The sequence below is a fragment of the Seriola dumerili genome, unplaced genomic scaffold, assembly GCF_002260705.1.
Source record: "Seriola dumerili isolate Sdu_G_001 unplaced genomic scaffold, Sdu_1.0 BDQW01000331.1, whole genome shotgun sequence".
NCBI classification, from domain to species: domain Eukaryota; kingdom Metazoa; phylum Chordata; class Actinopteri; order Carangiformes; family Carangidae; genus Seriola; species Seriola dumerili.
The window spans coordinates 10,836,769-10,908,857 of NW_019174586.1; positions in this window are offsets into that span (position 1 = coordinate 10,836,769).

Sequence of the window (72,089 nt, forward strand, 5' to 3'; positions counted from 1 at the left end):
AAAGTGTCTCTTTCTGTGCAACTGATATAAAGACTGGTGTCAAAGTCGCTCATGTCACTCGCTTTGGTCAAGGATTAAGCCGGAAATATGTGGTTGAAATGAATGGAGTTTGTGTCTGTCATGGCCAGGGAGTGAACATACTTAATCATAACTGGCATAATCAGAAGCGGGATGTATTTAACGCATAGTGAACTTATACACTCCACAGCTCTGGCTACACTTGGGCTGATATACTACTGAGCACCAGTCCAACCATTACCACTGCATACATCTATATTTATAAATGTTCTGTTCCTCCTCTTTCACAGAAATATACCAGCAGAGACTGCACAGTCAAGGCTTTGTCTTCCGCCTGGATGTGCATTAGGGTAATTAAAAAACCTCAAGGACTGAGCTCACCAGACGGATTATTTCCTGAGTCAGGGAGCGGCCTTCAATCTTAACAATGGGATTCTCCGGGATATTGAAAGACACCTATTTCTTTTCTAAGTAATAATCTTAAATAACAGTGTTTCACAGGCAATATCTGTAACTCAGCTGTTAGAGGGAGAACATAAAGATCCTCGGTTTGAGGAACAGGCAAATTAGTTTCAGTTGCTTAGTGATTATCTCGATTAGGTAATTATAAGCAAAATCTTGTCATTATAGAGAATAAGTAAAAGTAAATAGTGCTAACACATGTTCAGCTGAGGTAACTGAAGTCTAGTATTGTGATGAAACCAGTGCACCAGTGCAACAGACCACATATTTAACAGTGTGAAGATGAAAAGAAACTGCTTATCAGAAGAAGAAGTACGTTAAAGGCAGTGGTGTTCTGTCAGGGCAAGCAAGGTAAGCAGTGCTTTACCAGTTAAAGTAGCTAAAATTAGACGATATAAGTATCGCTCAAACCGATGTCTATATCTCTGCTTACATCTGATCTCAGAACAGTGATCTGTCCCACAAAAGATCTGATGCCTGTCTGCACCCATCATGTCCTGCGCTGTCCTCTTGTGGCGGCAGCAGGGTATCATCTCTGGAAGCTAGCTTGGCTACCAGCCATTGTTCCTATAGCTTCTGTCACTTCTGTGTCAAGGGCAGTGGTCACATTTTGGTTCAGACAATCAACATTTTCTGTAGATATTCTACACATGAATTCAGGTATATTGGGACACATATATTGTACAGTTGGTTGATGAACTGATGAATTGATGAACAGGTTATTCATCTCTAAAATATATATATTTTTAAATTGAATATTTATGAAAACATGTTGGATTCTTTAATAAGTTTAACACCTTAATCAACAGCCTCTACTATAGGGCGTAGGCTTATAGGTTGACGTGTTACTCCATTAAGCTATCATAACACATCATAGTAGGCTAACACATAATATCCAGTAACCTTAGACATAATGTTTAAGGTTAAGAAGAAGAACTAGAACATGTTTGAAATATGTCATTAGGACTGACAGCAAGGGCCTTCATAAATTAAACTGTGTCCCAAATCACCCGAAGATGTCACAGAAAAATTGTTTTTCATCAACTACAACAAAATTGTGAGCAAATTGAGAGTTTTTTTTTTTTTTTTTTTAAATTGATGACAGAGAAAACGATCACAAGATACAATTACAAAAACTGTCCCAATATAGTTGAATTCACCCGACTGTAGTACTGCAATTTAAACCTCAAACTACTCAGCCACTAACTACTTTTAATGACACTCTGGGAAGCCACTGCTCCCAGGAGTGGTTCACCAAGAAACGAAAAGAATTGGGTTTCATGTCATTATGTTATCAATATTCCCAAAGCACCATTTTTTTCTCTCACTTTGGTGGCTCTAAATATTTTAGTTTTACTAAGTTTTTCTTTTTCTTCTTTACATTTTCTTTTTCTTTTTTTGTGTGCTTATATTTCAACTAGTAGACTTCCATGTAGATCCAAGACTAGAAAATGCTCCACAATGTCAGTCACCTAACACTGTGTGTGGAGAAACGGTACAACTTTTACCTTTTATCTTACATCTCAATTATTCTCACAGGTGAGAAAATGAAATGTCCTTCTCTTACACGGCATGAAGAGAGCATATATTGTAGGATTTGTATTTTAAGACACTCTGCTCATTTCAGAACCTTTCATTAGACAGGGCAGGCTAGAAGTCTTCATATTGCTGAGTTGTAATCAGCTCACATCAAACACTCATACAGCAGTAGGCTTTATTCACTATTCCCCTGCCCTTGAAAATTCTATTATAGAAATCCATTTGGTGGACTGAAATGACTTATTCCCCGAAGCCTTTGAACCTCTGCAGAGCTGGTCAGACCAGCAGACGTGTGGCAGTTTCCCACTCAGACATAATGACAGGCGCATGGTGCAAAGTGACAGGTCGACACCTCGCCTCCCCGTAGAGAGGTCACGAGGAAGGCGCTGACACTCCTCGTCCCTTCAGGCGTCATCAGATGCTGGTTGCGGACAGACACACAATCAATAGGGCTTTGACAAACGATGGAGGTGTCGGGGGCCGGATGAAAGACGCCGATGATAACGCTAAGAAAGGGTGATGGCTTGTTTCATTAAGCTTCGACGCTATCCGTTAAGTATAAAGATATAGCTTCTAATCACACATATTGGATCTGTTATGACTGTTTCCTCCAGGGTTTGGCTTCGTCACAGGGACCGCAGATTTAAAAGTCCTGCAGCTCCGTGGATAAAATTGCTGCTCTTAAATTTACAGGGTCAGAGTCTGATCTGTGCTGTTTTTATTTGGCAAAACCACTTAAAGGTTATTACTAAGCATGTCGTGACCATCATTCAGAATACCCACAATGCATTTAGTGGCTTCATTTACTCAGGCTTTTTCTCAAAGAAATGGAAGAAACCTGGTGGAAACATTACACAGACTTATTTTGATTCATGTAAATTGTGACAAAGCTTATAACTACCTTCCTCTGTTTAGGTATATGATACTAGGTTGAAACGAAATGTTTTGATGTCACAGTGTACGACAGGGAGTATAGGGATCGACCAATATGTTATTTTTTCCGATTACTAGTAATCAAGGAACTGATATGCCAACAGGAAATTACTGCTTCATGAAGACTCTCACCGTGGAATCCAGGTGTTTCTATTATTATGCCCAGCCCATTTATATCAATGAAGGTAGGCAACATAACAGAAACACCTCTCTGTATAATACAGTACGGCTCAACAACTCCACACACATCCTCCACAATTATCATACAGTTGAGTCAACAACTGTCAGAAACTATTTTAATAAAAAGTGAATATTTTAACCTTCATGAAGGAAGATTTATTACCGGGCTGTTGTATTAGACTGCATCAGTTTTAGCTGGATGTTCCTAATAAACTGACAACTGAGCGTACAGTATATTAGTATTTATCAGTGGTTTGCACAGGCCGCAAAGTCCTTGCCAACTGTGAGTAAACATTCGGTAAACCTTCAGTAAATGTTAAATAAGTTAGACCTCGCTATCTCCATTAGGTTGGGCCATTGAAAAACAAGCTGTTTTCAACCCCACGGCCACCAAAAACAAGGATTAATCCTGGAAGGCTATTGATGTAGCGCTTTTCTCCCTTTACAAAACTAACACCAGCGATTGAGAGCACCAATCGACCAGTGGACTGGGAGACTACAGGCCCAGTCAATACATGTGACCTTATTACATAAATACATTTCTTTTTCATATCTTACAATACAGTTCAAATGAAACTCAACCCATAACCACTCAATCAGAGCTTTTTCATCTGCTGCTCTCAACACCCAGTGTAATGTAGGAAAGTAACACTTTTACTTTTAGCATCAACAGAGGTTTGATTGAGTTAAATAAATAAAAGGCACCATTACAAGAAAGATGATTATATTCCCTATGTTTAGACCTTATCATCTTCTTCATTCTCAGTATGTAATGCTGAACCCCCTAACACTGTATTTAAACGGTAATATGTGATATTGTTCAAATGATCACATACAATATGGTTCCTCAGTAAACGGGTCATATGGAGAAAAATATTTCACTGCATTCTGGTGGCACCAGTTTAACTCCACGAAGTAATCTTGCCACCAACTTCATAATGTCGCTTAAATATTAGTCAGAGGGAAAATGGCAGAGGAAGCAATGAGTCATGGGTGATATTTAACTTGGGGACTCTCAGACTCGGTGAACGTGGTTATCGAGGCTCGACACCCTCACACACGCAACCACATTAGCCTATGATGTTAAAGCGTACTGTTGACACCACGTCGCCTTATGTAAGTGTGAACTGAAAGGCCTGATTCAAGTGTTCCACTGCTGGACTGCTATTCTGAAAGCGCCGCACACACGGTCTGGTTAAACAGGATTAGCATTTCAGGGTATTTTTGCAGAGAGAGTGGGAGATGTCACTGCAGCAATCATGAACTCGACATGGGCTCCAATCCACATGCAGCTGTACTGCTGCTGGCCTGTGAGGAGCCACGAAGACTGAAGATTAATGTATGGTATGACACACTGAAATTAATCAAGGGCAGCACTAGTGTGATCTGGGTATCTGTTTCTAATCATACAGAGTATTCTTGCCATAACTGTTTGAAGGATGGAAAGTATTTGGTGAGCTCACTCTTTCAGGCAGGGAAAGAATGTAATATTGAGCTTTGTTTTTATTTTTTCTTGCCATTTATTGTTTTTCACCAGTTTGTTTCTTTGTTTAATGATCAAGTTTAGCTTTAATCTAGTTTTAGTTTATCTTCGAATGCACTTCAGGCTGCGTTCTGTCTAGAAAACAGTGAACAGGCAGCCAGACCATCATTGCAGCGTAATGTACTGTAGGCAGGTTGATTAATCATGTGATTGACTGATCCCCCAGCTGACCAGTTTCTGCCACTTGCACTCTGAGACTCGTCCTCTTCTCCAGTTGTCAAGTTGACTCTTAAGAGGCAGCTTCCTGCACCAGAGACCACGCGATGGCAGCTGACTTTTTAAAGCAGTATGCGGTCTGCTTAGTGAAATGCTGATCATGTGTGCTGGTAAATAATGATGCATTGCAATGGAATGATTCCAGTGGGTAATTTTATACTTGAATTGCAACTAAAGGAAGAAATGGTGATTATAGGAAAAAGATTTCTTGAAGACAAAGTGCAGCGGGACATGGATTTATACTGTCACTGTACTGTGAAACACAATGCAGGACTTATGTTCCAGCGTGTATTTTAATACCTGGCAAAATTGCAGGGAAGCTCACAATACAGGCAAAAAAATAAAGCACAAAAACATTATCAGATTGTTCCTGTAACAATGAACTTTTACCCTCAGGATTTTTACCAAATGTAATTAGAAAACTGAATACAGGGTCAAACTAGATGCAACCAGTCTCCTCCATATATATATATTTTTTTTTTTTTAATGCATCTATGTACTTTTCTTCCCATGAAAAGACCAAAACCAACAATGTGGTAGTCTGTTTATCAGTACTTTCAGACTTCCCCCGTCCCTGCAACTCTTCCCCAAGCCAAGTGGTGAAAAGACACATCTCTAAACCTGGTCAAAAATATATAATTTCATTTCATAAAGATGCCAAATAATTTCCTAAAACAGCTGTGCACTGCAGTTTTCAGCAAACATTATTCATAATGTAAACAGGAGTAAATAGTGTATTTGTCGGGGACTGTTTTCAGCTGTGGATTAATACACATTTCTTGTCCAAATTGAGTCCAATCACCTCTTGAGGCAAATTTGTGATTTGTGATCTGATTGGCTGTTTTCTGAGTGATCGAATAAAAATATAGCAGATTTCATGTAAACACTCAGACACACCTAATCCTGCAAGGCTGGATGGTGGGTCCAGGTGGGCGTGGCTCGAGGTGTAGCTGAGAGCAGTGATTGCATTGTTGTGACATCACAAAGTTACAGAAGTCCTGACAGCTGGTTTTAAGGCTCAGTTGCTGAATACAGGCTGTGTGCATTTCTCTGTGGACTGAGGCTTTGATGCTTTTACAGTATTATTATAGAACCTGGAACTGCTTTATAATCAAACAACACATGGACATCTACCTTTATATAATATGGGACCTTTAAATCTTAGTGTGAGAACAAAACATACAGGTGGAAGTTAGACTTTTTTTGTAGTAGCAAAACCTGAAGTGACAGTCACGTGAGGACTGATTCAGGGATTTATTGATCACATTGTACTCTGTACATTGTGCAGTGAAATGCTTAGTTTCCATCTACACAGACTGTGCATAATGCAAATCGAATAAAATAGAAAATAAATTATGACAGAAGATGACAGATCAGGGTGAAATCATTCAGAGCACCAGATGGACGGGGTTAATCATCACAATGATTCTGATGGTGCCGGATACAGTAATATACCGGTCATACAGTATGTCTTAGTAAGAGCTGGATATCAGCTGCTCGGTATCATCCATCTGGATTGATATCATAGGTCTCTCTGCTTCCATATCTAATTTAGCCATTTAACCTGGTTGCGGTTTTATAAACTGATTCTTCATTTAGAGTTATCGCTGAATAGACAGAGGCTTTTTTAACAATGTGAAGACTTCAATTCTGAGGAATATGAGTGTCTTTCGGCTGAAAATGAAAATGCTCTGATATTAGCAGATCATGTACAAAATATTTGCTGTCGATATCCCTGGTCCAACAATATTGAGACTGGTATTGATGTTTGTTCAGTGGTATTGACCTTCCTTGATCATTTTGTCCTTTGCAGTTCACCTCAACCCAGACAAGACACATATTATTTATCCCAACTGGGTGTTTGTTCTGGAGATTTCTCATTCTTTTCCCTGCGCATACACCCTGTTGTCATCCTCTAGGGTCGGAGCTGGACTTCATCTTAAACCCTTGAAACTCGCAGTGCTCGATTATCAGACTTGTCACATTTGCAGGAGATGATAAAAGCCAGGTTACTTAATTCACTGGAGACAATAAAAAACAAAGTGAACGCGGTTTGAACGGGCTGATTAACTAAACTCTGTGGCAGAAGCTTTTCAACAACCAATATGATTACTGCTAACAGGTTTCAGTACAAATCAACTATGACCTTGTTTTAATGAATCTCAGCCTGCCTGCTATTATCATCTTAAAGAGGCCATATTGAAAAGGCGCTGCTGATTGTAATGAGGCTCGAAGTAAAGACTGAGTGGAGCCCTATCTCATTCACTCTCAGAGAAAACTTAATTCTTTGACTGGGAGCGCAGCGGCACTGTGAGTCAGCCTTATTTTCCTCCTCTGCCTGTGTAATGGAATCAAACTGGGGTGAGATAATGCCTGAGTTGGCAGTCAGGCACAGCGCCCACATCCCCTCAGTGCAGGAAGTCGGCCGAGAGTCGGGGCAGTGCACTCCTGCCACCTGCTGGTCGACAGGAACGAGAATGAGGCCCGGTGAACAGGCACATGGCGGACTGACAGCTTCTGACCACTTGGCTGCTCGCAAATGTCAGAAAAGGTCAGGACATCCTCTTGGCTCGGCAGTCAGATTTGCTGTAGTTTCTCTCTGAGGCATTTTTCTCTCTCGTTCAGACACGCTCACAAATGCACCTGCTGTGTACAACCACAATCCTGCGCTGCCAAAGGTTAAATGCTTTACTCAAAGGGATATTGGCACTATTTCTTGTATACAACTGTGACTGATCCTGCTGTCCTTCAGGGGATTCAAACTGTGAGTTTTCTCCCTCTTATAGCCTCCTATTAAGTGAGGTGACGTTTGGTGTTATGGTATTTTAGTGCTGATTTACTGGATCCTGATTATATTTTTTACATTTTTTCTAGCATCCTAATTAATTCTTAGAGCAGCTCTAAGTAATTATTGGCCATTTAACAAAATTGTTTTGCTTGAACTCGGTGTGTTTGTAAACACTTTGAAATTAGAAAAACTAAATTGGAAATGGGATTGCTGGCAAGCCTTAAAGACCAGCTCTCTTAATGTGCATCTGTTGCCTTTCCAAACTATTTATTCAGTATTTTACATAAAAATAAATTAGGCTGGTGATGAAAACACAGCATTATATAACCGGTCAGGATGGACCAGATGTGACGTACAAAGGTAATGCAGGATTTGAATGTGTCGTGTTGCATTTTCTAATGGCTATATGTAATTTTAAGGACATCCCTCTGAGAAATGTTAATTATATTAAACACATGTATTGTTCACAAAGCATGGTTTTATCCCTTAGAAATTATTCTTATACAAAGATGAGTTGCAATATTACTTAGCTATTTTGTTAGTATTCACATTGAAGACTTCTGCCATTGTTTCCCTGTAGCAAACATGTGGTCAGAATGAAAACTGGGGATGCGAGGGTTCCTTTAGCATACTGTATTAAAAAAATAAGAGAGATAGTTGGAAGCTCTTTTTAGTCATGCTGAGTTCAAATGCCCTAAACTCTACAGATCCGAAGCTTGTTCATCCTGTGCAAGTGACTGAACCAGACATTTTCAGTCTTCACTCACTGAGTGTAACGTGCTGGGATCAGGGCTGCGTTCAAACCTGTGCAGCAGCGCCCTCTGGCTCCTTCTTATAGAAGTATATTCATGGCTTCTTTACATGCTACAAATTTGATCTATATGGTATTTAATTGAAAACAGGCCCGTTTAACGGCTTTGGTTACAAACGTTACTGGTGTAAATAAACTCCTATTGTTAGCCTTTTGAACTCATAGATCAGGAGTAATAGACTCCAGTCGTGTGTTTTGACTTTAGTTGTGAGGTAAAGGGCCCCCCCCCCCCGACAACAGCCCCAACCTAATGTTTACACTGTGCCTGCAGGTACAGTTTGAGGTGTTAGCACTTTACCAGTATTCTCAGTCTGCGAAGGATTTTGTTTTTGTTTTGAGTAGTTACTTCCCACATAATAAGACATTAAAAACATAATCTGATGCTACCCAGCCGCATTTAAACACTTAGATGTCTCTTATACATTCATGCATCAATCATTCAGTACTATAAAATGGAACAACTTCATTATTTAAGAATATTTTGGTGTGAATGCTTTTGAATGCAGGACATTCACATATAATGGAGTATATTTCCCCTGCCATTTGCATAAAAGATTTGAAAGGACGTCTGTTTTATCTAGGGGAATAAAATCTTTCAGAACAGTTTGAAACAGTATTCATATACCACAACATATAGACATCAATAAAACCTCCACGGCTCCATGTTTCCTGCTGCAACAGATTGAGGATGGCAGAGTCATCAATAAACCTGACGACGTTCTGCTGCAGCAGTCGTTAGTGTAAAATATTTAAGAGTGCGTAAAGACTACAACTGTGGAGGGAGCTGGCGTATGACAGATCTGTCAGTGAGTCCGCAACGTTCAGATCGAGCCTGAGATGTGAAATGAGCCTCTCTGAGAGAATATTCCCAAGAGTGGAGTAAGAATCAGTCAACAGTCTGTCTCTCCACTGTCTTGATGCCACTTTAAACAATGGAGTAAAGTCAGAAAAGCATCTGCTGCTGGTCTCCTGGAGGTATTGTGGCAGGTGCTCACACGTTTTTGTCACTAAAGCAATTAAAGCAGCTGACCTGAAATCAAAATGAACATGTCACTGCAGAAGCTTTATAGTAATGTCCACTCCAACGAAGACAATCTCATTCATATAAACAAGCTAGTTCCTAATTTTCATCGTTTGGAAATATGAATGAGTGAGTGAGTGAATGAATATGAATAAGTACAATGTGAGTGATACAGAGGTCTATTATTCATGCATTTAATAAAACATAATGACTTATTATTTGTCAGAATCAATTCGTGATCACCACAGTGATTTCAAACACTGTAATTCTCTACCAGCCCCTACACATGAACGCAGTGTGAGCAGAGGAGGGCGCTGTTTCAACTGTGGAAACAGAACTGAAATTTGTCAAGAGTTTTTCTGGAGATGATGATGAAACAGGTTTATCATGTTGAGGCCCAAAGGGAGAGTGAGAGAGAAGCACCAAGTAGCTGCTGGGTGACACTGATGAGTGAAGAGATTTGAAGCGAGAATGTGCGGTAATTATTCTACGATTTCATAATAAATTGATAATTAGTTTGGTTCCGTTTCATAACTCCTCTCTACCCCCTTCAGTGTTAAACACCTATTCCCTGCCATGTTTCCTCGAAAGAGATCAATGTCATTTTCTGCTAATTACAGAGAAAACAGAGATAATGTTCTGAGAGTATTTCAGTCTCATAAACAAACCAGGAAGATACAGTACATACTGTAGCACTTTACAGCACAGTACTTCCCATTGACAGCATAAAAATCATCACCATTGTGAAAATCAATTCATAAGGTGGAAAAGTGTTTTCCAGTGTCAAAATTCTTCCAGAAATGAATGTCTGTATCTTGAAACAAAAGGATAATTGAGGTCATTGCACAACGAATCAAGAAATTTAGATTTAATTTGAGAAAATATTTGAAACTAGAACAAAACAATAGAACAATTCAACTCTCAACACCAGTTAGTCTGCGGATTATGTTTCCAACTAATCGATTTGTTTGAAAATGGTGAAAAATGCCCATTACAATTTCCTGAAGGCCGCAGTGACATCTTCAAATGAGTCAAAATCCAAAAATATGTCAGTTATGGACAAAGAAAGAAGCAAATCCTCACATTTGAGAAGCTGGTGCAAAGAAATGTTTGGTATTTGGGCCTGAATAATTATTTAACTGACTAATTGAATATGAAAATAGTTCCTGATTAATTTTCTAATCATTTTATTGCTTCAGATCTAATTGAAACAAGTAGATGTTTATGGAGAAACTGAGAGAAATAATCTGCACATGCAAATTTGTTTCAAGAAAATAAGACTTCAAAGTCTCAGTTACAGACGAAAAATATTAGATAAGAAAGAGATTTGTTTTTCCATTTATGAAAATTACTATTTAACAAGTCCCACTACAGACCACTGCATCAGTGGCTGTGAAGAAGCTACAGTGGATCCACACTCCATCTCTCTCTCTCTCTCTCTCTCTCTGTCTCTCTCACACACACACACACACACACATCACACGCAGCAGAAAGGTCACACATGGGAGTCTGGTCGCATTCTGCAGTTGAGACAGTTATTTCCTCCTGTCATTCTCCTGGGAGCAGTGGGCTCTAAAGCCCTGTGGGAGTGCTCTGTGGTGCTGGGGGCACGTCAGCGGGGTTTGAGGCTGGCTCCAGCAGCCCCCCAGGGGAACCGCTTGATTAATTGAGCTGGCAGATTTATGACGGGGCTGGCAGCTACTCTGCTTGTGTGTGTGTGTGTGTGTGGTTGTGTGTGTGTGTGTGTGTGTACCTGTGAGTGTGTGTATGGTTCTTTGTGTTGTGTACGTCTGCCTTCATGTGTATCCAAGTATCTGTGTGTGTGTCCCTGCATGTTTGTTTGTCTGTGCTGTGTGCAGGTATGTCTGTTCATGTCTGCACAAAAGTGTATGTTTTTAGAGACTTGTGTGTGTGTGTGTGTGTGTGTGTGTGTGTGTGTGTGTGTGGGTTTTTTTTTTCATGCATGTGTGTGCTTGAATGCTTAAGTGTGATTGTGTGTGTTTCTGCTTCTAAATGTCTGCATTATACATGAGTGTGTGTCTCTGTTTACGCATTTGTCTCTATCTATTTACGTCAGTTTCTCTACGTGTGCATATCAGAGTGTGTGTCTGTGTCTGTGTATGTGTGTGTGTGTGTGTGTGCGTGTGCGTGTGTCTGTGTCTGTGTGTGTGTGTGTGTTAGAAAAGAGTTTCTCTCTCCCTCTCTCTCTCTCTCTCTCTGCCTCTCCATAATTACAGCTTCCAAGCCTCCGAGCGGCATGGGGTAACCTGGATGTCAGGGCAGGCCAGACCCTCAGCATTCCCACCGGGGTGAGTCTGGGGTCTGCTGTCCAGTCAAAACTCAACATAGCCGCCCGCAGGATTGATGTGCAGCAAGTTGGATAGTCTGCAGCCAAAACATCATCAGGACCTCTCCTTGACTTCACATTCTTCACCCGGCAGACAGTAGGTGGGTTCCTTTCAAATGAACTTGGGTTGAAAACTCGATGCTGTGCAGCGCAGAAGACACAGCATCTGTGTGATCTGAATTCGAAAATGAGTAGATAACATAAAGTGTAGCTTCTACTTTTATGAAAATGACATTTTCTTAAAAAAAATATAATAAAAAAAATGATAAAAAGTAATTTGGTTGATTACAAGTGTTCATGGTATTTATCCTTTAATATTAAAACACCATATATGAAAACCTTTCAGTATAATTAATTTAAGCACAACACCACCACGAAGTATGACCTTAAAAATGTCAATAAACAGCAGCACATCAACTCCTCTCTCATACAGTCTTATCAAACATAATAAGCTTCACAAAATTCAAACTGATTGGATGGTGGACTAAGTCTATCCTCACTGTAGACCCAAGTCCAAACCTTTAAAGACCCACTGTTTTTTATATCATACAAGACACATAACGACCGAAATAATCAGTCAACGGTCATGATTGCTTATTTCCACCTTGGAACTGCAGTGAACCAATGGCGGCTTCAGACAGCCAGGGTTTCATACATCATAGCTATACTGAAGGAACCAATCCGGGGACATGTCCGAACATTCCTCCTCTAACCATCTTGATACTCTCTGCTCTTTCACCTGTGCACCTAGCCCAAGCAGCAGTGGTGGGCGGGGCACAAGGCCTGATCCAGAATTTCTCAATGAGGAAGTAAGAGTAGGTGAGCTTCCAGTCCAGGTTTTGCTTTTTTCTCCCACTTGTTATATGGGAAAACTATGTTAAACAAAATATTAAAAATATTAGAGTATTTTTTCTGAGTTTAAAACATGTCTGGAGAGGAACTTTAAAAAGCCCTTTGAAGAAATTAAGGCTGGCCTAATTGGCCTATCTTTTAAACATGCAGATTTGAGCTCATTTTGAATCAGTTGATGTGACTATAACAAAATAAGCGATGGGCTGATCCTGGCCTGTCATTTCTCAAAAGTCTGTCATGTGGCCATCATCCAAGGCGCGCCACATTTTGACCGCTGCTGGACGGCCATCCTGCCTACTTTGGGTCAAAGCCAAAAATAATCCATAGTCAGTTAAAGTGTTTGTGGTATTGCTGCACACTCAGCCCATTAAAGTATATGATCAGGGATCTTTTATTAAAATTGGCTCAGACAATGTGTTTCAGCACTTAATCAGCGCTGAGCATAATCATGCTTTCTTGTACATGCTGTGTGGAAAGCTTCTACTTCTTTTTCACAAAAATAATAAATCCTAACAATGACCGCCTTGACACAAGTGATATTATCTTGAAAAGAGCAAGCTGGAAGCAAGGAGACCTCACCCTGCCGTCACATTTTACTAGTTTTAAGAAAACATCCCATAACAAAGTCCTGAATGCAGAATTTAGTCTCAATTTTAAGAAAAAATATTAGTAATGGTTCTAATTTGCCTGAAGTATTCCTCATTCATTCATTCAGCTCATCATGACAGCGACTATCCTGGTGATCTAACTTATATTTTGAGGAAGAGCTTCAAGCAATCACATAGAAAAAGATATTCAAATAATCCATTTCATATTTTATTCTTTTATCCAATTTATTTCACAACTGCAACAATGTTAAGTCAAACCTTTGGCTCCATTGGAAAAAAGGAGGTTGGGGCACTGTGAGGTGGGGTTAGGGGGGTGACCGAGCACGAGCGCACACACACACACACACACACACACACACACACACACACATACACACAAATACACAGAGCCCTTGGAGAAATTCCTCAGATTTTTGTTGGGATTTTTGAGAGTGATAACTACTACTAGAGAGCATAGCTGAACGGTGCGGTGCACAGAAGAATGCTACACTGCGCAGCTCCAGTGCTAACAGAGTTACAGATCCTAAGATTTGAGACTTTTTTTGGCGCTGTCTTATGGTCCATAAAACATAAGTTGTCTCAACTATGTCTGGTCTGCTGCTGATGAAAAAAAAAACTGCACATTCAGAGCTGGACAGGAACTGGAAGACTCAATTCCAAGACACTCCAAGGCCTTTTTGGGAAAATGTGCTCGCTGAAACTCATCACTCTTTCAAAGCCAAACACGCATCCATCCTCAGTAGCAGCTACTTTGTAAGCATCTTTAGATGGCTCATGACTTTAATACTCGTCTGCAGTCTGCTTAACTTGAATGCCAGATATCATCGCGTAAGAGTTTGTAAGTGATTCAGTTTAAAAATGAAATCCCTATATGGCAATTTACACCCTCTTCCCAGTAAAGTAATGCAAGTGTCCAGAACGAGCCCATAACACGACGCTCTGTGCACAAAATTCCACATCATAAATTTTAACTGCAGGATGTAAAACATTTAATTTCCTGTCCTTCGTCTCTGGACCCCGAGCTTAAACGCAACCACACTTCAAATCTCCTAAAATCTGTCTGAAAAAGCTGAAGTTATCTTTCACTGCAGTTTGACATGAGCAGTGAATCTTCACAGACCTTACGCTCATTTATTCGTAAACTATTTAAATTTTTGATTGATTCTTGATTAGTCAAATCTATATAAGCCACAACAAACTTGCATGTCTTTGAATGGACATATTAACCTGTTGGGGCAAAAATGTGTATGTGCATGTACCCTGTCGTCTCCAAGTTTCCATTAAAGGAGCTATTTGTTAGTTTTGCTATTGCTACATAGCCAATGTTAGCATTAACAGCTGTTTACTTACTAGTCTTGCCAAAAGCGTCAACCATTGTTTCTTTTACAAGAAAATGGGTTATAATACTTCCTTGGAGCAGAGCTACATCTTCACAGCAGACTGGATGCTACAGTGACTCAGTATTGGAAAGTGATGGGGCTAGCTGGTTAGCATGCTAACTTCAGTAGAAGAAAATAAAAGAAGTGATAGAAATAAAAGCAAAACAAGAGGGTTGCTTTCCACCACTGGAGACAGCTCTTTGAGTAAAGGAATTATGTTTTATACTGAACTCACAACGTTTCTTCTAGACTGGTAAGTAAACAGCTGTTAATGCCACTGTTGGCTATGTTTCAGGACGCTGAGACTAAAGGTGAATAAAAAGTAGCTTTTGAAAACAAAAACTACAAAGGAATGTTTTCATTTTTCATCAACCATTAAAATCTAGACAATAATGTGAAAGGTGAATGGACCAATTAACTAATGTTTCAATGCAGTGTCTTATTCAACAATCTGTACGCAGCATGCATCTTTGGAAACACACATTAGCCGCCCAATTCAGAGGCCACATGATAGCATTATTCTGGATATATAAATAGTTTAGGCACAGAATATCAGCTATGACCATCTTCATTCTTCAAACTTTAATTTGAAATCAGTCAAACTCTAAAGCACAGTCCTCCAGTCTCTTGAACTCCACTGCTTTTTCTTTGCTGAACATGCAGTCTCAGCGAGCACCAGCAGAGGCCAGTATAGTGACAGTAAATGCAAACGCAGCGTCAGTACACATGTGCTCACTGATACACATGATCAGCATTTGAGTCACATAACACTGCTACAAATGAGCTTTGGAGAAAATAGTGGTGTATTGTAGAGTGTTGTTTTTTTTATGTTAGTTGCATAAGTGTTTGACCATGTCTCGTTTGCTTGGGGACGAAGAGGCACAGCAAATAAATTAAAAGTGTAAACACCCTCTTGAAAAACATTTGTGCTTTTAGACAAACTGGAGTCATTATTCAGCATAATGAAATAAATATGCTTCATCAGCTTCTGAGCAGAGTCTTCAGCGTCCTCTTCTTGGCACCGTGTTACCGCTCTGTCTGACACATGAGAGAAATCTGGGAGTGTAATGCAGAAAAGGCCCCTGTACCTTAGAGCATTGTTCTTTTCAACCTTGACATCAAAGTGCTGAGCTTCGACAGGAGATGCGTTTTCCTTCCTTCAGCTGTGTTATCGTTTATGATCGATATCAAACAGACACACCGCATAAATCAAACACAAGCAGCCCAAAATCTCTTTCAAGTACCAACAATCTCCACCGTTCTAAAACAATACACAGACTGTGGCTGTCTGTCTGTTTGCCAAGAGCAAGGAAGTCAGGAAGTATTGGCCAAACATACCCGTTCTGTAAATAGATAGGGCTTAATGCCCGGCACACACACACACACACACACACACACACACACACACACAGAGATGGAGTCACTTGTGTCCACATGCACAGACAGGCAGCACATTCTCCCCCCAGAAAGATTCACACAAACACAAAAGAGCTCGTTCCTGCACGCAAATGTGTGGCTATTCACTCATATTCACGGTGAAACTGAAAAACATTTTGAGGCAAACAAACAGGCCGACACTCTAGAACCAGCGTTTAACATCATTAAGTTGGTTCACACATGCAGGAGCGTCTGAAGGGCCCTCTAATGGTGTTTTTATCAAACTGCAAGCAGGAGGGAAGAAGCTGAGAGGGGGCAGGTTTCTGAGGCTTCAGCAGTCTCACTCTCTAACCTTAGAAAAACACTTTTGTATTAGAAAGTCACAAGCGTCATGTGTTATGTATCAGAATTTGTACACGTGCAGGAATAATAGCTATGATTATAGTTTTTGCTGCATCTAATCAGTAATCACAGTGAGACCATTTTGTGTTATAATATGAGTCATTATAAGACATGTTTTGTTGTTGACTTTATGAATATTTAAAAGGTCCTATATTTTACACTTTTCCAGAGTTTTATTTGACATTTTGTTATTCATAAGATGAAATATATTTGTGGACCGGGGGTCCCAGTGGGCAGGGCTTGGAGCATGGCTGGGAGCCCTGACTGCTTTGTTGTGACATCACAAAGTTAAGTAAGTCCTGACGGCTCGTTTTAAGGCTCAGTTTCTGAATGCAGGCTGTGTCCATTTCTCTGTGGACTGAGGACTTGGATACTCTCCCAGTATTATTATATAAAACCTAGACCTGCTTTATCATCAAAGTAGACATGGAAATCTCACTTTATGCAATATGGGACCTTTAAGCTTTGTCGCAACAGGAAAGAACTCCATGGTGCTCCACTGTTATCAGTACATACTGTACAGTATGTTATACTATGACAACAGAGCAAACTCCAACTACTGAGTAGAACTCTAAGATGTGGCTGAAGGCTTTGAAAATAGCTAGTAAATATACCTTGAGTTAAGTTTTTTTGAACCATATTTTTGTCATGGGATTTTCAGCTATGTAATGTTCACCTCCAGCATGTATAAAAGTAGAGTGAACATACAAAGTAAACATAGAGTTAAGAGCTTATGAACAAAGCATTAGTTTGAACAAAATGTGATTTTACAATATTGGGGGAAACAATCATATTCAAGACAGAATAACCTTTGAATTACTTTAAATGATCAGACTCAGCAGAAAGTTGACAAAAGTTGGCAAAGTGGTTTGTTAATGGAGTTTTCTTGGTCATTTCTTTTAATCATTAATAGGTACCAATGACACAGTGTAAATATGCTCAGGTTAACCCAAGTATTATCAGTAAAATGTACTTTGTAAAAGTTAAAGTACTCATTATGGGGGCGCCTTGAGGCCTTGAAGTCCGGATGCCGACCGTGAAGTGCATCATCCCCGGTTTCAGTCTTTTCAGGGACTTTTGTTGGATGTCGCCCCTCATTTCTCTCTCTGGACATTTTCTGTCATCTGTGATTCTCTAATAAAGGTACAAAATGCCCAAATTATACTATACTACTAAAAGAGTCATTTTGCTGGCTGATTTGTTACTTTCCATCAATGCCATTAATACACTGAAACTAGTCATTTCTGGTGACGCCTTCACTTCAACTGCATAAAGTGTCGACTTTGAAGTGAAACCTCTCATCATCTTTGTCTCTTACAGGATGGAAGGACAGACACCGTGTCCTCCTCAGTATTTCCAGCATGGCGTGTTTCTTTCCTCGTATTGTGAATTGCCACCGGAGCGACCTGCTGATGGGACGCTCCCGGGCCGTTCCCCGCAAAAAGGAAATAGCATTTCCTCAGGACATCTCTCCAGATCTTTTCAAGGACACGGCAGCGGAGAGGATTGTTTTGTTTCATGGAGTTCTCGGAGATAACCGAAAATTGTCTGTTTTGTTTATCTCCACTTCCGTGCACTGTTTGGTCACAAAGCTCCTCCACACACTGCCTGGAGCAACCGCCGTCCCCTACCGCCGGGACTGTTTGTTTTCTGAACCGCTATCTTTTGTTGGTTGTGGATTTTGTTTGTCAGACAGTGCTCAGAAGGGAAATTTGTTCAGTTTGTATCTACAAAAGTGTGTTTGGGAGAGTCAGCTCTTATCTCCTTGGTTCTCCTGAGGGCAGGAAGTGGCTGGCTGAGAGGAAAAGCTACTGCTAATGTAATCTAATAGATATCCCAAAAAGTGCAGGGGGTTGTGAATTCTTCAGAAGAGATGGAATCTGAGGAGGAAGTGGTGCAGGTTAACCCTTCAAAGTGTGAGGAGCAGACAAAGATTAGCGACAGGTTAAAAGCCGCTTCTTACTCGCAGGAAATTGAAAAATAGTTTCTCTCATTCACTGTAGCATCTTTTATAAAGTTCTTCAAGCATCCCAGTGATGCTCGCATGCTATCTAATTCTCAATTGGTTCAAAAGGTCACGCTGTGATTGTGTAGCTAACGTGATGTGCATCTCAACTTGAATATTTTTTAAACTGTGGACCCTAGAATTCAGACAGGGATAGTTTCTCATGTAACCTGTAAGTGCTCAAAATAATGGCTTCAGCTAATGTTGTGCTACCTCTTGGATGTGACTGTAATGCTAAGCTATGTTCTGTAGGTAGTAAGATAGTTAATCTATCCATTCTTAGTGTTTTTATACTTTTGCTTTTGTGTTTTTGCCATAACAAATCAAAACTGTAAAACCTTCCAAAGTCTTTGGACACAAAGTATTGATCTTAGTAGTTGTGCCCAATGCACACAGCTTCAATTCTACTGCATGACAGACCTGTTGTGCCTGGAAACGGTTACTAATCTGTGACTGGGCAGTCGTTCAAGGTAGGGGTTTAGCAAGCATTCAATTGCTTAAATCTGGGACATGACAACATGACTGTGGCTACAGAGTCCAACACAACAGGGAAAAGACACCGTCAGACCATCAACACTGGTTTTAAACAAAAACACAGTTTAGCTGTGTTATCTTAACCACTTATTTGAAAGCTAAAAAGTGAACACACTCAAAATATTGGTTTTATTTACCTGTTAAATAAAAACAAAATGTGGTTGCACGGCTATACAATAGGTCAAAGTTGCAACAGGAAGTCGTTTTGCAAATATATAATGCATAATTTAACTGTCACCTTTATTTCTCCTTTCACTAAAAGATTCAACACTCAAACCATCAAACTCGGAAAACAGCAGGTCTAACAAAAAGATCCTGTTGGTTGCATTATGGGAAATGTAGGATCCAATGTGTTTGACCCACATTAGGGACATAAAGTCAGGATAGCTTGCCCTCTGCTGCTTTGACTCTCCCCACTCTTGTTTTAACCTGTATCTTATGAGTACCCCAACTTAGTATGATGCTAAATCCCCAGTCTAAAAACAACCACAGCCCAGTTACTGTTTTACAGTAAACGCTGTGCCGGAAGATATCATCAGCAGTATCACTGCTCAGACAACGTCACCTCTACCTGCACCGTAGTCCTCGGTGTATTTGCTCACTGGTTCTTCCAAAGAGAGGTGTGTTCGCGGCGCCTGAAAGCTGCCCTTTGGCCGCATTTGATTGATAGTGACAGCTTTAATGCAGTGCCAATCCCCACCAGTCTTCTGCTAAGCCCACCATCAACCCCTCAGCTACACCAACATCTCCATCCTGCTCTGATTATGCCACTGCTCCCCTTCATATGTAAGCCTCCAAATTTTTATTCTTTCAGCATTCTCTTTCATTCTCTATGTCTCCCTTGTTGCATCACCCTCCTCCCCTAACAACCCAATCCAGTTGTGTACATGTTTGTACTCAAAACAGGCAGGAAACGTCTCAGTCTGAAGCTGGAAGTGATTTGTGGAGGGCCCCGGTTTGCATCCACCGGGCTGCAGGAGCAAATTCCTCCGCTGCCGTGTTGCTTTTCAAACAATGAAATCAGCGAAGATTAACTGTAAGGGAATCACAACTGAGTCTGTAATGTCTTTATGTGTTTGTTTTTGCTCAAGCAAGTTTGTACATTTACACTCATCATACATAGGTGGTGAAATATTACATCACACATATTGCATCCTCAGTTTAACATCGACAATTTCTCGGAGGTTAACATCGTTCAGCTCTACCCTGCAGGTTTGCAGTGTGCGTGACGATTTGAATTCGATTTTCTTGCAAAAGGAAACTCACCACAGAGACAAGTGTTTGTTTGAAAGGCATGGCTCTGGCACAGAAAAAAAAAAAAAAAAAAGTTGTTTGCCTAACCGCAATTTCTATTCAACCACAATGGCAATTACGCCAATTTGTTACATGACTAGAAGCAGCAATGCGGGGGATTTCCTACATCTCTGCTCACAAATGATTACACTATGAGTCACTACAATATAGTATGTTTAAACAACACTGAGGAGGCCGCCTTGAATGTTTGGTGCGACTGGTGCAATATCCTTTTTTTGTTGTGTAGGTTTTTTTTTTCTTCTGTCCTGGCCTCTTTCTTCTGCTTTCTTTTAAATATAGAACTGACTTTATACGTGGATCATATGACTATGTGCAACGTGAGAAGAGTCGCCTGTAGTGATTAGGCCATAACCAACATTATCACCTTTGTTTTCTTTGTACAGCCCACAACTTTACTGTTTTGATTTATTCCCTCCGCTCCAATCAACCTTGTGCTAGCTGCAGCAAGAATCTAAAGAATTAATGTTAAACGCCCTTTACAGACAAAGTTAGCAACTAGCTAACATTGCTTGTTCTGCCGCCCCAAAGTGACAAAAATTACATTTAATATTGCTTTAAGGTATTATGTTCAGCTAATGCTTAGCCAATACTCTATTCTCTGCGACCCTGTGAGTATTTTATGTAAAAAGTATCTTTAGTAATTAAGTTGAATTTAAATCTAAGGACATTTTTGATAGTTTGACGCTGAACTCGCAACATTTCTTCTAGACTGGGAAGAAAATAGCTGTTAATGCTAATGTTGTACTATGTCGCAATAGCTAAACTTACAAATAGGCCTTTTAAAGTACACAATAATAAATAAAGTACTACTAAGTGATACAAATTACACTTGCAAGGCTGAGGCGCATTATAAAGTTGTAGTTATAAAGTCCCTTAAACAGCTTGTTAGCATTAGCATATTTCAAGCATATTGCTGCAAACAAAAGTGGCGATCAGAGATTTTCTCCAAACCAAAAACACTTTTGGGTCAGTCGCAGTCAGAGAGTAAGCAGCTAATCCTAATCATAAAAAAAGACAGGGTTGTGTTATTATCTAAAGGTCAAAGTGAACATTTCTGTCAGATAGGTAACGAAATGTCAAACCTGGCTCTGAGGTGCTGTTGCAGATTTTCTCAGTTGTCACAGGCAGATATGTTAAAGCTATTATGTTTGACAGTTTTTTGCCAATGTTTTTGGCCATCAGCAGGGAGCATCTGGGAAATTACAAACCAAATGAGATCAGTGTGCTCTCGCTACATATCTTTGTCTGACATCCAGCATTCAACATATGGCTTTTGTGATCACACTTTAAAGATCACTTCGCCAAAGTAAAATGAACTGAGCAGACATCCCCATGTGTGAGATTTACCCTGTTTGTTTTATTTAAACTTTATTTGACCAGGAATGTTGACCACTAACACGTTCTTACAGACCTGGAGTGGTCACAGGTCACAGAGAATGACAAGGATGCTTTCATACAGAAAATCACATACTATATAAGAGCTACTTAAAAGAACCACAGTTTCAAGTCATGGCCATATGTGGACGGAGGAGGAGGCAGTGAAACTTGATGTCGCCTTGAGTGCCCCAGTGTACATAATAGATTTTTCATAGATTTCTGGGGGGAGTCTAGAACGGGACCACGATCATTTGATAGTGTGATACAGTAGATGTATATATAATTTACTACCGTAACTCAAAAGTCTTTACTGAGAGCGAGTGCAAAACTGTGAAAACAGTTTAGAAAAACTAATTCAATCACAGTGATTACAAATTAGAAAAAAAAAAGAGATACCATAAACAACAATTAGACCAGATGTATTAATACAGTAACAAGTATAGATCAGCTATCCTCACTAAATGTAGATGGAGATGAACTATACAACTGTGTGAATGACTTACATATTTGATGCGATCTCTCTGGATCAAAACACACTGCATCCAGTGTTGAAGAGGTATGTATGGTCTCATGTAAAACAGTGACAAATGAAAAAACTGTGACTGCTGTGGTCCTGTAAAATTTACAGAGGAGCGGTCCAACTTCACCTACTTCTGAAGGTGCACGGAGAAGAGAAAAAAGTCCGAAGAGGTCAACTTGACTGGACGTTAAGCTGCCAATGACTACTCGGCTGCCCACACCCACCAACTAATAGACTGAACGATGAGATGATGCAATGCACATAGAAATGTTAAATATTCATGATTTACAGATTCATAACAGAAAAACTATTAATTGGCCTTGTTTTGCTGTTTGGAGGCATCCTCACAGAAGGATGGGACTTTTCTGAGGCAGTTGGTCAGGCTGGCTCATTGTGCCATACTCAGCTCTGTTAACACATCCACGCTAGAAGCCCGACTACTGACTAAATATGTAAACACAGGTTCAAGCAGGCAACCAAAATTAACACTAACACATGGCTGAAATCTACTGGCCAAATATGCAACAAATGATGCTAAGCTAACACTGAACGCAAGCCATGTATATTAGGATGTGATACCACAATGAACTGACACGTATGCAAACAAAGTCACAATAAGGCTGCACCACATCTGCACCGAAGCTATTCTGCTTTGATTTTCCGTGAATGAGAACTAATAATAACTTTTGCTGTCGGCTGATCATGAGGCAGGCGTGAGATCCGTGCGCGTCGTTGAATGTAGCAGCTGGCTAATCAAGTTGAGAGGGAATGAACTTTTTATTGTCCACCGGTCAGGAGGACAAGACTTTGTGCAGCCAAAAGCCTCTTGGCCCTGCATAACCCAGGCCCAAAGGATGAAGAATCCTGGGAGTTCCGCTGTGATCTGGAATCATTGTCGCGGTTCAAAGTGGGTGCCGAAGCCAAACCTTAAACAAGGACTTAAAAGGACAGCGGGGGGCGAGTCTGTTGGGTGGCTGTCATGGTCATTATCCTGGTGGCTCTGATACCCAACCCCCCTTTCACTTCTTCCCCAAAACACACACACACACACACACACACACACACACATGAACCAACCCTTCAAACACATACACACATGTGCAGCTAGCCCACCCAGTCCTCCCCATGCCCTCAGCTTTTTGAAGTTGAATTTAGAAATCTCCCCAATACACACGAACATGTGTGTCATGCCAACTTTGTAGCGTAGAGGGATCTATTTGTGGAGGAGAGAAATGAAAAAAAAAAAAAAAAACTGGCGAGGGATAGCGAGAGCAAGGTGGTGGATTAAAAGGTGAGAGAGAAAAGCGCAGAAGCTCTTCTATTCAAGAAATCCTTGATCCCCCCCCTCCCTCCCCTCCCCCTCCTGCTGAGAGTGATACTTCATGAAACATACAGACAATGCCTCAGTGGAAGAAGTCACCCTTAATTCTCCTTTTGATCACCCAGAATCCTTTGTGTCCCTGGGCTCTTTACACATTCTTTCCTTTTTGTGCCAATGCTCTAAGTTGGGAATGATTAGTGTCTGTGGATAAATCCCCTTATTTCATTCTCCTTCTTCAGGGATGCTGCTTCTCGGGCAGTCGGCTTACCATAATGCCGAGGTACCTCACAATTAATCCGAGTTACTTTTGATGGTGGATGGCCGCAGCTTTGCCTCTTTTATCAATCGATGATCATTTGTCAGCATGTTTAATCTAATTACTTGAACTTGAGGAGATTGTGAGAAATAAAAAAAGATCTCTTTCAAAATGATACATTTCTCTTTGAGAGGAGGGGTTTATTAATTGTGCAACAGGTTGATTTTCACCATTTTAGTTCACCCCCAACACATCAACCAAAGGGGAAGGCCATTGTTAAATGGAAAATACTTTGAATTAAATTCAACATCAGGTTACAAGAACTGTCACTAATTGTCGCTTTCAGCTCTTTCCTTTTATTTCTGTAAATTTACTGTATTGGATCTTTTTCATCTGCAAAACATATGGATCCTGTCATCCACGCTTTTATTACATTACGCTGGGACTGCAAATTCGTTATAGTCCTTCGTAAATCAGTATCCAATCTTCAGCTTGTTCACAACACCACAGCAAAACTCCTCACAAGATCTAACAAGAGAGCGCATCTCCCGAGATAAATCTAACTGCGTGTTCAGAGAAAAAGCAATGCAAATTTCTGAGGCAGCGAAATTGCATGTGAAGTCGAGCAATTACCCCAGCGGGGCAAGAAATGACACAGAGATAAAAGTGCAATGATGAGAGAAAAAATGAGAGAGAGACCGGAGGGAAACGACAGAAAGAGGCGGAGTCCCTGGTGAGTTCGGTCACAGGTTGATCTGAACACAAACACACCGACCTACTCCCCCAAACATGGTTGGTGCATTGGTTCTTTTGAGCAAATATTTGCTCCACTTTCTGTCAAGTTGGTTACGGAGAGAAGAAAAACATTTGTCACACAAAATTCAACGTATTCATTTATTTATTTATACTGTCTGTAAATTTTGCATTTTCCTTGTGAAACATGGAAAACCTTTAAAAAATATCTCATATGAAACAATACAGGAGGAAAAACTGTTTTCATTGAACTGCACACAGCTCACTTCCACACATTAGAGGGTAACAAGTAGACATTATTATTTCAGTCACATCACTGGCTAAAAGTGGATTTCAATATTCTAAGGACAACTTGCCACAATGGTTTCCGACTATATTCCTAAACCGCTCCCACATGATCACCACTTCAGCCTGAGGCCCTCAGTAGGTCCTTTAACAAGTCCTTAGGTTGTGGGATAAAAGACCTACTTCCGCTACATTATCATAAAAAGTCAGGCATGATAAGGCACAAAAATACTCACAATAAGTCAAAATTTAGATTTGGTATGATTGATTTTGTAATTATTTTGAGTTTGACTTCCTATTTGCAGTTTTTATTATGTGTAACTTTACATGTATTTTTTCTTTTTCTGGCAGAATTGGGCCCCTATACATTTCCAATCAAGACCCCTAGACATTATTTTTGACATTTATTTTTGAAAACTGCTATATTAATAAAGTTACAATACATATTACTTTTTCCTCTCAAAAATGTTTCTTTAGGTGTCCGTTGCCTTCAAAATCTTGCAGGTACTGTTATTGTCTGGGATGCCCTGGAAGATGATACAGATCCACCATATCCAACTCTTCTCAGCAGATCATGAGGGCGGAAGCAGGTGGCTGTTGTGAGCAGAAGGAAATCAGGCTGTAGATCTTTGCACGCACAAGAAACTGAACAGCAAATCCGCATATTGTTCACTATCTCTGTGTTCACCCCTATGTGCTAAAGATAGACCATCAGAAAGAGCAGAAGAAGTGTGTGTGTGTGCATGTGTGTGTGTGTGTGTGTGTATGAATGGGTTGACACGCACATACCAACGTACGCGTACACCTGTGCCGTGCTGTAACTGTGTGTGGTGGATTTTCGAGGAGGAACGCGTTTGCCCCAGACCACTTTAACCACTTCCTCCTTTATCTACGACAGCTCCTCGGTGAGGTCGAGATAACAGCCTGGCTCTGATGCTTTGATGCTTTTCCCCTTCTGACAGCACCAAACAAGGGGGAAACCCACATGTTGTGCCCCCGAGCCTTCCGTCTCCGATCTTATCTTCAGCCGTGTGATGTGGGACCAACGCTGAGATCAAATCATTAATTAACATCCTTTTGTTCATGGAGTATGGCTGGAGAATTTATACACTGTGGTTCGGTGTAGAGAGACGCCTCCATAGTGTCGATAGAAATTTTGCAGCTATGCACTGATGCACAAATACCAATCGTGTGATATCACGGTACACATTTGGCTTTTATCAAAAGCTCCATGTGAAGTGAATATGCTTCACTTTGTTTGGATCTCATCACTTGGCTCTTGCATAATGCACATAGAAAGTTCACAGGACACATATACATGCCAAAGCATGTCCAGACCTGCAGGGTGTTACACTGAATGCTATCAAGTTCATGTCCAAAATGCCACCTACGGGAAACACTCTTGAGAGGTGCTCGCTATACGGCTCCCAGTTGAAAAGATGAAGTAATCCCTTCCTATAATTAAAGGATGAGAAAACAACAAAGCAAAGGTGTCGCAGTCAGAAAAGGATATCCATTAACTGTACGACTTAACACCCCTGTCCCAAAAAAAAAACAAACTAAAAAATAAAACTCTAACAATAATATCAAATGGCACGAATGACAGAATGATCATCCCTTTCTGTGAATTGTAAACTTCAAGCGTTGGCTTTCTCAGAACTGGTATTTGATGATGTTTTGGAAAGTAGCCTAACAATTAAACTATCTGCAGTGTAGATCCCTGAGGCTGGTACGCTTATTCATTCTGTTTCTTGTGTTTCTTTTAGATGGATTATTTTTAATATACATCAAAAAGTTATGTTTGTAATTTTATTTAAGTACTGTTTTAAGAATCTTTTAATGAATTTCATTTTTTCTTTTCAAAGAAAAGCATAGTCTACTGCTTTTTTGTCTTCCAGTATAAAGGAGCTATTTGCATTGCTACATAGCCAGGCATTAACAGCTGTTTACCTACCAGTCTTGTCAAAAGTTTCATATGTATCATTGTGTTTACAAGACAAGAGGTTATAATACGCCCTCTGAGCAGTGCTACTTCTTCACGGCAGCCTGGAAGCTACAGTGACTCGGTATCGGAAAGTGACAAGACAGTCCAACCGGGTTGGGGCTAGCTTAATTAGCTACAACAGACAATGACAATTTGTTATCAGTAGTTAGATCACAATAGAGAGTTTTCTAGCCCAAACATTCAACAGAATCTGAAGGCAGTATGATCAGTATGATTTTGATTTGTGCTCACAAAGGTCAGCTGGGTCAAAGTTCAACAAATTTGACCTTTCAACTGTCGCACAGCACATACACAAAAATGGAGGAAGTGAACTCAATAGGTGTTTTTCCTTGATAATGTGAATACAGCACAGCTCTTGTGCTAATGTATTCACATGAGGTAAAAAATTCCACTTGACCTAAATAATTGTTATGCTAAATTCATCAGAGAGCCCTTTCCTTCCCTTAAAATATTTTTTTAAAGCCTTGATAAACACCTGTCCATCATCCAAAGTAGGTGCAGTGGGTTAGTGTATGGACAGAAAGACAGACAGAAGCAGTGTGATGTAAAACAAACTTTTCAAAACCAGAGAGAGAGAGACAGACAGGCAGTCAGAGAGACAGACAGACGGAGAGCGAGCAGCTGGGAGGCTGGGTGGGACAGCTGTGTTCTTCCGGAATGTTCTGTTATTTCCAGATCAGGAGTTCTCTTTTGACCTAAACCAAACTCTGTGCTTTCACGGAGAGCTGCCTGCAGGCCCTTCTACCTCCGCAGCAGGCTTTGGTGTGTGCCTGCCGTCCCTTGACCCCTTTATAGTCTCGCAATATTGGTTTAGGAACAAAAGCGGCTGGTTAATTCAATAGAGCACCTTTCCCAATAAACTGGCTGGGCGCTCTTGCTGTGTGTGGCGGGCTGCACCGCGTGTAGCTGTTTTCATTGTGTCACCACCGCTGAAGATAAATGAGAAGTTCCCAGATGGAGAAGGAAGGAGACTGCACGTGAGGGGAGGAAATATTTCACTCAGAGGGAGGCAGCGAGGACATCACCGACCATAGAAGTGTCTGACAAATAGTGTTTACTCTGGATTTATATCTCAAATGGAATACTGTTAAATTTGATTTGAAGCATAATAGTGCGTAAATGAAAAAAGGGATGTGTCAGCACTGACACACCTAAACCTGAAAACACAAAGCACAGTTAAAACTAGACTTTCAAAACATTTTTTTTTTTCATTGGTTGTTTCTTCATACTGAAATGCTCTCGGAACACGGTCAAATTTTTTCTCCTTTCATTTTTAATGTCTGTTTGCTGCAGGGGTTGTATTTGCTTCTTTTCACTTTAAAACCCGACAAAATGTAGAATATGCCCAGGGGTGGCCTAACTGTATCCCATTTTCAGATTGGAGCTACAGGTTGTGTAATTAGCCTTCAACTGCACGAAAGGTATCCAATTAAACATACTGTACAGGACACAGTGAATCACAGCTGTAGCCTACCTACTTTTGCACACCTGATTTTTCACAATCTTGTTCCAATTGCCAGAGGCTCCAATTCAGAGCTATAAAGCTGAAAAGCTTGAAATATTTATATGAGATACATAAAAGTTTAACTGAGTGATTGTAACACCTGAAATTGAAGTGACGAAATCACCAAGATCGTTCCATATGAGAGGAAGCAATCCATCTGTTGGTGTTGATACAGTTTTATTTTGGCATTTAGGCATCATCGTTCTTCGCTAATAAATACACGGATAACCACTACAGCTTCTAACTAACAGTTTCCTCAGTGAGTTTGTGTCTGTTATCTGTGCATGGAAGTGTTTGTGTCTACAGTTTGTAGCATCCATGTGTGTTTACATAGTGAACATGTGCATGATTTGGTGCCACTGAGGTCATCAGCAGTGCGACAGTATTGGGACACTGACGACAGGCTGGTGAAAGGCGTTCCTCTGTGTTTCACTCAACTGTCAACAGCAGTTAGTTACCGGAGCTGCCGCCCTGCTCTTTTCACTCCTCATCATGGACCGCATGTACAGAATGCTGCAGTTTAATCACACTGGTTCTGCTCTGCACCGTCTCCTCCGCTTATTTACTGCACGTAGACTGCGACATGGTTGATAGGTTGCTCCATCGTCAGTGACTGTGAGTGGTGCCAAAGACCCTTTTGAAACCTAAATCACCAATCCCAAAACCAAAGACTTCCACCCTGATCATAAAGATGAGCATGATGTTTCTTCACATGAAAAACCTTTTCCCTGATCCCTGTTTGCCCCGGCCTTTCCCTGATCTAAGCTCAGTGTGAACATGTGACTCTTAAGTTTATACTTATACATACTTTTATAAATAAAGCTTTGGTTAATGATGACAATTTAATTGATTCAATAGATTTTAGATGTCACAGCAGTGGTGTGCACAGACTTTCTGCGGGCAAGGGTAAGAATGAAAAAGGGCACCACATGCAGGGTTGTGGTTCAGTTTTTGGATTAGGACTAACCAGAGGGTCGCTTCAATTCAACTATTATAGTTAAAGAACTGTGTGGCAAATTAAATACCGCTGCACCTTATGTTTTCATTTGACACTTTAAAAGGTTCTATATTGTATAAAGTGAGATTCCCATGTCTTTTTTCATTAAGTAGCAGGTCTATGTTATAGGCTAGGCTATATTAATACTGTAAAAGCATCAAAGTGCTCAGTCCACAGAGAAACACACACAGCCTGTATTCAGAAAACTGAGCCTTAAAATGAGCCGTCAGGACTTCTTTAACTTTGTGATGTCACAAAAAAGCAGTCACCGCTCTAAGCCATGCCCCAAGCCCCGCCCACCTGGACCCACCATCCCAGCCTCGCAGGATTTGGCTTCTCTAAGAGTGTTTACCTGAAATCTTATGTTTTTATTTGATCACTCAGAAAACAGTCAGCCAATCAGGAGAGAGGCTCAGAGCCTCCTCTCTTCTGATTGGCTCGCCAACCTGTTGTTACTAGAGCTCCAGTGAGAAGCCCCAGAGAGGAGATGTACAACTACACTTCTTAAAACCACAAATATATCTTCTTAAGGGTATCAACAAAAGTGCAAAACATGGGACCTTTAAGTTGAGTTTATGTTTGGCAGTAAACAAATTAACAGCACACACTTCATGCTTGCATATGTGTGCCTGATGCACATTTAATATATGTGTGCAGGAGACACAGGTATCTCTTCTCAGGCATCCACTTCCCTTCCTCTGCTAAACTTGTTACATCGCTCCGAGCTAACACTTGTCAACGGTGGGAGCCAGTTTGACGGGCCCTGACACTCGCAGCACTTTGAGGATCAAGATGACAGTTTCCCAACGAGAGCTTTTTAATGGCGTGGGGAGCGAAAACATGAAAAAGAAAAAGAAAAAAAAAAAAGGAGAGAGAGAGAGAGAGAGCTGCCGGCTGTCAGAGGTTGTAAATGGTGATTTTGTTTCACTTCCCCAAGTTTTTTTTTTTTTTTTTTTTAAGAATCAAAGCCTGATTGAACCCTGTCCAAAACCAGCATGTTTGGCCCTGCCACGAGGAAAGACAGCCATGTTATTTATTTCTTAGCTAGAGGTTGTACTTAGGGAGGTGTTGATAGTGCTTCACATGCCACATTGTGGCTTCTCTGCAGCGACTGGCTCCACTGTTGTGCACTATGATCGGCCTCTGTTGCGGGCAGGGTTAATTAATGCAGTTGGAATGTAACGAGTGTTGCTTGTCAGCCAAGCGAATGCCCGCTGGCATTTTATCAGCTTGTCACATTAATGAAATATGGTGCATGTCGAGATTGCTCAATTTCCATTTCAACTTTTAAACTTTGTCTGGCTCCAGCTAATGATGTAAGAGTTAAATCGAGCATTTAAGTCATTGAGAGGCTGCAACAAAAACCACCAACGCACTCCGGTACTGTTTTGAAGTTTCTTGGAAGCATGCACATATAAGGTTAAGAACAGCTATTGCTCACAAGGCAGGGATTAGCACTACATTTGTCTTCTAAAATCTTTTGGGTGGATGCTAATTTGCTATCGTGCTTTGGAAACTCATATTTTATGAGTGATTAAATGACAGGTTTGACAGAAACATCACAGAATCAGGCTCTCATAACAACAAACTTGATTTGATTACTAAATCCTTCTATTTAGTTTCATATGAAATCAAAATAAAGTGTTAAGTGGTCTATAGACATTCATTTTTCTAGGTTGATTTTTTGGGGTGACTTCTCTGAATAATAGGTTTAAAAAAAAAACCTGCAGGGTTTAGGCAAAGGTCGCGGTTGTGGTTACATTCAGTTATTTTTGTTGCCTTTTGACAAAATACTGCAGTTCCAGGAACTAACAAGGCCCATGAACGAGCCTCATGGACCAAATCATGAAATGAAAGTCTCTCTTGCATGTGTCGGTTGGCCATGACAATAAAAATATTATTCTATTCTGTTAAACACCAAATGAAGGATGAAAATTCTTTTAACTTTCAAACAGGTTCCCAGATTCCTGGAAAACTTCTTGCAGTGAAATAGGATGAGCAATATGTTCTGTGCTCATCAGACTTCTTACTGAAAGATTATCATTTTAAATGCACAAAATGTAACTGATTAAGGAAAGCAGATTACAATTATACATACAGGTGCATTCATTTGCTGCTAAGGAAGTGTCAGTAACAAAACTACTGCAGCACAAGTGATAATCAATATAATAACAATTATACTTGTGCAGCAATTTTCATAACAGAATTACAAAGTATAACAGAGCACGATCTGTTTTTTGTTTTTTTTTTCCTCTGTGACCTGTGATGTTTGATCCACACTAAAGCCTGTAGTTATCTGCCTGCCTCCTCTCCCTCTCCGCTCTGAACATTTACAAGTCGTGTCTTGCCGCTCGTCCCATTATTACTCCTAAATAGAAGAAGCCTATCGTGGATTGCCTCTGTGGAGCTGCTCGGTGTTGTGTTTCTTCCTCCGGGCTCTGCAGTTGTCAGAAGCATTTCCTACTGTGCAGAGACTAAACTGATTTTACAGTGAAAACGCACGAGAAGAGCTCTCCTCTCCATAACAACATCAACAAGAAACAAAAAAAAAAAAAGACCCAACATGCCTCATCAGTGGCTTTCATCTGCTCTAATCGCCATGGAAATATAAAGTTGCATACACCCTTAAGCACACTCACACACACACGAAAAGAAGAAAAACGCACGCAACAGATACAAAAGTGTACAGCATGCTTACACTCTATGATTATTAATCACTGGGTCATCACATGTAACCAGCACACACACACACACACACACACACACACACATTTACACTATATTGTGACTAGACACCAGCTGGTGTGGACACAATGCACACACACATAAACAACACAAACCACACCCTTACATGTAACGCTGAAAGGAAACAAAACGTACGCAAGCAAAACGCAGAGAAGAAAAGCACAGGTGGTTTCTTTCTTAACTACAACCACACAACATGTACACCAGTCCACAAAAAACACACACACGTGTCACAGTGTTACAGCAAGATTAAAGTAGTTTATCAGTTTGTCCTTTGATGTAAAACAATTCAGTCTGATTAAATGTGAATCGTGTAGAGGGAAACTTTATTTAAACTTCAGAGTGCTTGCTCTACAAAAGCCATTATTAAGTTTCACAAGTTATTTTTATCTAATCTCTATTTAAGAGTGAAAACAGATTTGAGCAGAGTTCATTCTTAATCTTGGAAAAATATTTGTGATCAAGAATTTTTATTCTGCTTTTTCTTTTCCAGAGCTTTCAATCAAATCCCTCCGTCTTGTTCAGGGCTCACTGTTATCACATGTAAGTGAACTGTGACTTTAGTGTATTCTATTAAAAGACTGCATGGAGGAGAAACGAGGCGGCAGGTAACAGTTCGATACTGAAATACTGAACATTGCAGACTCTCCACATTTTGAATGGACAAAACTGAAGCGATAATCAGGCTTTGTACCTTGGACTGTTTTCCCTGTTTAAGACAAACTTCATTTGATGATTCACGTTTTTATTTTGAAAAAAGTATTTGAGGCCAAAACCTCACCCTGACCTTAAGCAAATAACCTTACATGCCAAATCTAAAATCATTTGCGCTGCCAATGTAACTCTCAGCTTTATTAAAGTTACTCCAGTTGCCTTTCCCTAAATCATTAGCAATTTTTTTCCAAGTGAGAAAATACATTTAACTGAAAGCCATGCACAGTCACATCACCATCATACCCACCTTTACAGGGCACTGGTGCTATTGCATATAGCAGGGTATTCAAAATGGCCAAGACGTAAAAGTATCAGTGTCTTTATCACTAAAGTTTTTGGAGGGAAAAAGGTGTTAAAGTGATGAACGGGCGTGACAGCGAGGGACAAATCTAATTCATCACCGTGAATTGTTTGGATGCCACCGTGCAACAGCTTAAAGCAAAGGCACCCGTGGAAAAATACTTCTGTGTAAAACTACCGCGCTCCACCGACAATGGTTGCTATGTAAACCACGCACAGCATGTTTCCAAAATGTGAGGCTGTTTTCAAAGTGGGTCTGAAATATGACAGAAGGTAGATGTGATGTTTTTGCTCAGATGTGTTTTAATAAAAGATACTGTCAACACTTGTCGACATTCCACCAACTCTACAATTTGCACTCCCTCTCCAAAGGAACTTTTTTTTCAAAATAAAATACTTCTTTCTTTTTTTTTTGTTCAGCTGTCAGCTGCATAAAACTGTCCAGTGACTTGATGGTTGAGAGAGTCTAGTTTCTAATTTGATGCAGACATAGTAACTTGATTATGTTTCCTAACATACCAGAAATGACTGCAACAATGCAGGGTGATACTGTGCATGCCATGAGAAAGAATATAAGACAAAACCTTCACTGTCATGTTCACGCAGTCACGTTCAGGCAGAAGATATAACATTTTGTTGTAATCTTAAAAAAAATATAGCAAATTGTACTTTTGACACTGAGGTACAGCCAGAAAATGCCTGGTTCAAACACTCATCTTCTACACTTAGCAGTCCACCAGAACACTCTGGTGAGCCGTGCTTTGCTCAGAGGCTTGAAGGCAGTGATTGTTAAGAGATTTAGGTCTGAACCCTGCAATGTGTGGTATCAGCCATCTTTCAAGGCAGGTATACACTGACCAACGTGAAAGAAATGTGGCGATAACTTTGGTCGTGGCGCCAAAACGGCGGGCCGACGTCACTCTGCTAGAGAGGTTGAACAATGGCCGTTGTTACGTTCTTGCAACCAAAGACAGCCTGGGACAAAACTGTCAGAAATTCAGGATGACCATGTCACAGTGTGGCCGCTGCTACGACTGAGCGTCAACTAACCAACCAATAGGAATGCAACAAGAAATGACAGCTACATACAACACAGTTTCAGCCCAAATTGATCACCTACAGATGCTTGGTCAGGAGCCCTTGGTGTCACTTTTTAACACCGTGTACCCCTTTAATGTAATTTGTCCAACAGACTCCTATGGAACTCCTGTCGATGCATGCTACAGAATAAATATTTATCTCAAGCTCTCTTTGAAAAACTGGCACCCCAAGTTGCCGTCTTTTTCATAGTCACGACCTGGCCCCCGTTCTTCTTCTGTGTTTTTTTTTTTCCCCCATACACATACAACACCAGTACGTCAAGGGCTCAGTTCTTGCTCAGCTTCAGTGTTTACCACTGTAGCGGCGCAACGTTTTCTTCTTGTATATTGAATTGCGTTGTGATCAGGTGATCGTACGTTCGTGATCATACAGTCTGCACACATTAAACCTGATGTTGTACCCGTGTTGATTAGATCCATGGTGCACAGTGTGGCTGATGACTGACGAAATCCTACAGTCTATAGGCACCTTTAGGCTAATTGCAGCCTGTATATCCAACTTCTTTTATTTCTGGACTCTTACCATAATCCCTTATATTTAGATGCTAATAAGCTAGTAAGTAAATTCATTAGTCAAAAAAACATCAGCCCTCCTCTCGTCCCCACTTTATTCACGTCCATACATTGCTAACACTGAAAACAACAGGCTTGAACCCCAAGGGATTTTCGGACTTAAATGAAGTTTTGGCCTCTATAACGTTGCTGGTATCCTAAAGTATTTTCAAACTAGAATATTCTTTTCTTCCTTCCTGAAAGGCTGACTTTCAGTAGAAGTGTAGTTTTCATTATTCAGTGGTGATTTATCCTCTTTGCCAGAGTTTTGTCAATCACAACCAGTGCCACAAGTGCACTTGCGGCTCCCATGATGCCTCTGGCTTTTCCCTGGCTCCCGTCCACGGCTGAGAGTCAATGGCTGGATGAAGGCAGGGAGGTGGAGGGCTGAGGACACAATGGGGCTCTGACAGGCTCCTTTTCTGATGGCCTCATGTGCCTTGTCGGTTGTGATAAGTTGCTTGAATAAAGAAAAACAGAGGCACAGCTGAGCATGCTAATAGAGTAATTGTGGTGGGATTTCAGAGACGGGGGCCGGAAGCCCGCCAGCTCTTTCGGAAAAGTCTTTGCACCCGTCACACCATACCCACCTCTTCACCCTCTCTCACCATCCACCACCAACAGCCTGCCCCTTTTATCTTTGCCAAGGACTTGCAGAGTTATTTTAACCAGTTTATTTCCCTACAGAAAGACCAACACACCCCCTCCAGATCCCTTCTGCTTAATAACCCCACACCAATATGAAGAAAGAGGGGGGGGGGGGGTCTTTGTATTAACAAGTCCAAAAGTGCAGACAAAACATGTCTGTGAACACAGCGCAGCTTTCACACATTAAGAAATCTGTCCTCGGTCCGGAGGCATTTGATAGTTTCATTTCGGCATGGATCCCAGAGGGGCCCGAGTGCAGCTGCTTCCATTCTGCTCGTCTATTTTGGAGAGAGAAAGGCAGGGAGGCAGGCCTGTCACGGCAGCCATATGAAGTCTGTTGCGTCAAAACAAGCAGGGGTATAAAGGTTACGTCTCCAGAACAATGACCATGACCACTTTCTGCTGACCTCCACAGTTCACCCTGAATCCAACACGAAGACAACACAGTTTTAATCTGAGTTTATCCAGAGCACGTCCTGCTGCTTCCTTAAACATCTAGACTGAATGATGAGGGTTTTTTGTACATACTTGTGTTCTGTTGCTTCACAACGTGCATGTTTTCCAAAAATCATGATTCCAGTAGTTATCCCCCAAAAAATGATGCATGCACTTGTACCTTGCATTCCCCTTAACATGGTAGTTCATCCAATAAACAACAGACCAGCAGCCATTTGTAGTAAATATGCAGAGTAAACTGGGTCCCAGGTGACCAGCGCGCCCGACCGCGTCCGATACACCAAAAATCAATGTTACACATCACACTGTTCCTGGGATTTTAATGTAAGGTCACCAAAACAATGAAGTGTTATCAAAAGAAACACGAAATGTTATCCGAATATGTCACCAGCGCAGACCACCAAGGAAAATCGCACGGACTGAAAGTGATACCATCCCACCACAACTGCTCCTGCTGCCCACCTCAATTCACAAGCGTCGGTGTGAAGAGTAAAGTGAGCAGGTAGGAGTTCAGTAAAAAACTGGGTCACCGCAGGGTGAACGTCAGGCCCTCTAAGCACCACTGTAAGGCTCCCTGGGATCTGCTGCCTCCCGCTCACTTCTGTCATTTTCATACGTGGATTGATACTTCATTAATGCAACTAGTGCCGTTAACAGTTAAGGAGGCACTTTAGGAAATGCTTGCCGTTCAGATTAGCTTCAGAGTCATTTGGCAGCCCCCATTGTAAGGCTGGATTACCAACAGGGCAAAAGGCTTTGGGGCCCCCAGCCTCCGAAACACTGTGGTTTACTCTGCATATGGCTTGTGATTCATTTCTGTGCCCTACAATCATTCTTTAAGTTTAGACTGAGCTCAAATGGTGCATATGCCTCTATATATCAGTTTAATTTGTTTAACTGACAAGATAATTACACATTCATACACAATGTACACAGAGATGATAGTGGGAGGTGTCAGCCCCACGGCCATCCACAATTGCTAAAAATGAAAATGAAATATGGAATGAAATAGACGGGCAACAGGAATATGATTCAGTGTCAAATATACCCAAAGTAATGCATGTGGAAAAACAACACAAAACTTTTCACTCTGCAGTTTTTCTAGTTCCTTTTCAAGTGATTGTTATTGCTGGACTGTGTTGAATTTACTGTTTTCAGCTCATGCTGCCGTTCGTAGCAGAAACCGGAGCCTGACTTTTCTTTACATGAGCAAACAAACATCTCTAAAATGTCGACGGCCGGGGGGGAAACGGGAAGTCACGTGTGCAGGCCTCTGTCCCAAATTGTTGACACAATCTGTGTTCTGTGCCACCTAATTCCCGGATGCTGGATCATCCTGTCCTCCAAATCTCCCCAAATCCCACGGACAGTGGTTCCTGAGAGGCCCTGTTAACCCTGGGCCCGCCGGCCACGGCAGCCTCAGACCCCCCTCCCCGCTTTCTCCCGCACGACACAGTCACGCACTCATCAGTTAATGCTGAACATCTGGAGGGATTAGCAATGTCAGGCCAATCAGAGCTGAGCTGACAGATCCCAATGAAATGCCATTCTGCAGCTGCGCTCAGCATTCAAGTGCTTTCAGATTCCAGTATCTACTTCTACTTTCTCTTTCCACTTCTCCTTTCCTACTGTCCTTATCTTTTTATTTCCTGTCATTCTGCTCTGCTGCCTCGGTCCGTCTTCCACTTGACTGATTCATTTTACATAAATTAAGAAATCAGCTTGTTTGTCCATCTTCAGTTTCTTTTTGCCTGATTATGGTTGAACAAGTTGAAAGCAGGCAGATTATTAGACGGGGCGACAAGTGAAAAAGGCGAGACAGACGGACGGAAAAAGAGAGAGAAGAGGGGAAGTGAAGTGGGGTCGCGGCACCACCTGCTCCAAATGTTTGCAGCCATAAATCTTCTGTGCTCTAGTTGCAGCGTGCATGCTGCCTTAAAGACGGATAAACACAAAGTCAAAAGTGCAACACCAACTTGCTCAGATGCTAATGCGAGTAGATTTTGGTGGTACCACAGATTTACAGGAGCTAACTGCTGGTTTGAGTTGAGGTTATATGTGTTTTTCTTAGAGTCACAGCTGCTGTGAGGACAATAGTCTTATTGGGTTAAGTTCTGTTGGCAGAGACTCAGAGCTGAGGTTTTACAAAGTTAGACTAATGTTTGAATGACAAATAAAAACTATAACAAGTATTAAAAACATACTTCTTTAATAAATACTGAGCTCAACTGCTGTGTTAGGATAAAATAAAAATCTTAGTGAGTTTGGATTATTATTAAACTGGATATTTCACTCCTGACCTTGGAAACAGTAGTTTCATTATTAAATAATCATAACTCAAGGTAAACTTACTAGCTTTATTATGGTCTTCACTGTAGATGCTGAGCTAACTATCAGCTGAAGACTGTCAGATGTAGTCGAAAGCTCCAGAAAAACTAGAAAAAGTAGACAATGGTTATTAAGATTAGCTTGTCAAGATGAATTATTTATTTTTATAGCTACTGGCAAAGAGCTCTGTGCTTAATAATATTAGCTAGTCATTGATTTTGAAACCTCCACTTCCACCAAATATTGACCAAAACTTTTTTTAATTTTGTGAATTTGTTAAATTATTAGTCCCAAAAAAAAAATCACTGCTCAAAAAGTCTTTCTACTGTAAATTTCTACTGTAAATATTTCAACACTATTATACCAATACCTAATGCAGTACATTGAGTTCTTTTAGTCTGGCCAGATGGGAAAGTCAATTCCAACAGCACTTTAAATAAGCTCAAACATTAGGGCGAATGCTAAGGCGGATAAACAATTATATTTTTCCAGATGAGACCCCTCTGACGTCCGTCTACCCCCGCTGGTGATGAAATCGCATGAGATCAAGTTGCTGGAATGCACCAGCGGTCTCGGTTCTACTGGGACTAATCGGAGGGGTTTGCTGAGCCTCACATGGACACACAGGGCTCGCATCTGATCCCAAACAGCTGCTTAGCAGACAGGGCCTGCAACTGAGAATGCCCAATCCAAAAAGCCCTGCTCCGGTCCAGGCAGGCACATTTGAAAAACATGGCTCTGACCCTGCGAAGGTCTCGACCCTGCAGTAAATGTATTTTGGCATATTTGGTTGGGAGAAGCACCTGTCTTTCTCGCTGAGTGTTTTCGGATTGAGTTATTTTCAGCAAACAGGCATTCCTTTGTGTTTGACCTTCGCTGCTCCTAAGATTTAAATCTTACACACCTTAAAACACCTTAAAACACAAAAGCTGCAGGTGCTCCATGTTTCTAAGGCGTTTGACGTTTGAAAATGTTTAATTTGCGTCATGTGTTTAAAGCTCATCAGCGCTAAAATTACACACGGTGTGTAAGAAACATAACAATTCACAGACCTGACGCAGCAACACTGAGTGGATCATATGGAAAGGCACTTAATGTAGTTATGATTGAGTTCTGATCTCAGAGGGCTACTGCCGAGGTTGTGAAACTGTATACGTCGAAGCGATAATACCGTCGGGTGAGTGTTGATTTCCTGTTGTTGTCATCTGGCAGCCATTTCACATGAAGATAATTAGAGAAATTAGCCACCATGTGGAATGTTTTCTCTTGACAGAGTGAGAGGGAAGGCTTCCAGGAGCGCTCTCAGTTTCTGATTCATAGCTCCTGACCGGGGCCCTCAAGACACACACACACACACACACCCACTTTATCGCTCAGTTTTTACAACCACTATCTTTCCCTCTTTGCTTCTCTTTATGCTCTTCGAGATCACACACCGTGTATGCGCACACACGCCAACAGACACACAAAAAGCAGCGCTCCCTCCAAACTGAACCAGATGTTTTGCATTAAAAAGCAGCGCGGCTCTCCTCTAAAACCCTCCACCGAAGAATACAGTCTCCTTGCTCTTCTGTATTTACTTATATCTGTTTTTTTCTTTTTGCTCATCCTGTCTCTGTATCAGACTGGAACCCATTCACCTGATCCTGCGCTTGGCAACGCCAGCATTTATTCAATTAATATCAGCTTTTATTTTTCAAATATTCCCATTGCAGCTTCTCACCATAAGCAAAGCATAGTCGTCATGATCCCTGCCCTCCTACAGTTTGCTGCCATGACACCTGTTACTCAATGCTTTGAAACACTGTGCAACCTGAGACTGATGTAACTGACATCCATGTAAACGCATCACAGGCCCTGAAGAGAGAAAGACAAACAGTTCATCGGCTCCTAAACAGGACGAAGAAAATCTATTCTAACATTCAAGTTTTTGAAAAAGGTCACGACCTTTCTTCTGTTATATCACTTGCTATAACCTTTTGTTGCTAGTGTCACCTTTACAACAATGCAGCTCACAGCTGGCCAGTCCCAAAGCAAATGGTACCAATCCCATCCCATAATGTTGTAAAAAAAACCTTTTAAAAAAAAGCCAGTTTGAGGTAAACAGAAGTGATTCTTCCTGTAGCTGCATATTTCTGACCTGGTGACCTGCGATGCCTCTCGTGTGTGATGATAATGAACTGAGGTGTGTTGATGCTGTGGGTGAAATGGAAACTGGTAACAAGACAGAAGGTGCCACATTTAAAAAAAAAAAAGAAGAAAAAAAAAAGCCTGGCAACATTCAGTTATTGTGCAGCCGGTGAATACCAGTGTAGTCTTTGAGTTTGGTTTCACACCTATGTTGCTGTCCTTATACCTTCATCTAACAGATAGAAGCTTCATTGTTTTCGGATACAGTCTCCTTAACCACATTGTTGGCTCTGTAATAAAGTCTGTTGTTGTGTGTGGTCGAAAGTTGAGTTTTCAATATTGCAAGGAAAGAACAGGAAAAAAAAAAGAAAAAGAAAAAAGAAGTTGGTTTGAATGGCGCTAACTGCACTTCAGATGAACTTTCATCCGCTGGCTGAGACCGCTCGGCAACACTGTTCACTCTTCCATACCTACCCTATGCAAACGCACTCCAGTTTCCCAATATGATGGAGCTTTGACAAGTAATCTTAATGTGAAAAGACATGCATATTACAGCGTTAAGTGGTGTTTCAGTGCCTGAGAGCTTTATAAGATTTGAACCTTTTCCAAAGCGTTACGAAGTCCAAAGCACTGGGTGGTAAAACTGATACAGGAAGTGCTCCAAAATTAGTGCCATTTTTTTTCTCAAAACCCTCTTCCACCTCCTCCCTCCTGACTCCTACTGCCCCCCCCCTTCCCCTCCTTTCTCCAACCCCTCTACTCCCACTTCCTGACGATGACAGGCAGGTTTCTCTCCTGACATTCCAGCTCTGCCCTCCACCACCACTTCCCATATCCCGTCTCATCTCACTCCTCCTGACATACCTTTCATTTCTGTATTTTGACAGAGTTTTATTTCAAATGCTAATAGGATCGCTCTTCGCAGGAATCCTGCTGGTTGATGTTCGCTGGCGGGGCTATAGAAGCATCTATCATGAGGCTCCAAGGTGAGGCAAGCAGTGGGAGCCACATATCTTTTCTCTCCTGAGTGTCTTACTTCAGGTTTGAAAGTTGAAAAGATAATAGTTTAACCGTTTGGTATTTGATGGGGGCAAAATTTTGAAATAGAATCTATTAATAAAGAATGTGGCACAGTCTGACTCCAGTGTGTATCCCAACAGTATTTCTTTTGAAGTTAAAACTTTAGAAATCAAATCTAAAATATGTGTTCTGTACTTTGAGCAGTCAGGCTTTGTTTCTTAAAAGCTGACTCTGGGAAAGGGGTTAAAACAAGTCCTGCTGTTGAAGACAACAGTTTCGATTCATAGTTAAGCGTTAGGTTTCTCCCGTATCTCCCCTGCAACACTCAGTGCATGTGTTGTACGTGATCAGGCTGTTTCGTGCTTAAACGTTACACTACCAGTATGTAACTTATACTGAACTGTGTGGCCACAAATGTCATTTGTGGAATAACAGGACACTGAGTTTCCATTCATTTTTAGTGGTGTAACAGTAGCACAAGTGGAGAAGAGTCATAAATGCTTATGCTTATGACAAATGGATGTTTGTCATAAGCGCTCGGTGGTTACTAGGGCAACTGGGATGTCTGCTGGGGTGTTGCTTGGTGGCTTCTAAGGTGTTACCAGCCGGTTATTGGGGCTTTTAAGGTGTTTGCTAGGATGTTGCTAAAGCTAGTAGGGTGTTGTGGGAGGTTGCTATGGTGTTGCTATGGCTTTACTAAATGACTGGTTATTCAGACACAAAATAAAAACCAACAACAACTAAACAGTAACTAAATAAGTCAGGTTGCTGCAGTTTTTTATGTTACTACATGTTAGCTGGGATTCATATCTGGATTTCTAGCAGAGTATTTGAAAACTGGAGCATTCTTGTTATTTTAAAGGAAAAAAGAATGTAAACTAAACTTTTCTCTGTTATAGTCTACAGGATTATGCAAGGGGCCCAGAATATTTGTTGCATATACTGTAACTTTGCAGGATGTTGAGGAATTTCCACTACCAAAATAATTATACCCTTCTGTGTTATGATGATCAGGGAATTGAGCCTCCTTCTACTGTTGCGCACACTGTTAAGTCATTTTGGATAAAAGTGTTACCTAAATTGGTGAAATGTAAATGATTAGGTTTGCAATTCCAACTGAAGGGATCTTTGGTAATTGGACACGGAGGTGGGGGTTAATCGGAGTCAGGGCATGGTTATGGTTAGAAATAGAAGGAGAGCACTTTATGAGGCTTTCAGCCTCTGAATGTTACGGCAATGTCCCTTTTGCTCTAAAGACAAATTGCACTGGAAATATATGGCCCATAAAGTCTGTCAAACCTCGATGCATGTGTGGCAAAGCATGAAAACGTGCCATAAAAGGAAACCGAAAAAAGAAAGACAGAAAGAAAAAAGGACAGAAAAATTGGTTGATGTGTGGTTGTGTGCGCCATGTGTCAGTGAGACGGAGACAGAGAGGGGGAGGGCTGCGTTTAAAATGCATATGTTAGGTGGTTTAAAAGGTATCACAGTTACAGTGGCAGCAGTTCACCCTCGGCTCATAGGCTGCTGTTGTGGAAAAAACCTTGTAGGCATTTTTTTTTTTCTTACATTAATTTACACTGCGCTTCATCTTTTTGTGATGTTTTATGACCCACGGCTCATTGAAACTTCTAACAAAGCTCTTTCAAGCATGATGTGTCTGCTACCTAGAAAATAAGCCTTTCTTTCTTCATGGTGAAAAATGTAATTTTGTGGGTGCACTCGGTAACGGAGATATGCTCCGCAGCCTTTTAATAAGACTGATGCCTCGGCCATAGGAGGGACCTTCCCGTGTAATATCGCAGGTGTTCTCTTTCCCTTAGTTACCACAAAGTACAAATGTGAAGCCAGCCATGGTACGCTGACCTATGACCTCACCATCACGTCCCTCCCATGATGCTTAGAAACCATTGTCCTGCAAGGTGCAACTGTGGCTCCATGATAGTTTTACACAATCCCTGTGACCTCAGACGGTTTTCTGAATTCTGAATTTATCGTGTTAAACTGTAATAAATATATGCAATATATTCTTATGAATGGAAAGTCTCACTAATACAATAACATGAATTTCCTTACCTGATGACTGCACAAGCGAAAAAGCATCCAGCTAAACTTTAAACCAGAAGTTCTGAGTTCACTGAGTTCACATGTTTATTTTGAGTCGGATTCTCATCAGCAGCAGCCCTGTATTTTTTTTTTTTTTTTTCTGTTGTTGTTTCTTCAGGACACAGACATACTTGACATTGTTTTGCCCTGACTTTCTCTTTGTTTATGTTGCGTCTTAAGGAAGTGACCTGGAACAATTGGCTTAAAATCAACAAGGCTTAACACAGGTGCTTGGAAGTGTTTTGCAAAGAGGCCTCGAGATAAAATGCTTTAAGGCATTATATCTGCCTGATAGCTGAGATCCCTTTTGTTTTAAAGGATGCACACATCACCTGAACGACAGATAAAAACACTGTATTGTGGCTGTTTAATCCTAAAATATTGAATATTATACTGCAGACGTTGCATCTGATCCCATTTAACTATGTAAAATACATTTCTTGTCATCCAAAAATATATGTTGATTGCACTCCCAACTGATGTTAAAAGACAATAGGTGTGTTTGGTGGGTCAGTGGATTAGTGAACGCTAAAGGGGGGGTGGGGTGGGGGGTGTTTTTAGAGGGGATGTGAATGCAAAGCTTGAAAATTGTATCGAAGGATGCCGGTGTTGGGTTTCCCCATCAGCCGGGCTAGCTATAGCGTAAGCCTCTCCCTTTCCAGTTCAGGGGTCAGAGTTCATACAGCAGGCCTGGGGCCTCCAAAATGAGCTGGCTGGAGAGAGGTGAGGGGGACGGCCCGAGCATAAAGTGCATGAAAAGGTCACAGAGGAAGTAGATTGCAATAATTTATCCCTTTAAAACTACTCGCTTGTTTTCTTGTGGTAAATTTGGATGGGTTACTCAACCCATCACATTTCTGGCTGTTGTGACATTAGCATGGAAAAAGCAACAGAAATGATTGGATGATTAAAAAGACTCAGTCTGGACTGTGTAGATTTTAGTCTGAAAGTGATAACTGAAGATCTAAATTGTTTACTATCATACTTATTCTTTGAGGCATATGATTATGGACTTGTATGGACTTAGAGTGGCTATAACTTCTGAAAGCTCTTTGAGCATTCTTAGACATCATAGAGCAGAAAGCGAGCACCGACTTAGTGGAAACTAGATAAGACGGAAACCATCTCCGTCCTGGTACAGAACCATTTGGATGTCTTAAGGCCAACGTCATAGGGGTATGTAACCTCTGGTGAAGGGGTTAACAAGGCATTATGGTCATTACTGGTGGAGAAGGAGCAGCAGCCCCCTTCCTTGAAAACTACCTTTAAATTATAGAGCTGATGCATATCAATTTTCAGGGCTGCACTAAGTACCACCTAAAGGCAAGCTAATCTTTGGCGCAGAGAGACTGAACATGGGCTTAGTGTTCTGGGTGTGTTCACTTTGAGATAAGAAGAGACACTTTCTGTTCATGATCATGTGACAAACTCAGGGGTCAAAAGTTTCCACCATATACAATAGTAGTGACTGCATAAGTGGTGTTTTGTTAGAATTTCTACTATAAAATAGACATGTGGGCAGCTCATGTGTAGTTCATTTCTACTCGAAATGAACAACAAAATTGATCATTTATTTATATTTTATATATATTCAATGTTCGTCAGTTTTCTTCCTTCTGTCAAATTTAGGTTCTGCTGTGGTTCATGCAACGTACTTACAAATGCAATATCTTGTGACGTTTGTCAGGTGTATGAATTTAAGGCAGTTCAATCAAGTCAAACAGTGTTTCATTTAAATAACCTTTATAGGCCAAAGGAGGAAAAACGAAACAATATTTTTACCAAAAAAGGAGACATTCTTGAAAAGTGAAAATAAGTTAAAAAAAAAAAAAAACGTGCATAATTCTAGCAGAATTGACTTTTTTACTCATTTCTTGCTAATCATCTCACAGCGCTCACTCCCCGTCTACGACCAGTTCAGAGAGATTCTTTTTTTCCTCTCATGTTTTAGTTATGCGACTCCACTGGGGTGGAGAAGTCTCGACACCAACAGCGACGTCTCACTTTTGAGTTCTTGTTTTATGTTTTTTAACATAAAAATCTTCCCTCCTCACACTGTACAAATTTCCATCTTAACAAGTCCTTTGATCTTTTATTCACTCTTAAAATCTTTTTTTTTTTCTTAGTCTAAAAAATGCTTTCATTTGTTGTAAATGAGTCACGTCTCCTCTCAGATTAATTACTCTTGACGTCATCACTTACAGTAATTGTTGCAGTCATGTCAATTAGGAGGGGGGGGGGCATACAGTAAAGCAAATAATTATAGTGTGTAGCAGGGTTCAAACAGTTATCTAAATCAGAAACTTGTACATTTTTGATTACAGAGTAATAAAAGTAAGAGGATTGTGCAGATTCTAGTCTTGTCTTTGTTATTTGCCAAAGCCGGCCCGAAGTTTCCTCTCATGTGCCGAGTAAGTACACTGCTCTTCCTCCTTCCACACTCTCCATCCATCCCCCTTTTATTCACAACACCCCCGGCTCCTATCAACAAACCCCCTGAGCAATGGGGAACGGGTCATATAAAGGAAACCGGGAGTCTTTTTATATCCGTTTACTGTTAGTGTTAGCAGCCATTTATGACTCCACTGGCTCCAGTGACGTGGGATACGGGGCAAAGGGAGAGCAGGCCGTCTCCTCCAAAGCTATTCAGCATCTCATAACCTTGAAGCCTTTTCCTTTTTACTGCCATTAAACTGCGTCTGGGAGTAAACCCCCCGTGTGGGCCCTGGTGGTAATGAGGCTCCTTCTCCACGACTTCAAATGATCCAGGGTGTCAGGGTGCGCTTTTTTGGAAAAAAAAAAGTTCTAACACACTTCCTCGCTGGTTCATTTAACTAATGGTGAAGCTCTGTGTTGACTGTATTGGTAATTATGCCACTGGAGAATTAACTGTTTATTTTTCAGTGCAGACTCGCTCTCTGATAGTCAGCTGAATTATTCATTCGGCATTAGGGGATTCACAAAATAAACGCATTTGAAATGTTGACAACATAATATTTTTGTTTTTGAACGAGATGATGTGGATAAAACCCTCTATGGCATATGTTATTTTATATCATGGTAGCAACATTAATTTAGAGATATAGTCCATCTTTGGGAAATTCAACTATGAATCCACCTATAAAACAAGATTAAGCGTCTACAGCCATGTTAACAGCTCTGTACTTGTACATGTTCACTATGTTGGTGTGCTAACATTTACTAATTAGTGCTAAAAACATGTACAACTGAAGCTGAGGTCATCAGTTTTAAAGGTATTTGGTCATGAAAGAATGAAACTTTGACCTGAAGATGGCTCTAAATGAAGGAGGGCCTTTAATGTGTGTGTACAGATATTCCACAACTAGCCATCCAGTAGATGTAGAGATATTTCAATAAAGAACTAAAGGATCAACCTCTTGGTGGCGCTAAAGGAAAGATCCCAAAAGTGAGCAATATACATCGTCTTGGCACCGCGGATATCTGCACCAAATTTTGTGCCAATCCATGAGGTAGATGCTGAGATATTTTACAGAATAAATGGAAACTTCCACCTGCCGGTGTTGCCAGAGGAAAGGTCAGTGGATCACCACAGTTATTAAAATGTGTCCTCTACGGACTTTGAAAATCTGTTGTAAATTTCTTGTCAATCCGTCCAATACTTCTTTGTGGTTTGTGGTCCTCTGGGGACCACGACCGTGTCTGTACAAAATTTCCATCTCATAGTTGGGTATTCCAAAAATATTCCAATGTTCCAGTCTGAACCAAAATGGTGGACAGACTAACCGACGGTGCTTTCCCTGAAGCTGTTTTGCCAGCGTGGCTAAGATACCAGATGGAATTAGCACTCGTGGATACTGACAATCACAAACATTGTCAATATATGACAATATCATGTGAGGAAACGCTCAAAATAATGAGTGATGTGACAAAACTAGTAGAATTATTCACGGTCGACTTTGTTGAGCTAAAAAAAAATCATATGACTTAACTGTAATGTCCAGTCTCCTTAAAGGCAGCATTTAAGATAAATCTCAACATTTTAGTAACTGTGTCCATGACAACACGGGCCATAGAAATTATATGTCCTCGCTCTGTTGTGATTGTATTTTCAATTTGCCCTCAACAACTGCAACAGCTGAAAACCTTACCTTAAATCTGGAAATTAAATAATCATCACTACAGTACAGATGTTCTTGTTTGGTGGCCTGGTGGTTAGGATGTTGCAGGACACTGTCACGTGTCTGTATCTCTGCTGTGATCAGTTTTTATATATTTTACACTGATTCTAACATGGGCTAATCATCAACAAACAGCGCCCACACCTCAGCGTCTCTCACAGTGCGAGACGATGAATTTATGACGTTCCGCACATTCCAGGATGCAGTGCTGTAATTCACCTTTCTGGTGTGTCAACTTCTCTACGACCCGCCCCCAACCTACTTCTGCATCAATCAGTTATGTCCTCGAAGTCCCGTCAACAGCCCCCTGAGAGAAAATGAATCTGCTGCCTCACATAAAGGCTAAGGTATACAGGCTTTTAGATGCTGAAGGCGCAAGTGTGATTATAGAGTTTTTGAAAATAACGTCGTCTCTCTTTGCCCCAAGAGAAATTTAATCTTGTGGCTCCATCACATTCTGGTTTAATAAGACTAGAAATTGGTTTTGGTGCCTCTTCTACACAAGGCTGCTCCTCTTGTAATTGCTGAACATTAGAGAAAAATGGCAGCCCGAGGTGGAATTGGGTTAAACTGTGACTGCTTCTTTCTGGATAATGGAGTGATTTATGTACTTGACTCTATATGTTTGATGTGGTAGAATTAATATGTTTTTCCAGGCCTTTTTATAGAGACATATTTGTCCCCTGGAGGTGAATCAGATTTATCCTGATAAACAGACTGATTTACCATTTTTGTTTCGCCTCATTCACTCACCCTGACATAGCAGTAACTGTAGGAGCAATTAACTTAATTCACTGTTATTGTTGCGTTAATAGTACAGTCAGATTTTTCCTGAACGTGCTCTGGTAGCCTGAGGTAGGATCGCTGAGATGTTTTCTACCATCAGACTCTAACAACCGCTGTGATGGAAAATGTGATCCTGACGACATCATCAGGTACGTGAAGAAATAAAAGAGAGAAGATCATGTTACAAAAAGCTGACATAAATTATAGAACTATAGGAGACCACATCCGGAATAACTTTCACACGTCTGTTCCTCTCTGTTGTTTTCAACCCTCACATCAAACGCTCCTCATCCTCTCATCCTCTTTCCCTCGTCAGTTTCAGATCTGGGTGGATTTGTGACCCCTCATGGTGCCCTCACAACATCAGCATGACCACCTCTCCCCTCCCGTGACAAGCAGGATCCTCAGCTAAATCAGGTTTATACCCTGACACTTCCCCCCAACCTTTTACCTCTAGGAAGCTTCAGATCATCACTGCCTATAGTCAAAGGGACCCCCCCCCCCTCCCCTCTTCACAGGCAGAGGATCCAGTGTTTCCACACACTGGATCACATTGGATGACACATCAAACAGTGCTGGTGCAATCCTTTAAATAAAAAGCAATTTTCCACACTTATCGCTCCTCCTTAAGTATCAATAAATATATAGGAGACAGCAATTTCAGTGAAAAAGACTCATACAAAAAGCAAAACTGGAAACCAAAACCAAAACATATGTTCAGCCTCCTTTGTTATAAAGCAGAAGAAACACTCAGGTCAAGTCTAATCAAACACCATATACTTTGGAGAACTTGTAAATTCAAATTCCTGTCTCAGAAAGTGAGGTTAAATTAAAACCTTGGACAGCTTGAGTGCACTCTTAATGCATAAGTGAGCAGTAAAGTAAAGTATCTCACCCCAGGTTTGTCAGATTCTTCATCACTTTTGCACAAACTTTTCCATCATGCATCTTTTTAATGTTCTCGGATTCAGGCGTTGTGGACATTGCTTCCTTGCGCTTTGGCAGGCAGCTGCGTAAAATGTGTCTCTGTTGTGCAAACACTCCCATGAACAAAAATAACCCCGACCATGACCAAACGAACCAAAGTACAATGAACATGTTTTTTTTTTTGTTTTTTTTTAAGTGCCTCTTGCAGTGGCAGAAATATTGTTTCAGCCGTTAAATTTATTCAACTCAGCATCTTCACTGGGTCACGTTCTCTTTTACTTCATCCTGGCTGAACACAGTCTTCGACACGAGTTCACAGCACAAACAATACGAGCCGCCCATATTAAGTTCCTGTGTGCTGACTCGCCCGGCTGCTCATGACTACCTTAAAACGGTACTATCACAGGAGTAATGTTTAACCAGCGTGTGGCAATTTTGCACTGACAAAGAGAGGCCAGATACAGAGTTGTTCATTAAAAGCACCAAATTGATTATTTCCTTCCTGTTGTTTGCTTGTCATACAGGGCTTTCGGGTTTACTTCCGAACCTGAGCTAACACAATGACCTTATCTTGCAAGGGAGCTGATTGTGTAACCATTGCCCTCCAGTTATCGCTGTACCATGGCCAAAGTTAATAGCCGCTTCCCTTTTTTTCCTGGAATCGGCACTAGCTGCAGGGTATTTGTCAGAAGGTACTGGAACCAGCGGCCTGTTTGTGAAATGAGATATTGATTCAAAGGAGTAGGTATAGCCTGCCTCTGAGAAAGCAATGGCAGAGGTAACTCTGACTAGTTTGGACAAGATTGGAAGCTTAGCGTGCTAGATGCTAATGCTAATTCAGCATTTTTAGAAGGAGGGAAAATGGGAGACTTCTGTGGTAAATGCAGTGTAAATAACTGCCAAACTGTGAACTACTGCAGTAAAATTTACTTAAACTGACTTTATATTTACCTGTCTGTTATATTTCCTGTGAAGGAGGCCTTTGTAGCCGTGGAGACAGGTGTATTGTATAGCCCTCCATACATTTCTGCTGAGAGTATCAAAGCAAACAACCACACCTTTTTGTGCAGGTCATTTAGCTGCGTTAATCATACATGGAATACGCTCACGAGTAACTGTTCACCTGCCTTGCTGGTTATTTATGTGTGTGTGTGTGTGTTTGTGTGTGTGTGTGTGTGTGTGTGTGTGAGCGTTGTGCAGGTAAAGTGCTGAAGCATTCAGAAGAGGTGAAATCACCCGTCACAGGTATTTTGTTGTCTTTCATACGCCAAAGGGTGATTAATATCTGTCACATTATTAGGTTTCACAGCTAGCCTTTGTGAGTGTGTGCACGCACCTGTGTTTGTGTGTTTGTGTGGAATTCAATGCTGTAACACGAATAATTTGTCAGAACAAGGCAGAAGAAAAAAAAAGGGCCTACCTGAGAAAGTAAGCAGTGGAAGAAAAAGGGGAATTAAATAAGATCGAATATTCTGATGAGATTCATTTGTTTCAATTTGTTTCTAATGTGAGAGTGGGAGCTGTTTTCTCTGTAGCCCTACAGACGTGTTTAGATTGAAAACAAAGCAAATTGTAGAGGTGATGCAAGGCAATACAAAATCAATGCAATCACATGACTGGATGGAAATAGATGCAAGTTGGCTCACAGCAGTGTTAGCTCAACTGCAGATATTTAATGTCTCAACTTTAGCAAATAAATTAGCTCAGGTTAAAACATCCTGAACTGTGTGACTCCGTGACTCAGATGTACAGGAAGAGCAGAGAAAGGAGAGGACCGGGGGAAACGAACAGACACAAATGGATTTAGTGGCACACTTTGAAATCAAATCTGAATCTGAACAGTAGCTCAGACACACCGGTGTGTGCTGTAAGGTAACTATAGAGCAAACATCTGTACTGTTGGTGCATTAACTACAATATATGTAGTGAATAAACACGGTCTAAAAAAAGAGCCCATTGGTCACATTTGTACAAATAAAGCAAAAAGAAAAATTTACTTTAAGCTCTTTCTGAACGCACAGCATTCTACCAAAGGAATCCTCAGTCCAACACATAGTGGCTTTAACTATAATTAACATCAAAATTCTATCATTTTTACTTGTTGGCCTCCAATAACATCATTACAGACCTCTCTCTACACAGTCACTCTCCTCCATCACTTGCCGTCGCCTAAAGGACCTTAATGAAACCTGATGTTTACTGAGTTAAAGTGTACGCTACATGCAATAGAGGCCATTCCCTGTAACAAATGGAATTTGTGTTCATATGATATGTGTTTTTGCAATATCTGTAGATGTTATTAAAAACCCTGTTGTGAAAGATGTGAAGTATTTGAACGAGGTCTTGATATAATGCAACTTCAAATTGTCGTAGCAATAATCTTTCACAGATTTTATATACTTGGTTTTCTTTGTTTTCTTTGGTTATTTATTTATTTATTCTTGATTAAATGTAATGTGTGTAATGCGTGCCAGGTCACTTCAAACTGGTAGAGCCTGTTATGACTTTATGAAGCGGTAACTCAAACCATTTTCACATTGTGTTTTATTTGGCAAACTTTTCTTTCATATCTGAGATCTGCCCCATTTACGCAGAAGGAGCCGTCAGGGGCCGAGTGTTTGTGTTACTCACACATTCAGACCGAACTGCAGCGGGTTGGTTCATGACTCATCTAAATTCATTTGACCATGGGATGAGAAAAATAATCATTTTAAAGGCTGTATTAAAAAAAAGAAAAGAAAAAAAAAAAAAAACTTTACACAAACTTTCAACACTTATTTCCAAGAGTTCTGGTGAGTAACACTGGTGCCAAGCAACGCTGAGTCAACTTCCTTGGCAACACAAGCAGCTCCTAAATTGAGCGTGTGTAAAAGCACTTGGTTGTTTACATGACTCTTGTTCTTTTACTCATGAGAAATTCTGACCTCAAGTTACATTAAACGCAAATGTTTTGTGTGTGTGACTCAGGCAGGAAATATGCTGAGTTTCATTTGCCCATCAAAAACACTGAAATTTGGGCACATGCTATCTTTAAAATATATACACTTTTAAAACTTTTCATTAGCTTCTGCCTATATTATTTGACTTTTTTAATACTACTACTACCTTAACATTGCTGTTCTTACAGTTAATTACTTTACTTACTTTAGGTAAGAACATGCTAACTGGCCTGTGATGTAAACACACATCACGAACACATTCTTTCAGGGAGAGTTTGTTTGTGTGCCAAATGATGACTAACTGCGAGTGTCATGCACTAGCGACAAATGAGCGTCTCATTAATATTTGTCACATGTGTCTCAAAGAAGTCGTGTCAGCACATCTTGACTGCAAATGCATGGGGCTTGTAAATCTCATGCCTTTCGAGACTAATAATAACAAATTTATCTCTGGCGATTGCGTTTCATGGGTCTGTGTGATGTAAACCACACCAAAAGCTGTCATTAATGCAGTTTCTTTTTTCTTTTTCTTTTTTTCGTGGCAGATACAAAGTGGGAGACTTGAAAGCGGCTCATTATTCAATATTTACACATGGCGCTTTGTAGTGCACTCCACAGAAGCTTTCCATTTAAACTTGAAATTCATCAGAAAGTTTCCCCCCGCGTCTCTCATCTTGTGGGAACCACTGTAATAATGAATCTCGCACTATTGGTAATGGCTGTTGTTGTAGTGATTGGTAGTTTCTTTTGAAACTTTGGGCGGGATGGAAGCATTCTTGGTCATTAACACATTTCAAGGTCTGCATACCGAATCTACAAACAGAGTTTACACTACTTGATGTTTCAAAGGAAATTATGCAGAACTCACACAATTTATTGCAGATTAGGACCTCCATGGGCAATGTGGAATTACTCTTTACACAAACTCAGTATGTGACTCAGTCGGTCGGTCGGTCAGTCAGTCAGTCTGTCCGCCACGTTGATCCAGACTGAAGTTTCTTGATAACTACAGGATGAATTGCCATGAAATTTGCTACAGACACAAATGATGCCCAAAGGCTGAATCCCAATTAATGCTAAGTAGCAAATGTTAGCATGCTAACACACTAACCAAAGATAGTGCACATGCTAAACATTATACCTGCTGAAAATCAGAATCTTCACTGTACGCCATCGCTCTTTTATTAGCATTTAGCTCAAAGCACCAATATGCATAGCTACAGCCTCACAGAGCTGCTAGCATGGCGGCAGACGTTGTAATTGAGTTCTCCTGAACATTTGAGCACGTGAGGAAAAGCCAAAGGCCATGGCCAAGCTACCATGTACAGAAGGTTAAATTCATTTAACAAACACCCCAACACTGACAACACCTAATAGTTGTTTTCCTGTCCATAAAACAGTTTTTCAGCCCGGTCTGTCGCTAATGTTAAAAAATAATGAGCACTTTCAATCCTATAAATGCGCTCAAGATATTTTGCATGCTGAGTGCACATCCTGTGAAAAAGAATATTATGTCTGGTGCTAAATTTTCATTAGCACAATAGTAACTGGCAGCACAGCACCAATATAATAACACAGTAAGGGGGCGACATAAACCTGTCACACCAGCTAAAATGGATGGGCCCTGGCCAGAGGGGGCTAAACAGGACCTAAATCAATTTGAGTGAGGAGGCTAGAGGAGCGGAGGAGGGCTCGCGGGGGGTTGTACTAGTGTGTACCCTCGGACTTGAGGAGGGAGGGGAGGAAGGAGTGTTTGTGTCTGTCTGTTGAGGTTCCCTATGTGAGGGTGTCAGTGAGGCCCAGGCTCGGCTCCAGGCTCAGCCTCCCTCTCCCTCCCGCCCCTCCATGGATCCTCTTCTGGCTCCAGTCGGGCTCTGGCTCTGATTAATAGCCACCGGAGGTGTCCAGTGATGGCTGATAAGGGACCCCCACCACCCCCCCTCCTCCCTCCTCTGGAACACAAGTGCTCGTAACAAGCTAGCTCTCTCTCGCTTTCCCCTCCTCGGGCGCTTAGGGAAGCCAATTAAGCACGTCTTAAAACTCAGGAGCGGTGACAACTGGTCTGGGCCTCTGGCTGAGGGCCGCAGTGTGACACTGGTGTTCACTCAGAGGACACAGCAGCACATTTAACCTTGAATCTAAAGCCTCAGGTCAAAGGTTACAACTGCTTGTATGTCTCTCTCGGGGGACACAGCGCTGCATTTCTAAGCTAATTAGTTAATCAATTTGTTTACCACGAGGACTCCTCGTTAATGCAGCCAAAGCATAATAATTTCCCAAACAATTCAACAACCGCAACTGCCCCCCCGCTTCGCTGAGATTTTGTTCCCAGGCTCATCGAGAGCGCAGAGACAAGAAAAAAGGAATTGCTGAAAAGAAGAAGGGGGTGGGGGGTGGGGGGGGGGTTCTTCTGTTCAAGACAAGAACACAAGCTTATCCCAGCAGCCCGTTTCTCTATTTTTTAACTTGATGGCCGACGTTACAGGTAATCAAAGGACTGAACCCTAGGAAGGGGCTTAGGGCACAGCAGTGCGGCCAAAGGGATTGCTTCCCAGTGATTTGTAAGCAGGAAAAGACTTTTGACATGAAAGACAGCTTAAACAGCAGAGGAATAACAATAAACCAGCTGTAAAATGCTTCTTGTTGCAGCTGAATTGATGCAGAGGGTGGCTCCCACAACTATTTTTCTCTTGCTTTTTTTGTGGGTGTCTGGCATTTCCTACCGAGCCATTTCTACAGTCACATGCACACAACAAAAGGCTACATCTGAGGGGGTGGGGTGCCTGGGGTCTTAGGGGTAAAGAGATGCTTTGTGCTGGGGATATTGTGAAATCAGACGACTCCCATTTCTTTTCACTCAAGCTATGTTCGAAATTTGGTCGTATTCTTTGCTGTGACAAAAGTGCGGTTTTCCTATTGAAGGATTAGGCCCAAAATGCAATTTTAATGGATCAGTTGATTATAAGTGGAAAAAAAGAGATGCCTTAAACGTAACACAAATATTAAGGAACGTAGTTCGTCTTGTACAGTTCTTGTAACATCAAAGGACAGAGTCATATGAAAGCAATAAGACAAAGTAAAGCACTGCTTTTCCTTTGTACGCTTCATTTTGGTGAATATAAGCAGTGTATTAATCAGTACTGCATCACCCCTACATCCATTTAGGTTCATTTATGTGTCCTTCTGTACAAATGTAACAGTCTAAAACAACAGTGCAGCAGATCCAACATGTAGAGTAGCTCTCTGAGACCAAAAGTAGGCACGCTGACGTTAGATGTTGATTCAATGAGGTTGAATGCAGGTTGTGACCACAATTCATTGTCCGGACAACGTCTAATGCCAACATCAAATTTGATGTAGAATACTGACAGCTGACGTTTTGTTGGTTTTAAGTTGTGTTGTTAAGTAACCAAAACCCAACGTCTTCCAAACGTCTCACACCAAAGTCATCTTGACATATTACTATACACCAACACTCCAAGTCCAGTCGTGAGGTATGGTGATCAAAATCCGATGTCTGCTAAGCGTCTGCTCAACGTCTCAATGTCAGTTAGACAACATTAGGTTTTCACATCAACCTGATTTTCATTTCCGACTAAAATATAACGTCTTTCTGGCATCACACTGAAGTATAAATTCCCATAAGAGGCTTCAGATTTAGATTTTAAAACTTTTTAATGTTGTTTATGCAAGATTTGTTTTTCTGTTGAGTTTGATTGTTTGTCTTTGGTTCTTTTTTTTTGTATGTATCCATATTGGTTGTTGTTGATCAACAGGAATACAATTGCATCAGTACTTTCAGTTGAATTGCGTGTCTGTGTATATAAGTTTCTGCAACGCTTGACCAAATATTTAAAATAAAACATCAATTCATGATGTGTAACATATTAGTAAATTGTGTAAAGCCTAAACTTTGTCAGTCACATGACTTTCACAGTTCAAGGTTAAAGACTGTCCGCCGGCCAAGATCTCCTTCTGTATATTCCTGTTGTTCTTCCAAAAACCATAAAAAGCATCTCATCCTGTACATCAAAGGATTACTTCCAGAAGAGCAAACGATGAAATGTTGTGCATTATTACTTTAAGGAAAAATAATCAGATGGATCTGATATGTGGTGGAACAGAGCTGGAAGGATTTCATCTCCTGTATAACAGCTGTTGAAAATATCCTGTTAGGTCCTGGAAAGCCTCATGCCCAATTGCAGTGACACATGTGACATGTTAGTGTATTTCATGACAGAGATTTAGGCTGATGCCTAAGCCACTGCTGGCCATGTTCAAAAGCACTGTCAAGACAGGGAGGAGGTGAAAAAAAAAAAAAGAGAAAACGAGTAAGGATAAACTTCCTGTGGGAGGAATGTGGCTGCTACCCATCACAGCTGGAATCTGCAGGGTCACATACCAGGGGAATGGTAAATATTTAACATTTAATTTCCTTGCTGTAAGGTAGACCGGACACAGAGCACAGCCAGCGACTCCATATTATAGAGGGCCTGAAACACATAGGTGAGGACTCGAGGGGGGAAAAGAGGTATAAATTGAAGAGAGGTTGTTAAAATATTTAGGCAAAATTCCCAGCCTCTCTGGACTATATAAGCCTACAGTGTCAATATTGATGGTATTTTTAATAATGCATGGCAAGAAAAGGCTCACTGCTGGGGAAATCATATATTTTTTCGTATGGCACATGTTCATACAGAAAAAAAACTGTGGTCATTTTTAATATTGAACTTCTCATTAAGCTGCTGCCCGGCTTACTTCGCAAGGATTTTATTGTTTCACCTTGAAATGAATCTTACTGTAAAAGGGATTTTTTTTTTTTTAATGACAGAGCAAAGAGCAAAGCAAACTGCGTCCTTATCCAGTGTTTCCTCAGACTCGAATTCCAAGATGGCGGCTGCGCATATGTTCTCTCCTGCTTTACTACCTGGCCTTGCCTTGCTTTATGAAGAGCCTATTGTGCTCTAACCTAGTTTCCTAACAGATGATTCATAGTCTGTCAGGGCTAGATCTGAAGTGTACACAGCGAAGGGAGACGGTCAAATGACAGACTTGTCCGTATTCTCGTTCAGACAAAAGGAAAGCTAAGAACCCAGCCCTGAAGGCACAGCAGAGAGCAAGAGCAACTTGACAAGTTTCCCCCCCCCCCTTCTTCTTCTTCTTCTTCTTCTTCTTTTCAGTCATCTGGCAGGGATCCTTTTAATATCAGGTGCTGTAGTGATGGGATATCGATATCAGCGAGTCTGGCTTCAAAGCTTGTGTTTGGCTTTGTGCATATTTACATGAATCCGTTCCACCGAGGAATGTCTATGTTTAGTCTGCCGAGGAATACATTTGTTGACAGGAACATCCTTGCCTCATGAAAAGTGTTAATGTTTGGATGTGAATTACAAATAGATTCGCGATGCAAATGGAAAATAATAATTTTTTATTTTCTAAAAAAAAAAACATTGCTTTGTAAATTCTGGATCTCACCGAAAGCTGATTGCCATCAGTGATTATCAGACATATGTAATGTGTCTTGTTCCTGCTGGGGGAAAAAAAATGTCTTTTGGGCTTTTAAAAAGGTCTTTGTTAAGTACACGTTTGGCTCATGTTATGTATATGTTATGGTTTTATTCAGACATGACAGGTCTGTTAACTCACCACAAGGCTTGCATGACTTTTTTGGCAACTGGTCTGCAAGTGAGTGGTGGTACTGCTGGAGAACAGAGGTTAGTTGGAAAAGCAAGATGTGGAGGAAGAAGGAGAGATTTCTGTTCTCTCGCAGGATTTTATCCCGCTGTTGAAACCTTAAATTAAAGACCAAGACTGTTGGACCTGATACAGAAGTGTACCTGTCCGACCCAGTTAAGACTGCCATCACAGCTTTCGGGAGCTCATTCAGACATCGGGTTAACATGCAATTGTCAACATGTATGTAGTCTTCAAACTTTAAATCTTGAAACTTACACTTCTATATGATCTGGGTCGTCTCGAACTCCAAAAACGTCACCAAAATTATCAGAAAAATAAAAATAAATAAATAAATAAAACATAGTAAGGGTTTATAGCCATGTTAATGTCTCTGTGACAAGTCCTCCAACCTAAATGACCATAGAGGTCAGCTGCCCCCACCCTCGCAAGTGTAACAGACCTTTGTTGCCATGGTGACAATCATGTTTCTGGTAGGTACATAGCTGTTAATGCTAATGATGGCTGTGTAGCAACAGCAAAACCTACAAATAGCTCCTTTAAAGAGAACGACCATTGGTTTCACACTGTGAACCGACAGCAGGATCCTGAGTGAACGTCAGAGTCGTTACTATTCAGACTGACATGATTCTGTGCCAAACCCTGGTGGCAATCCATCCAGTAGCTTGTTGAGATTTCTCAGTTAGATGAATCAGTTTCCTGTCATATTCTGCACAACAGCGTCAAATCCTGAGGGTTATCCCACGATATAACGCTGTACTGGAACATACTGGAGAGGATGTTCTGTTCCTCTGACAAATCCAGTGACGTCCCGAACTAGAACCTTCATTTGGACTGCAGTGGCTTTAGTGAGCTGCCAGTGGGGAAACTGAACAGTCATGGAAGTGAGAGGAAGGAGGAATGACTGTGTCTGGACTCTCTCACAGATATCCCTCCAGACTGTTTAGTTGACTCACTGGATGACGCAGGCTCCAGCATAGTTTTGCTTTACTTCCTGGAAGTTGATCGCTGGGGTTGCCTTGAAATTACTAAGACAACCATCATCGTACTCCCAGTCATGGAAACGGTGAAAACACACGCTGACTCCTCACATCCGTCTGCATCGTGCACCAAAAACGTGAAACATCTGGAGCTTATTTTCAAATAAGGCTTATTTAGAAAATGTGGTGGGTTACTTTGGCACCGGGACTTTCTATAAATATTTAGCTGTTATGAACATTGAGAAAAAAGACTTTTTAAGAGAGAAGGGATTTTCAATGTGCCAACATTGCAGGTGCTTGGAAACAGCCTCCAAATTTCAGCATTCACTAAGTGCTCATTGAATTTAGCTAAAAGTACTGAAATAGCAGTAAAGAAAATTACAGAAATACATTGTCGAAATCATTCAAAGATAAATATCTCAACTGACAACACTTTGCTCAAGAAAATAAAATTCCATCAAGATAATTGGAAGTAGTATTTTCTTGACTTCATCACTTCAGAAGCAACAACAGATTCTGCATGCGAGCTCTCCCTCCGAGGAAAGTCTGTAAAATTGCTCGGGTGACTTTTGTTATAGTGTTTCCCGTCCACTTAGCTCATAATGAGACGCAGCCCGCTTCGCATGTCGTCCGTGCGACTCCTCGTGCCAACCTTTGTCAACAAGTTTGTCAGACAAGCAAAAGAAAAGTCAACTGCGCAGTACAAGAGGCTTGTTATTCACCGCAGGGCTCTTTTGATCCAGACTGAAACATCGCTGGATGGATTGCCATGAAATCTCGTGTAGACGTTCACATTGCACAGAAAGAACTGGTTGTAATAACTTTGATGATCCGATCTGATCAATGAAGTTTAGTTTGTACTTAACTTTGTGGCAAAATAACTGAAAAACTAAATCACTCTCACCTGTACTTTGCATTGTGCTAAAGTATGATAATCTGAACATGGTAAATATTGTGCCTGATAAAACATCAGCATTGTTACGTGACATTAACATTTACTGTAGTTTAAAGAGCTGCTGTGCCTCACAGAGCCACTAGCATGGCTGCAGACTCTTAGTGGACGTTCAGACTTTAAAACGTCCTGCATTGGGAGAAGTTTGCTGCTTTAGGTGCTGGTGAGACATGAAACATGAAGTCCAGTTTGACTAACAAGATCTGTGGCTGTAAAGGATTATCAGACGCCGGAAACGCTACAGAGCGGTTTGTAATATTATGAGACAGGATTTTACTAGGCTATTCTTCTTGTGGGGAATATAAGCGTGCACATTTTTGATTGGCCAGTGCAGACCCCTGACACCAGATGACGTTGAGTTGCGGCCCAGCAAAGGTTGAGCCAGGTTCAACCCCGCTGTGCTGGTCTCATTTAGATCAATGAAGGGATGAAGTCAGTCTGAATGTAGACCAAGTTTATCAGACCACAGGTAAACTTCATTATGTTTTTTGTTGTCAGTTGAAAAGCTGCAAGTTGTGGATCTATTTTTTAAAGTCTAGCATTCTTTGGTGTGCGTCCGCAAAAATGTTTAGCACACGAAAAAATAAGAAATTGAAACAAGAGCTGTGTAGAGATGTTTCTGATGGACATGAAACCCGACCCCATTCAAGGAAAAAAAAAAAAGAAAAAAAAGATTGGTGTTGAAGTGGGATTTGTCTCCCACACTTGTGCAATTGTACATCGGAGGCATCCTGTTTATGTGGCCGTGGTTGCTCCGGGGGGATTGGCTCAGACTGCATCACGGTGCTGCAGCCCAACAGCTGGGAATGGCCTCTCAGTCTGACAAGACATGCCGTTCCTATGACAAATACCCGTAGAGCAACAGTAACATGTGTCTCCCACCCCTGCGAGTCAACCCCCCTACCACCATCATCCCATCCAACCCCCCCCTCCCCCCACACAAAGCTGCACAGTGTACTTAATGAATAGCACACTTGGGGCTGCAGGGGTTTTTGCCGGAACAGTGAGGGGGGAAAAAAACGGCCCCCGGTGACCTCTGAGGACCATCTGAGATAATAAATCCATGACCCTGAGTTCCGGAGTGCTTTGGGCAAGGTCGGGGTGGCAAATTTCCCACTTCCACAATATCAGATGTTAACGGTAATTCCTTTTAGCCAATGTGTAATGGCGCAAGAATGTCTTCTCCCCAGCCTCCATCCAAGGGCTGGTGGAATCTGTTGAAAATGTGTGACAGCTGTGAAAGTTGGCCAGCCCCGGCCTGTGAATGTATAAGATTTGGACGCGATTCAGGACCGAGGGGTGCAGAGTGAGGTGCAGTGGTGGAGGGAGGGAGGGAGGGAGAGAGGGAGGTAAGGGACTGGTGTTGTTGTGGTGAAGTTTGCTCACTTGCTCCTCTTCTCTCAGTGGTCTGCTCCTCCTCTTCTACTACTGTCCTCTGCTCCGGTGTCAGCGTGCTCTTGATGTATTCTTCTTCTCTTTTTCTTTTTTAGCAGGAGGAGGAGGAGGAGGAGTGGCCAAGCACAACTTTCCCATCCAGTGAGGAGGAGGAGGAGGAACTGAATGAATGCATTCAATTATTTTTTTCTTGTAGTGGGGATTACTGGATGCTCATCTTATTATACTTATATGTTTATTGTTTTTTTCATTTTTTAAATTTTCCACTCCCACTTATTATATTAGTATATTTAATGAATATCAGTTTTTGTATTAGTCCACATAATCAGCACAGCATTTGTTTGTTTGGTTAGTTTTTTAAGATGCGACATGAAGCTGCCCTGTTCGAAAAATTCAAAAACTTACTCATTCACCATCCGCACGCTGCAGAGGCTCCACAAGAGGGAGCTGTTTGGTCGTCACGTTTGTTTAATTCTACACATGCTAACCTGCCGAACCCCCGCAGGAACTGCTGTGAGGTGAGTCTGGTGTAGTGGCCACACTTGGTAGTGCAACTATCGTGCTTTCTGGCCACACTAGCCCACGAGGTATATTTCCCCACACACAATTATTAGCAAATGACTAACTGTAAAGCGGATTTAACAGAATATGATCCATTATGCCTTATAAAATTTGTAAAGTCTAAAGGAGCCGTGTCAGTAAATAATTTCATCCCATCCATGTGTCGCGGGAGCCAACAGAAAGTCAGCTGGTTCGGCCAGAGAAAGTCTCTAGTGAGCAAGTTTCATAGGAAATTAATGGGATTCCATCTTGGAGCAGGGTATTCACTTTTTCTTCATAAATCTGTGCAACCTGCGCAGATCTCCAAAAGGAACAGGCAGGAGTTTAGACCAGCAGATATAGACGTGTGCATATGTGTCACCACCGAGTAAGAAGTGTCACACCTAAACACCTTTACTACAGTTGCATGGGTGCAGTTTTAAGTTGTTTTCTAGTAGAACGAACAGTAAAGCCACCTGAATCAAAATTTGAAAAATAAATAAATAATTTGAAATTAGAGCCAAAATGACAAAATGTATTGAATCAGGGGTTTGTGTTTCCTCAATTAAAATCTTTTCTCCCGCAGACTGACTGGTTCTGGACAACACGTCAGACGTCACCTTACATAGCAGAAATTAAAATGCTTTTCCAGTTGCTGCAATTTCTCAAGCCCGTCAACAGACAGCTGTTGCCATCTGCACGTTTGGAAAGAGGAAAAGATTTAGGGGGGGGGGGTTGCTGGATCTTCGCAGATTCCACGGCGATTAGGAGCACCTTCTCTTCTCTTTTTGTAACGCCTTTGAAAGCAAGGTTGAGGATTACTAATTGGATTAAATGGAGCCGGTGACATATATTGCACTTCTCACCGGTACAGAGCGCGTAATCCGGCCATTTAAGGACCTATCTTTTTTTTTTTATGTTGTCCCGAAAGCATGTCAGGGTCAACAACAAGAACTACAAGATGACAGATGCGTTTTTTTATTTCACTTGTCCTTTTTTTTTTTAACAAGCACCTGCTATGGTGATTTTGCATTACTCTTCCCAAAGATCACCTGATGATCCAACAGTGTCCTGTGGTTTTATTCATGAAAAGTGAATGTACTTGGTGTTTTTCTTTTGTTTGTATAGTTTATCCACACAAAATACATCCATCAGATTAACAGGAGCAGGTAGGTAAAGAGGTGTTATCATATTTACTTTTGGATACTTCAAAGACAAATTTCTATCAGCTTGTGATGAGCAAAAAAGTTTTTTTTCCTTGATCATATTCTAAAAAATGCTACAGAATATCACTTAACCACAGGCGGAGATGCAGTGGGCAGTCACAGGTTCATGGTTCATGAATACATGGAAATCAAAAGGTTTTGTTCCTTCTCGTCCTTTACATGTAAATGGAAGAAGCCAACCGCAACAATCGTCAATGGAGCTGTGGGACGTGGGACGTGGCACTGGCGCGGCACTCTGCCCACCCTGCCCTGCTGTCGTAATCAGCCCAAGGAGCAGGATGGGGGTGGGGGGTGGGGGGCAGTGGCAGCAGATAGTATTTCTCCTGGGCCAAAAGGCGCTGCCAAGACAGAGAGCTCTTTGTTGCCCCCCTCTAAGAACGGCTTTCACTTTGCAATTGTGGAGGTAATTCCAGAGCCTTGCCCCATGAGTTTTTTTTTTTTTTTCCTGTCTGCCCCCTCCCACTGCCGAAATCGTGACCTGCAATCGGAAAGACCTTTCGGCCATGGTCGCTCGGTCGTCAGCTCTCGGCGAGTGCGCAGCGCGATGATAGCATTACATTACTAAACAAAGAGATTGAAATTTCAATGAAGGAGCGGCGGGGTGGAAGAACTTGTTAAACGCAGGTTCAGTTGCCAGATTAAACACCAGACACCTGTTTGATTACTCAAGTGGAGATTAGATAAAATACTGATTTACAAATCAAACGTGCAGTCTGAGCTAATTATCACCAACATGTCGAGGCCGCGCTGCAGGAAGACATGAACGTCAAAGATGTCAGCTCTCCAGCACTTTCCAAATGAAACAATCAACACGTCGCTATTTCCTGTGATATGGCTACAACACGCCCTCGGGTGAGAAGTGGAGTTCCACATAAGGCTGCGCTGCTCAACGTGGCTTCCATAAGGAGGAATGTCTCATCCCCTCTGCATTAGGAGCCAGGTGTTCTACACAAGTAAAATGCAGAGCTCTGGTACAGAGCCGCGGTCTCATTGCAGGTGAGCTCTCCACCTAGAGAAGGTTAGTAACTGTGGCTGAAACCATTTCACCGCTTCAGCCTGCACCCCAGACAAACAAGACATCATTTAGTGTCTGAGTGGTGAGCACTTTACCGACGCCATGTTACAGTATTCCTCTATACATCACTATCATTCGGGCCGCGACTGTGTGAACCTGCCTGCTGCAGCTTTCAATGGAAAGGTTTAGGTGGTTTGCAAATATCAGGAAGCGAAGTCAAACTGAAAATGGAGTAGACTCACGTTACCTCCTACATCTACGTGAATTTTTGTCAGCTACAGTGGCTTGTATTAAATCATATGTATATGTTAATAAACAAAAAAGCATGTAGTGGAGTAAAAAAGTACAATATCTTCTTCTGAAATGTTGTAGAGTAGAAGTCTAAAGTACCATGAAATGAAAACACTCATCTTCTACTTTCCTTAACTACAATACTGGAGCAAATGTACTCATAAGTTAAGTTTGCTCAGGTGTCACGGAGATTGCTCAGGTGTCATAACATGACGTAAGTATGGAACATTAGTCTCCCTGAACGACTCCTACAACAACAACAACAACAACAACAACAACGCTAGTGAGTCGTTCTTGAGGTAGGATTACTTTTGCCGTACTCTTTTTCCGAGATCAAGGTTGAACTTTTCCGCTCAAACTGAAGAACGTTTTAAATAATGGGATGTTGCGTCGTATTTCTCACCTCGCAAAGTGGGATAAGTGGCGTATTGATGTTACTGCACCGTTTAAAACTGTCAAAAAAAGATGCAAATTCACATTCAACAGCACAAACACTCGAGGATTAAAATCATAGCAGAAGGGAGATACGGGCGAGGTAGCGGATTGGAAGGAAACGTGACACCACCAAAACTCCCACCATCGCCCCCTCCTGCCCGCCACTCCCTCGCACATCGCTTCGGTATACTCCTCTCCTTCCCATTGAGGATGCATTCCTGGCGCGCCACACCCAAGATCATTGTAATGAAAATTCCTGCGCCTGTGCCAAAAGGATCCAGTTGCCGCTAATCCTTTTTGCGGAGCATCACCTGATCCCAAAGCCAGCGGAGGTTAGGACTGTGGCCTTGCCAATGGTTGGAGGTGCTTGAAACATAGACACAGTGTGTGTGTGTGTGTATGTGGCGGTGGCGGCGGCGGGGGGGGGGGGTTTAGTGTGACAGTCAGCAGTGGCTCAGAACCCATCTGTTGAACAAATATTTCATGATGCTCTCATCCCCTTGATTCACATCCTCCCCTGCTTCCTGTCACACACTCCTCTCTCTGAGCTCTCATTACCTTTCTTGGAATTTGTGTTGTACGTGATCATCGCAGCATCACAGGAATATTTTTGTTACTGTTGGCAAGGTGGGGGCGACCGTGAGCCTCACGCCGCCGCACCGTCGGACCGCTTGTACTGGTAGAATTGAAGCTTACTCCACTGTCGGACTCATACTTAGTCACACCAAATAAAAGTGTCAGCTGAATTCATAAAATACAAAATGTCAGCAGCTCTTCAGACGCACGCTTGAGACTTTGAGAAATACATCTCACCATTTTCCAGGAGGACTAATGATTCAAATGGCTACAACTAAAACAAACACACCGCAAAATACAGTTTAATCATTTCCTCTGGCGAGGCCGGCATTGTCTGGGAGCGTTATCATCAAACCGCAGAAGGGAAGATATGTTCCATGTGATTTTCAGGTCCAGTCCACAAAGAGAGCAGAAAAACTTTTTTCTTTTTTTTTTGTATCTGCAACACCAGGCTGCTCATATTACAAGAGTCTTTTTGAGCGGCAACTTGGAGCGAGAACCTGATCCGGCCGTGCAGACCCAACACTGAGCAGAGTCGGCAGGGATACAGGGATCAGTGTGGGCGTGAGAAGAAAAGGCAAAGATGACACTGCTGTTTTCCCCTTTTTGAACCTTATTTATGCCTTTGCTCTTTTTTTTTTTCTTTTTTTTTTTCCAGAAAATATTTGTGCACATTTTATTACTGGGAATTTCCCATAGCTATGACAGGTTTTACTTCTGGCCATTAGAGCAGTCAGGGGGGGTGGGGGTGGGGGGGTGAATGCTTTGCTCAAGGGCAACTGAATGGTAATCCTTTAGAGAGTAGAGAGTCTTACTCATCTCGTTTACATGCTACAGTTTTCCCATCCGTCATGGAGGCTGGATCCAGATTACAATTTACTGCGTGCTCGCTGAAAACTGTCAATATAAGGGTTTAAATGAGAGTTATGTAGCTGATGTTTTTACGACGGTCTAAATAACAGAGGGGAATGAGCGTGTGAGTGACTGAAGGAAACAAAGTGAGCTCAGCTTTATTTGGTAATTGTTGAAAAGGAGTTTTCAGCCGACCTTTTACGCTCTGCGCGCCTCCTTTCCGACATCTGTTTAAATATCACAGTGACACAACAGTTAGTCGTTTCATTGTGTGAAAAAACTGCATGGTACCGACTGGATTCGCTTTTGATACCAGGCACCCTAAAGGTCTACTTATTCATAATGGCAATGGTCATTTTTCCCTCCATTTTCACTATTGTTTTCAAGCCTTAAGACACATATCACATAACTGCCACATCTGCCATTCAATTCCAGCTTGGGGCATTTGTTACTTGTCAATCCCATCTCTCTCTCTCTCTCTCTCTCTCTCTCTCTCTCTCTCCCTGCCTTTCCCATCTGTATCTCTACTATAACCTAAAGAAATGTTTTCAAAAATTACCTTTTGTTCTTGGTACAAAGTAACTTTAGAAGCTTCACATACTAGATTAGTAAATGCAATGCATTACAGGATGACCATGGGATTAGGAGGTTGAGTTTCTTGACACAGGGTCTGAACCAACCTTGTCTTCTATACATTATGTTTTTATAATACTAAACTATTTCTGTTGTGGTGGCAGTGTAAGGGTTGGTGTGAACACGGCCTACTCGGCCCGATGCAATACGTCACCCCGCATCATCAGAGATGTTTGAGTGCCAAAAATGTCTCAGCGACCTAAAACATCAAAGATAAGCATCGGCTTTGTTGTCAGTAACGAAGAACTGCAGTCACTACACTGGTCATTCAGGGGGATAAGAGACATAGATAACAGTTCCTCCGTCCACAGTAGCCTCAACAGACCAGAATGTAATCCAGCCACAATGCAGGTTGTGGTAAAGCTGTAAGAAACTTGCACAACCCACAGCTGGATATTACAAGTTCAGGCCTGCTCTCTGGGAAATGTAGGAGATTATATCAGTTTATACAGTATATGTATAGAAAAGTAAGAGTAAGGGTTGGGAGGGACTTTAATCGTCACAGTTTCTTTTTCTTCAAGGTCTGTCTCTCCCAGTATGTACCAGCACACACACCATCCTCATATTCTTTCTCTCTCTTTTCTGAGAGGGTTCAGGAAAAGATACTTTTCATCTCCCTCATCATCATCATATGGCATCATCGAACGTTTCTTCGCTTGGAAATACGGCATATCTGATTTCTGCTTACAGATCCTGATGAGCCAAAATGCATGTTCCAAATCTTGATTTAAAACAAGTGTGCTGCTAAAAGCATGGAGGAAATCACTAATGAAAACTTGGCAGAAGCCAAACACCTATATATCACCCTCGCATGAATGTTACATGAGCTTTTAATTTACAGCATTAAAACATGCTACGACTGCATTACTATTTACCTTTCCATATCCGATAGCCCCGGCCGGTTGCCATGGGGTTTCAGTCATATCCAATCCCGGCCCCTTTGGCACACACTCTTATCTCTGTTTAAATATCCGGTTACTTCCCCCTCTGGTCCAGGCACACAGAGACATGTCATTAAGAGCAGTATCTCTCCCCAACCCAGGCTTCCTTCCTTTTCGTGTGGTGACGGATTGATTTTCTCCGGTAGGGTTCCACTGCAAAAAATATTCATCTAAACAGGTTATTCAATCTAGTGTTGAGTCTTAAAATTGATTTTTTTTCTTCTTCTTCTTTGAGGAAGAAAAACAGCCAACAGGAAAGAGAGATGATTTCACCTCTTACAACCGTTTCCAGAAAGTTCTTCAGCCAAATGACATCACCTTGAAATAAGTGCAGTGATCGACCCTGTTATCACTTTTTCCAATCATTTAGTATTTCTTTAATAAGTGAAGTTGCGCTGGAAAAGAAATGAGATTATGTCACGCTACCAGACGTCTTCATTTAATGAAATGATTTTAAAGTGGAATTAAGTCATCTATAACACTGACCACAAGATTGCAAAACTAATTTAAAGTTGGAATCGCAATTCTACTGTACTGTTGTTTTTTCTTAATTATAACTTATCATAACCATTTGGAGAGTAAAGAAACGTTATAGATGTTTGAAGATGCTTGTGACCTTGAGTTGAGACTGTTTTGTCAACTATTGTTTCCAAGGTCAAGAATGAGCCTTCAATCTCAAATTTTAAGCATACTCAGAAAATCTGAAATTTGAAGAGTTAGAGTTTGAACATCTGCCATTTCATGACAATTGGACAAACGCCATTTCCTGAGGATTACAAATTGGATCCTGTTGGCCAAGGTCAACAATAAACTTTCAATATCAATTTGCTTAAGTGAAGCTCTTGATTTGCAATGCAAAAAATCTCATCTGCGCAAAGTCACACACAATCGTGATGCGTTCAGGGCGTTGGTATGCTCCGACAAAACAACTTCTGAAACTCTCTCCCCAAACATTTCTGTTTGTTCTGTCAGAAGTGTTGGGGCTCCAACCTACAATTTCTGTAAGGTTCGACAATCAGAGCGAAATGGCCACTTCAAGCTGTGATGGGACAAGTGTGTGTGGAGTGAGAAAGTAAAGGTTTGAAATTTTCTCCCTAGCTCTCTTTTTTCAACCATCTCTGAAGCTTCTTGTGTTTTCAACCAAGCACAACCGAACACAAAAGAGAGTCCATTAGGTCATTATTGCCATATTTGAATGATTATTGTGTCTCTCACCTCTCAATGCCAGCCAGCTTTTCACTCCGCCTTTGAGTGTGGCTGTTCGGATCAATTTTAAACACTTTACCCTCCGACGTGTCGTGTGGACTACAGCTCTCTTCGACCAGCCCCCCCACCTGAACTCTGCAATGAAAAGTTGATTTTGAAAGGTGGTTGCTGAGCTATTAACCATTTAAACTGGGCCCATAAAGGCCTAGTTTTGTCCTAACTGGCGACAACGTCAGAAAAATACCAGACTGAACACACTGAAAAACATCAGGCCGAGAGCACCTAAAACCGAGAAACCACTTACATTGTCAGTACCCACAAATCCTTCTGCTGAACTTGACCATATGATTTGATTCAGAGAGGCAATTCATGATTTCCACACACATTTCTACTGCAAAAATTAAATTAGTTAAAGTGGACATTTTTTACAGTGGAGTCTTGGGTCTGTGGCTTGGCGTCTGCTCTCCGGAGCAGCCCTTGGTACCCACAGGGGTCAAATCTCCCTCTTCTGTTTCTGGAAGAACAGAGGCTGTTAAGAGAGGCCTATACTCCAGTATCTTTGCAAATCAATGGAAGCACTTCCTCTCTCCTTGTCCTCCACATGCACTAAGGACGTATCGGTTACAGCAGTATACGTAATTCATTCCCGTGTTTCTCCACTGCTTGTAAATACACTGCTTGATGAGAGATTTCTGGTCTAGTGTAAAGGGGTGAGGTCTTGAATGCGAGGTTCAAAACCCCATTTTAAGAGTTCATTTTTTATGCTTTACCAAAACCCCAGGTCATGGCTATGAGCAGTCTTAGCAGTATGGGGATAAATGCACAAGGGTTGTCCTTAAAGCCGTTCACTGTACAGCTGTGGGGCAGTGAACACCCCAAAAGGGCACATTTATCTTGAGGTATATAATTTTCTTTCAGCACCACTGCTCTCCCACAGGTTTAGTCCTGATCGTGTTACACGTTCTAGCCATAAGAGCACGGGAAGGGGGGCAACTTTTGCACGTCTTTATCGTAAAAATGTTTGTCCATTGTACAGATGCCCTGGAGCTGAACTCTTAGGGAGAGTAAACAGAGGAGGGAATGGCTATGCAGGCCTTTCCTTCTCTTTCAGCTGCACTAATGATGTTGTGCTGGACCACAGCTGTTTCTCCGTGGCAGGTGTGCAAGTGGGAGCCACAGTAGACTGCGCTCGGCCCGGAATCGGAGGGATGCCAAAAACAAGACGGAAGGAGAGGAGACGGGGCGCATAGCAAGGCGGAGAAACGAATATCCATACAAGACACAGCTCCCCCGAGCGCGCGGAAAGCTGGATACAATATTCAATTGAGAATTTCCCCTCAACACCTGGCCACCGGCATAAGTAGGATATTGATGTGGGTCCTGTGCCAGAGCCCCACAGCTTGACTCATTTGAAATCCTCTGGCAATTTCATGCGGTATTTAGCCGAAATGCTTGGACAAGAACTCGTCTGGAGTTCTTTCCTGAGACGGGGGACATAGCCAGTACGTCTTGAATGTGCACTCCGCTGGTCTGGACCACAAGGATAGGAACGGCCCCGAGATCCATTTCCTGTTTGGAACTCGACCGAATCAGGAGCAGCGAGGGGAAAATATGCACACAATATTTTGCTGTGTGGCTGTGATTGGAGAAGATCACTGTGGAGTTTACTACAAGGCTATTGTAAGGTTGTTTGTCCTGTACACGGGTAGAGCGGTGTGTTTTTTTTTTTTTATCATTTGAGGTGTAGATGTGATATTTTAATGAAATTCATGAGGATTTCTCTGTTTAAACAGTTAAATAAAGGAGGTTAAATACTGATATTATGTAATCGCAGAAATTCAGTCTGATGGAGGCCCCTGTGTTTTGCCTGTGTTGTGGTGTACTCTGAAATTCAAGCTTGCGAGTAAAAGTGAAATTTACAGATTGTAATATAATTGTTGACAAAGTTAAATCTTAATCAGGACAAAAATGTGGGATGAAACCCTCAATATTTGCCAAAAAAGATGCAGATGCAGGGGTTTCCTGGTGAATCTACTGCCTGCAGCATGTACAATATGCACAATGCTTTGGGTCTGACTCCGACTCATGACATTTATTACTCCTCCCTCTTTCTCTCCAGTCTAATACTCTCCACTCTATCTTGTCTAATAAAACAGTAAAGGTGTAAAAAATAAATCTTTGGATATTGCTTTCGGGTAGGAAGCGAGACCAGAGTGAGACCTCTGTTCTCCCTCGACTAGCGCCTCTAGCTAATATTAAAGCCGAGGCCATACGTGGTAAATATTAGCTTTTCTCTCCCGTGTTGACAGTGTGTGCTTTTCCACACACACACGGAACAAAGGTCTGCCATATTGCACACCCACCTGGGAACTCAGATGGGACAGAGTGGAGGTAGGTGTTCATTGCTTAACAGTGGTGGCTTTTCATTGTGTGACTTATGATTATGCAGTTGAAAGGCCCCCTCAGACCGGATGTGTAATGTTGATAATGGGAACAGGAGGCTCATTCTGTTGCTGCTGTGGATTAAACGAAGAGATAAATGCTTCAACGTACAAAAAATTTACAACATTCTCATTTTATTTATGTTCGCTCAATCTTTGCTTCTTGTGGCTGTTGTGGTTTTTGTTTTTGTTTTGTTTTTTTCAGCTAATTTGAATTTCAAGTGCTCAGCCAGGTTATCACTCCTACCCAGCCAGTGCTTATCCTCTTTATCACATATCTGAAATGCTATATATGTGTCATATTGTGCTGCTAGCTGCTTCTTTCCTGCTACCAGCAATGACCCAACCACCATTTCTCTATGGGGGAAAGGAGTGTATTACACCCTCGCTCCTGGCCAACCATGAGGTGTCACTAATGCAGAATGCTTGAAACAAAGCAGTTTGTATGAACTGTTAGTCCAACTGCATCTTTAAGGGGCTATTTTTAAGTTTTCCCTGCCGCCAAACGTGGTTTCTTGTCGGGAGCAGGTGGTGGGGATTGTTGCTTGACAAGAGCTTCAGCCATCATTGTCTTTATAAAACAAGAGGTTATAATATGACGTCTGAGCAGTGCTAGTCTTCAGGAAAGATTGAAGGCTACAGTGAGCCACTACC